Source organism: Melanostigma gelatinosum (assembly GCF_949748355.1).
Source record: "Melanostigma gelatinosum genome assembly, chromosome: 3".
NCBI lineage: Eukaryota > Metazoa > Chordata > Actinopteri > Perciformes > Zoarcidae > Melanostigma > Melanostigma gelatinosum.
In genome coordinates, this window is record NC_136636.1 from 14017541 (window position 1) to 14089629 (window position 72089).

At 42.0% G+C, this 72089-nt stretch overlaps 3 protein-coding genes across 3 annotated transcripts in view; 2 read left to right on the top strand and 1 right to left on the bottom strand.

Moving 5' to 3' along the window:
* Positions 1–4199: 4199 nt before the first annotated feature.
* Positions 4200–50477, bottom strand: srgap3 (SLIT-ROBO Rho GTPase activating protein 3; the record flags this gene model as incomplete). Its single annotated transcript, XM_079297061.1, has 22 exons — positions 4200–4649; positions 5414–5729; positions 5836–5985; positions 6185–6365; positions 8136–8209; positions 8364–8591; positions 9588–9693; positions 10249–10383; positions 10493–10570; positions 11195–11255; positions 12159–12261; positions 13026–13053; positions 14858–14942; positions 15190–15387; positions 16143–16244; positions 16385–16606; positions 19541–19669; positions 22932–23117; positions 28082–28144; positions 31343–31505; positions 37989–38184; positions 50414–50477. 22 exons carry the CDS (start codon positions 50475–50477, stop codon positions 4200–4202), a joined length of 3318 nt encoding a protein of 1105 aa, XP_079153187.1.
* Positions 50478–56143: 5666 nt separating this feature from the next.
* Positions 56144–64684, top strand: thumpd3 (THUMP domain containing 3). The gene is made up of 10 exons (XM_079266493.1): positions 56144–56174; positions 56581–56921; positions 57034–57111; positions 57186–58511; positions 59039–59169; positions 61002–61071; positions 61349–61464; positions 61569–61673; positions 61862–61985; positions 64113–64684. Exons 2-10 carry the CDS (start codon positions 56676–56678, stop codon positions 64302–64304), a joined length of 2388 nt encoding a protein of 795 aa, XP_079122619.1. The 5' UTR covers positions 56144–56174; positions 56581–56675; the 3' UTR covers positions 64305–64684.
* Positions 64685–65468: 784 nt separating this feature from the next.
* Positions 65469–72089, top strand: part of LOC306775227 (prostacyclin synthase-like) — a gene marked incomplete at both ends in the record, with an annotated part of 6963 nt that continues 342 nt past the window's right edge. The window contains 9 exons of the mRNA XM_079265540.1: positions 65469–65536; positions 66173–66296; positions 67170–67345; positions 67922–68065; positions 68553–68680; positions 69097–69278; positions 71057–71198; positions 71435–71616; positions 71990–72089. The exon at positions 71990–72089 is cut by the window's right edge and continues 52 nt beyond it. Of these exons, the coding sequence (XP_079121666.1) occupies positions 65469–65536; positions 66173–66296; positions 67170–67345; positions 67922–68065; positions 68553–68680; positions 69097–69278; positions 71057–71198; positions 71435–71616; positions 71990–72089 (1246 nt within the window). The remainder of the gene's footprint in view (positions 65537–66172; positions 66297–67169; positions 67346–67921; positions 68066–68552; positions 68681–69096; positions 69279–71056; positions 71199–71434; positions 71617–71989) is intronic.

Consider the following 72089-nt stretch of genomic DNA (forward strand, 5'->3'; position numbering starts at 1 on the left):
GTAAAACTTTGTTCTCTGTGTAGTCGTCACTACAACGCTCGTTCCCAATCCTTTAGGGGTTATCAACGGTGTGCTGACTACACACTCCACATGCAAACCTAATGTTCATCAAACACTTTAACCGCTGCAGTTTCTCCATCATGTGGCAACAGAATGAACTACATTTAGTGGTAGTGTTTTGTATAGAGTCTGTTCATGTAGTATTTGCTAATGTCTGGTTTTTCAAATATTTATCTTCTTTTTTGATAAGCTCCGAACCAACCTACTATTTACAAATGTAAACATAACTTTTTAACATTTAACTTCCTTTAAAAAGTATCATCATATAAATGTGCTGTTGTTTCATGCTGTTTAGTACTCTGCACTTGCAGTCTCTACATTTTAAACGTGCAGTGGGTAAAATTTAGGAGGATCTATTGTCAGAAATGGAATATCATATTAGTAAGAATGTCTAAATGTCTAAAGTGTCTATATCTGCCACAAAATGTGTCAACAAAAATGCCAATTTGAATCCTGGTTTAGGTGGGAAAAAGCCTTTTTGGTATTGCAAATGTATTTAAAGGTCCTAAAAACCCATTTTCTCGATCAACTTCTTACTATGTCAAAGGGGTCGTACACAAACACACAATTGTATGCCAAAGTGAGAACAGCTTTGATTATTTCACATGAGAGATTTCTGCATTATTCTGTCCTTTTCTCACTTATTTGAAGTTGGTAAGGCTCAGTTGGAAAAAGGTGATCCTTGTCACCATGTACCCCCAAGCACCAATCTGCAACATTTATCAAAATTTGTAAAATGTATCAAATTGGTTGCTTATTTTTCCTGACACTGTCAGTCAACCTGAGCTTTTTAACAATTCTTATTGTAGGGTGTTTTTTTTTTACAATACTTTAAAGTATGGTACATCGAAGTAACAACAGAAAGAATGCTTCATAACATTATCTGTTATCTTTTAGATGATGTGATTCATCTTTCTGTCACAACTGGAACCAGATGGGTGTTTTGGCACCACTAATTAAAAAACGATTCACTCACAATATCCAGATCACAAAGCAATAATGGTTTTATTTGATTGCAGGGTTTTCTACATCCAGTCAGTGGTATGGTGTACATTACATCACAGGGTTTCAACCAACCAGACACTCATCAACAAACAGCATCACTAGACAAACAATTAAAGAGAAGGTAAACAGTGTGACAGCAAGTCACACTCCGGTCCCCACAACATGGCAGTCTGCTCTCTTACTGTGGTGTCCTTCTTGAACATTAACTTTTTGTCTTCTCATGTCAGCAGACTAACAGTGTTACAAATTTCAACATACCGTATATTCCAGGAAAGAAAATGTCTGTTATTGTCACATTTAGGGAGAAGGAGAACGCACTGAGTGCCTTATAACCTCTGCAAGAGGACGGCCCATATCAATCTCTCTGTTTCCAACAATACTGCAATGAAGGGAAGGAGCTAAATGACAAGTTACGGCTCAACCACAGCACAGGCAGTTCACACGGGAAACAAAAGAAAAATCGGAGAAATATTGTGAGATGATTCCACTGAACCTCACCAGCAGATCGGGTATACAGTAGTCTTCAGCGACCAGCCCAAACACAGACGAGCCTTTCATGATGATTCTTCTGTAATTCATGAGAGGAATGTCTTTACACAATGAATTCCTTGTGGTGGTTTGACAACTGAGTAGCAGTAGAAAGTAAAGCTAAAAAGCAACATCAGTTTATAATAAACAACTAATAGACAACGTATTACAGTAACAAAAGTAAATATAAAAGTCCAATAAAACTTGATGTTGTGCACAAAAGGCACTCAAATCTTCTGCTCCACTTACAGTGTATATAAATAGAAAACAAAAATATTATGATGATAATTTCACCTTTTGAACTTGTGTGCTTTCTTCGTATTTTAATAAACATATGCTTTTTTTGTAACATTATCTTCATAGATTTCCACCGGTGCAAAGCTGTAACCAGGACAGACAAATAGAACTATATGGATAAGTTTAGTGATTGTAATATTATCTCCAGATCATAACGCCCTCTTAAAGGTGATGGTATCCACTGGTTTGTCACAAGAAGAAGCGATACCAGCAGGAACCAGCAGAGGACGCCAGTGCACTGTTTGACTTTACAGTAAATACTGTATTACCTTTTTCTGGCTGTAGGAGCTCTGTGTGTGAATCAATGCATTGACAACAAGCTCACATGTATCTCAGTAACACTGCAGAATGTACGGACTAACTGCAGTTGACAGCGGAATCTGGTTTACATGCTAATATTTCAGTTGATTTCACTCAATCAAGCATTACTCTCTTTCACTTTTATTTTAGCAACTGCTACAAGCAGCTTAATTCATCATTCCCAATCCACATACATGTTAAGACCGATTTCTTTGAAAAAAAGAAATCCAATATTGAATTAATTTGTGCGTTTTTACCAAGGCAAGGCACCACATACAGCCATTGTTTAACTGCCGCAGAATATGAGTCAGACATCACAGCGCAAAGCATGCAGAACAGAGCAGGCTTTTTGGGATGCGGATAACAAGGTCTCTGGACTAGAGCTGTCAGAAAGACAAGACATACAAATAATACATATAAATTTCGTTTTCTTCCAACAAAAGAAATGCATCTGCAGCCAGAGCATAACTGTATTTATCAACAAGGATAAGAAAAAGGCAGGAAGGAAGGAAACTGTGATAGCTGTGATAACAGTATGTCACAACATCTACTGCTCAGGTTTCTCTGGGTGAGTATCACATTTTAAATTTGAGAGCGGAACTGTCAGAGGGTATTTTTCCACGTATCTTTTGCAATGACAAAATCACCCGAATTAGACCTGAAGCGGCAGCAGTTCAAGTTTTGCAAACTGAGGGTGAAAATAGGCGAGTGTGTCAAAAACATATATTCAGGCTTTGTTCGTTCAACAGCAATCAGGTTTTCTACAGTACAATTACCAAATGCATTCTAAGCTCAGAGCACAAGGTAAACTTGTTTACCTTTTTCACACAGTTAAAAATAATGTTTGTAGTTTACTGAATACGATAAGAAGGTGGTTAATGATCTTTACTCTAAGTGCCATTCACAGACAATCCTTTGCCTTTTTTTTGTATCAGCCTGTACAAGATTAACACTTCAAAAATGACGAGCTATATATTATGTACAAGGTTACCACAGGATTCCTACAGTACATTAGTTGATGCATTAGTTAAGTCTGCCCACAGTCCAACCGTACATGGTGGTGGGGGACAACTTGCTTTGCTAAGTTCTGGTTAGTACGTCTCAGACTCCGGAGATCATCTTCATGCCAGGATGTTTTTTATCTTTAGCTGTGAACAGGATGACTGCAAGTGCAATATCTAAAGTACCACACAGATGGCAGATTTAAAATAAAATACTGTAAGATCCCCACATATTACTTTGTCAAATATTTGGACATCTGAAACTTGATTCAAGAAAATTAGGGTTTCCGACTAGTATCTTACGCTTCCAATGACCACATGAGAAAATCCCACATCATCATCTCTCAATGATGCAAGTCTTTATTGTTTTCCTTATTTTATCCGAACCCCGCATGCAGAAGTATATCATGTCACTAAGTTGTTACTTTGCTCAACATACACTGTATTATAGTACAAACAGAAAGCATGGCGACTTCAAGTAAGTTTGTATGTACAGCCTTGAGGCCTGCGACCTAAATGGTAACCAGACGTGGTATTTAAGCCTGAACGTCACCCGTCCAGACGAGGTGTTTCATCCACATCAGCAGGAGTGACTGAAACATCAGCTGGACAAAGTGTGCTGTGTGGGAACTAATACTACATGTCACACAAGTATTGCTTCACTTGCATTCATTGTATCTCTGGAACGAGAACATGGTTACAGATGTTTTTTTTTTTTTTGTTGAAACCGAGGTAAATCTGAAATATATGTATTCTTACACACATATTTTTTAATTAAATCAAGTTTCAAAGAGAGTGGAGCTCTATGCTATCACACCTCTACTGCTTCTTCAACTGTTTTATCACCATGGTACATATTGTAGGCTCGCTTCAAGAGCTTCCTGAATATATGAATTAAGTCAGGCAGAAAACAGAGAGGAAAATATCCATATCTGCTTCTCACATATCAGCACGAATTTCCACAAGCTTTCCCCTCACATAGGAAGCTTTACAACCTTCCCACCTCTGCTACATGGTACCAGACTTATCTCCAGCATCACTGGACATAGTCATGTTAGAAGCAGCAGCTGTACTGTTACTTGGAAACATCTTCTCAGTGGGAGTTACCGCAGGGCTGCCGACCCCTGAAGAGCTGGAGCTGCTCGAGCGATGCTGAGTAGTAGGAGGGGGGCGCACTGGCCTCATGGGTGGGGGGCGTAGCTGAGCCCCAGCCAGCCGGGCAGAGAGAGCGGGTTTGAAGGTGGTCATCATCTCAGAGGTAGAGCTGCTGCTGCGGCGCATGGCTGCATCCGGGTCACGGATCATAATGGTATGCAGAGGACTGCCAGGCTCAGAGCTAACTGGGTTCTTCATGGGCTCCAGAGTGTCCAAGACCACGTCGGGAGCCTGCTTCACGGTGTTCTGTCGCTCCAGCTCACGGAGCTCATGGAGCGCTGTGGTCATCGTCTTCTCTATGTCCTGGTTGAGGAAGGATGAAGATGAGGAGGACAAACCAATAATTAAAGTGAAAAGAAAAGATGCAATGCTTATTTTTATTGTGTGTATAATTGTATGTATTTAAAAGCCTAGCAGTCGAGGATCTGAGAGCTTGTGAAGGCTTATAAAGTATTATAGAGACCGATAGAGTATGCAATGTAGGCCGGTTCCAAACCAAGCGCTTTAAAAACAAGTAAAAGAACCTTCAAATCTAAAAGATACTGGGAGTCAATGGAGTGTAACTTAAACAGGGGTACAGGCGTAGGATGTTCTCTCTTCCTTGTTTTGGTCAAAAGTCTGGCAGCACAGTTCTGAATAAAAACACATCCTTATTTCTAAAACACGGCAGCTAACATTACGAGTGTTGTAGTATTTTTTATTGGGGATACTTCATCACTTAAACCTTTTATTGTTTATTAAATTGTGAGATTTTAGATGAATTGTTATTTGTGGTTTTTTTTAAAACACAATCAAACGGCTGCATTCAATGTACTGCATAATGACCCATCAAAGCCCATCAGTTTGAGTCAAGTTAGACATTTACTCCAGGTCTCAGCTGCTGCTTTCAGGGGGCCTGGCTCTTTTCTACCAAACTGTCAAAATCCTCTTAAATGCTGCAATTGACTGACATTTTATATAATTTTTTGTACTGAGACCAGAGTGCAAACAAACATATAAACAAACTATATAAAAAGAGTATGTTTCTCTGTATCATTTTTGCCTCTACCTGAAATTTCCCAACTTACATCAGCTAGAGCTTCGGTCTCCAGTGATTTGTGGTCCCCGAGGCTGCTGTGACGAGTGGCCCCTGGCACCGGTCTCAGAGGGTGACCCTCAGGATAGGCCTTCCTGTCTGGGTAGTTGATGCTTCCCGCACTGCCAAAGGTGCCAATGCGCCTCTTCTCTGGGCTCTCCATATGACCCTTGCTGATGGACACCTTGTGTGGGCTGCTGGGACAGGCTGCAGCCCTCGGCGGAGTGTCAGCTACTCTGGTTGGGCTGTGTGCGTCTTTACCACTCCGACGACGAGGGATTGCAGCTCCGTCGGACCGTAGCCTCACCCTGCAGACAGGGATCAGATCAGACCAACAGTCAAACGGGAAAACACCTCAGTAGCACTCACTTGAACTTCTACAACAAGAAATGTGTTATTCTTATGTGTTTCCACCTCCCCATGACTCCTCCAAAGTTGTAATCAGGTGATTGTTCACATGGTGATGGGACATCGTTTTTGGATGAACCCTTATCATCCAGCAATGGTCCACTGCTCGCTTCACTGTCTGCTTTCTGGCTGAGGTTATCTGAGAAAGCATCATCCCTGAAAGAGCAGAGGCACAGAGCATAAAACACACACAAGAAGTACATGTACTTTATACCTACAGTAATTACATTTTAAAGGAATATTCAGTGTAACATTGCCCAATGCAACAGTTCAGTAATATTGTCAGCTTTACTGATGATGATTTGAAATGTAAGTGAGAGAATTACACGACACAAGATAAAGTGCCGATACTCACAGGTCTTGTACTACAATGTACTGATGTGGGATGAGGCCATCCACGCCATTGTGACGTCCCTCCCACCAGTCTTCAGATGCTCTGTGATACAGAAGCAGAGAGGCTCCCTTTTTGAAGGACAGCTCCCTGGGAGTACGTCCCACGTAGTCAAACTTAGCAATGGCCTCAATCTGTTCAACCTCTGAAAACATAAATATACACATACATTATGTATATACATTAACAAACAGCTTCATCAACTTCTAAATAGACCCTAACATGGATCAAAAAAACGTACCGGTATATACAGTGATAAAACAAACAATAATAATGGTCTATGTGCTTCTCATTCAATCTTTGCTGCATTCACATTATTGTTATGATTCAGTATACAATATTATCTCCAAAAAGTTTAAGTCAGTATCTCTCAGTTTACATTGTAAATCCCTCAAACATACTAAAGAAAGCTGAAATACAACACACATATATATGGAGAAATTATCCAGCAATAACTATTAAACTAGTGATTGCATGACAAACAGCCACTTCTGTTAAAACATGCTGTATGAGAAATAACTATTGTAGGTCACAATGAATAAAGAGGATTTTGCCTAAATTAAAAAAGAAACCCGTTTCTTGTCTGCAGTGTATTTTACCATGTCAGCCAGCAGGGGTCAGCCAGAGTTAACTGTATGCTAACAGTTCTGCACCCCTATTTTGAAAAAAAACCCTAAAAGTTGGTTTAAATTCCAAAGTAATGAAAATAGAAAAAGGTACAGCCTGGTTGCTTAGTTCTGAAACTAAATTATTTTTCTTTCATTATAAGTTAACTGCTGCCAGAAGACACCAACTGACAAACAGTCTGAGTTGTCTATTTCAAGTAAGAGTAAGAAAAGAAAGAAAGGGTCAGCAGCCTCATTACAAATGCAGCCAACAGCACAAATGACGCTCAAAGACAGGGTTACCCCAGTCTGACCTCACACACTCGATATACACACAAGTACTTGGACCTGTCCACTGACTCTTCACATACGACACCGGAGATATTATTCTTTGGCTTTTGTGCCTGGCCCAGTTATGCATTCAAAGCTCAGAGGAGAATTGGGGAAATACTGCACAAAGGAGAAAGTCTCAGGAGAATAGCTGACGAACACTGAACAAAGAGCAAGTGGGGGAAGAGGGAGAGGGGGTGGAGAGAGGAGAGAGGAGAGGGACTCTCTCTCTCTCTTACACACACACACACACACACACACACACCCCACAGAGAAAGACAGATCAAAGAGGCAGCACTGCATGCCAACACTGTTTACTCAACTTCAAACATCACAAAGGCCTTTGCAATCATAAGATGTTGCAGCACAAACCTCCCAACTCATCTCTCAGTCAAAAGCACGATATGAAAAAGGTCAATCTACACAGCTATCTTATCCACAAGGACTACTCAAATCACATTGCAAATATTCTCATGTGAAAACCATGTAATACTGTTTGCCAAGATGTGAACTTCACTTCGATTTTTTTGTTTTGTATGCAAAGTATAAAATGGTCACAGGTCTAAATGTAAGCTGTATTATCAGAAAATTGTATTTTAAGATAGCTCTGAATGTATTTGGTCATAAAGCAAAAGTAAAAAACGGACATAAGAAAAAGTCAGGGAATCACCAAAGTTGTTCCTGAGGGGAACATAAATATCTGGACCAACTTTAATGGCAATCTGACCAATCGTCAAGAAATTTCACTCAAAACCACAAATGTCAACATGCTGGTGGCATTAGATGCAAAGTCAAAAGATCACCAATGTCAGTTCATTCTCAGGGCACCATGAATGTCAGAACCAAATGTCATGGCAATCCATCCAATAGTCGTTGAGATATTTCATTCTGGACCTGACTGACCAACAGATCAACATTGCCATCCCTGGGGACATACCTGGGTAATAACAACGCCTCTTCTTGAAAAATGATGTACTAACCTTCATCACTGGTGTGTGGTTCAGTTCCATTGTCAGCCTCGTCAATAGTTCCTGGTTCACTGTGTGGGCTGTCACTGTTTGAGCAAATGGAAAGTGAAAAGTCACCGCTCTATAGACATTGGAACATTACAAATATTTGTTTTATGGGCATAAAATTAAACACTTTCCTCTCAACCAAAACAACTGCAGTCTCAACATAACTGTTCTTTGCTAACCGCCAATACTCACCAGTACTCCTCCCCCCCAGTCATGCACTTTTCATACACTGGGCCGTCCAGCTCACGTTGATTGGGAAAGATGAGTTCATTGTGGATGATGATGGTCTTGATGACCTCATTAACATGAGCCTGGCACAATACAGGATCCTGTCCGTCTGGAATGGGCATCAGGGTTGGGCCAAAGCAGATAGCCAAATTGTATGGATCCATCATGTTCTCGTCACTGTACTGGGAGACACTGAGGGACGGGACAGGGCAGCATTGTGTGTTTAAAGATGTAAGCAACCTGTAACAGCATCAGGTAACATAAAAACTGTACGTATCGTTGTTGTCTAGTGGTAGTCTGTAATGTCTTTTGTACTAGGGCTTTCCTTTTGTTTACTTTGGGTGGTATATTATGTCATACATTATTAGACTGGTTATTACCATAATAAACCTGCAACGCCAGACTTTTTTGGCCACTTAGGGACAGTGGAAACAAGCTGTGCACCCAATACTGACGTATTATCTTCTTTTAAGTCCATATGACGGACAAAACAGCAACTTAATACATCCAGCAGGTCAGGAGCAACATTATCATTCTTTTGGAGTCATGTTGCTGCCTGGTGAATGTAAGAAACAACTGGCTCTATAGCTGCTAAATAATCCACGTTAAAGTTGAAAATTCAACTCAATACAGCTGGGCCATACAGTATTACATGCTGCGTTACACAGTGGTGGCCAAATCGTTCAGCGGTACAAGAGGAAGTCATAATCAGTCCTTGCACAATATCAGCAAGCTGAGGCTAAGCAGTGAAAGCACAGCTGCAATAGCTACAACAATGAAGGGGGTATAGAAGAGCAGAATACAACCTGGGGTATGAAATCAAACTCTTTGTTCTGCAGGCAAACCCAGTAAAAGGGGCATTAATAACGTCCATTATAAGAGGACAGGTATCCTGCTTTAGCGAGGCATGAGTTTCCGAGACCATAAATAACTCCTAAAATACTGCAGACAGATGTAGCAATAAATAGCAGGTGGGTTTTTTTTTCGATCTTGTCTTTTCCCTTGACTGTAACTATTTTGTGTTTGTTCAACATGGATTCTCCCCATCAGAATCACATTTACATGAGAGTTAAGTTCAAGATTAAATGACCTCACTAATGTTTGTGCAAAGAATAAAGTAATCTCTGCATGCTTGTCTGTATGCACCAGGACCTGTGGCTTATAATGCAATTTGAATTTGAAACTCACTGATTGAGGAAAGCAAAAAGGTATCTCATGACGATAATGATGGCGCGAGAAAGAGTCACAGTAATCTGCTGGATGTGATGCGCTCTCTCAGCTCCAGACTCCAGCTCTGAAACACAAAGGACATACATTGACAAGTGGGACAACAGTGGCTTGTACCACATTAAACAGGATAAATATAGCTTTTAAACTTTTATATATATATATATATATGGGCACCAAGCTTTTAACAACAGTCCACTGAAATATAATATATACCAGACGCTAGAGAGAAGCATTGATCAAAGTGAGCAAAAGCAAAAGGCAGAAGAGATTCTGAAAACTGTTATTTGACACTTTAATAGATGCCCCCTTCTGCCTTTCACCAGACTCGTAAGGCACACTGAGTGATCAAACTATTACTGTAGAACCAGCGGGGAAAGTATTCTGTGGTGAGCTTGCACACGGCAGACTGATGTGGCCTACACTCCCCTCTTCCTCCTGGCTTTCTGTTAAACATCAGGCAGAGAGCCCTGGTGTTGGGATTGATTCCATATGCTGCAGTGCGTGCCTTTCTCTTCTTCAGTGAAACAGAGTTCATAAGAAACTGAAAGGTGCGTTTTCTCTTTTCTATCCAACCAGTTCACTCGTGACTGCAATGGCTTTTGTGTTGTGCGTGACTCACTGATGGTAGAGATGAAGTCCAGGAAGCGCTCCTTTGGGAAGATGGGGTTCTCCAGTCCTCTGAAGTACAGCTTCAGCACCCCTGCCACTGAGTTGATATCGTGCTCATTCTGGTCATCAATCAGGGGATCTTCTCCTGATTAAGAGATATATGTGTGCTTTCAGTGGTGACATTTGATGGGTTTATCCTGTTAGTATTTGTGACATGAAAATGGGGAATAAAACGCCATCTGTCTTTGACTCACCTCTCTCAAATGAGTTCTTAATATCATTGACTTCGACCTGTGATCCCGGCACACGAAATATGCCTTGCTGCTGCAAGCCTGAAAGAAAAATACAACCCAGGATTCAGAGTTAAACTAGCGACCATTATCACCAAACCCTCGTGCCAGCTTCATGAAAGCCCATTGGAAACACAAAACACAGAGCAGGAAATGTAATCATGTCATAAAGGGAGATGGGTATTTTTCCATGAGAGGGCCCCTCAGTGAGGCTGCAACATATGGTTTCAGTTAGAGGGCTCCTAATCAGTTTTCAGGAGTTTCATTAGGTCCAGATCCAGAGGAAAGGCCTGCAGGCTACAACAATGAGCTGAAGACAGATGTGAAGGTAGACAGGGAGGAGTTATAATCACGGTTGGGGGGGGGGGGGGGGGGGGGGGGGGGGCTAAACTGACTAAACCAAGACCAATGGGACTTTCAAAACTCTGTGTGTGTGATCTATTGTTATGAGCTCGTCAGGCAGGCAGCTGTGCGCCTCAGAGACTCGAGGTGCCGAGCAGAGCAGGTCAGTACCTGAGGTTATTTGTGGAAATAGATTGCCTCGTCCAATGGCTGCTGTCACTTCTTATGAGGCTGAAGGAGTTTTCAAAGGGCTCCATAGTTTGCTTTCTTTTTCTGCCCTTTCGCTCAGAGGTAGTAGTCACGGCAACATGATGTGAGACTTACCGTACAGATTGATGTGTCTGACACAGCTCTCGACAACAAGTGGGATTGGTTGACCTGAATCCTGAAATGAAATTATGTAAAAAAATAAATAAATACAGACAAGGCAGGACAAAAAACAGCAAAAAATAAAGATATTACTAAAAGAGTAACATTTGTACAGCACCATTATTAACTAGTAACTATAACTACAATGTCTTAATACATAGATAAAGATTATCTTGTCAATACGCAAGAAATAACAAATCTCCTGTTCTGGTGCATATTAATTATTATCACAAAAAGAATCCCTAAGAAACATTTTATTAAGCAAATTTCATGAGTGGTGTAAAGCAGACAAAAACATGCAAATTTTAAGTAGCAGCATGCAAGTGTAGCCCGAGCAGTAGCCGGTATATTTCCACTATTCGTCTAGAAGGTTAGTGCCCTTGTGCCCTGAACTATAGTCTCCAACAGCAGATACCTGAACGCGGGTACGGGCATTCCGTCTTCCTCTGGGACAGAAAGCCACAAAGCACAGAGTAGCAGCGGAAGAGAGGGCACAGAAGCACAAAGTTAGAAAAGCTCAGATGACGAATCACCCGTCTGGAGGTTAAAGAAGGCTAAGCACAAGGACTGGCAATAGGAAACAGAAATGCAGTGAAGGGTTGGGTGCAGTGAGGGACAAAGCAGATCCACTGCTGTCTCTCAATCGTTGAAAGAGTGGGTTTAGAAATAAAGCCAGATATAGTAAATTGTTCTGGAGGGGAATAAAGAGACAGCTGACTGTTGCTCTGTCTGCACCAGCAGAACCACGGAAGGGAGGAGGAGGATTAGAGGTTAAACAGAGGCGTTATATCACGTTGAAGGGCAGCTGTAAGAGGGAGGAACAGAAGGCCAAAGTGACGAAGAGAATGAGAGCGAAGGCTCTAGCCGCCTTCCCCTCCTGCTCCACAGGGGCCGCTCAGTCATACACCAGCAGAGGTACCTTGATGAAGGTCTCCATATTGCCGTTAAACAGCTTATGGTTATACACGGAGCGTGGCCTAGGCTTCCGCATTTTCTGTGGTTTGGGGGGAAGGGTGGGGGGCCTGTGAAATGATGGACAAATGATACAAAAACACCATATTCTGTGAAAACTGTAGAACCAAACACGGAGGCTCAAAAGCAGGTATGAATGAAAAAAACAGCCTCTAAAACAGATCAGTAAAAAAACATCTGTAAAGTAAAGTTACATTTTTTTTTTTTTTTTAATTTTAATAGTGAGGTCTTTAATCACTGACGCATGATGGAAGTCGGCCTTTTAATTATCCCTGAGGGGTTGTGTTGTAAAAAGAAAAAACTATGTGTGGATCTTCAGTCAAACACTTGACTTACTAAAAACACAGCAGAGATTAATGAACATGACTAACAAGGCCAATAGCATCATCAACAAGTTATTTTCAGTAAGTTTCATCATATTCATATATATGACAATCCTTTTCGAAAGAAACCACAAAAGCATTATGTTGTATGTGCAAGCAGATGTGTCATTTTTGTAGAAGACAATGGCAACTGCAAAACCATGGCCACTCTACGCCAACTTTAATATATTTAACATCCATTTTATGTCTATATACTGAGCATGGTCTTTGTTTCGACAGTGCTTTTCATTTAGTGCAATGTTGCCATGCAATGTAGTAAAATATATCTAACATATAAAACAATAATTTAATGATTTAAATGTCGATGTATCTGTTTGGGTATTCAAACAACAACCAACATGGTTTTTTCTTCTTTTCCCAGAGACATTCTAACGATTTGAAAAAATGCTGTCGGCAAATGTTTCATGGCTGAAAGGCAAAGGACATCATACCTTGTAGTTCCACATTCAGCCCTTTCCCCTGCGTGAACAAAAAAACACAAAAGGGACATGTCAAATCTGTGTGGTACACATTATACAGACTCCAGCGTCACTGAAGGGTTTGATGACACACAACATGACTATTGAGGGAGAGATGAATGGAGCAGTCAGAAAAAAGCTATTGAGCAGTCGTCGCTGAAACCACAGGGGACCCAGAGGACCCTGTTGGGTTATAGGACCCCTCACAGAGCAAAGAAAAGGGGGGGGGGTGGCTGCAGTGTGCATATTATGTGTTGGAGATGTCTGTGCTGGTTCACTGAGCCTTTTGTTATGGGTTTCCAACAACACACGCATATGTAAAAGGCATATGCATGGACTCATTTAACTGAAAACACACACATACTCAGTAAATTAATCTAAAAATGACCCAGATTTTCTTAATCAACTGAGATCATGTCTTTGTCTGCCAATGACTGGATTATCAACTGGAAGACAGTCTATATACAACCCCCCCCTGAAAGTATTTCAACATTATTTCTTTACTCCATATAACAATGGACAGAAAGAGCAAAGGCTAACCCATTTCTCAACACATCATTCTGGCAGATGGACAGAGTCTCTGGAGCATTCATGTGAAGAAACAACAGCACATTTCCCAGACACCATTCCTCTGAGTGATAGCCTCTGTCTACCTCTCACCAACCAACCTCAAAATTACAGACTTTCTCAAGCACAAAAGTCTACGTTGATTTTCCCCGAAATTCATTCGAAAAGTGCCAGAGGCCCTCATTGATAGAGGGATATGTATTATATAAAGATAAAAGGAGACGAGTACAAATCAGATTCACTGAACAAGGAAATTGGTGACTCCTTATCTGGGAAACAAGGGCTGGCAGATATCCTAGCACCATCTTGTCTGATGCCAGTGCTCGACATTATGTTTTTATTAATACATGCAGCAAGATGCAAACACCATGTGGCACTCACCAGCCTCATCTTGTTCCCTCTGTCATGCTCACAAACCACCACAAACACGCTATTTTGGGGGTGAATCAACGGGCTAATGAGCATTACGCAAGCCTGATTGATCACCTGAATAATTAAACGTGGGTGGTACCTGGAGACGCCATATGCCGTTGACATACAAACGGCTCTGTCCAGAGAGTGATATGAACGATATTCTGAGTGTTTATGAGTGCAAAAGCATGCAGCTGATAGTTTGCCACAGAGGGTTGCAAAAGCGGTCCTGAAAGCTTGGGCAAAATACAATTTTAAGTAAAGACTTGAATGAATGAATGAATGAATCCAATGAGGAAATATTCATGTGTGCTGCAAGGCCTCAGCTGTCTGTGCCTGATGCCCTTTTCTATGAGGTGAACCCCTGATGCAGGAGCAGCTGTAGGAACGGGCCTGGGTCTGGTCCTGCTGATTGATTGGGCGTAAACTGTTCACGGCTGAGGTGACAAGGGGACCCCTGGGGAAGGGAGGGGCCGAGGGAAGCTTTTCTCTTACAGCCTGGAAATGGAAACCTTCCCTGCGGCTTCCCCATATAGAGACTAACCAGATAATGCTTTAACCAATGGAGATAAGCAGAATGGGGAATGGATACTTCAAAGTAGATGTGGTCTGCTTTTAGTGTGATAGTTTTTCGACTTGAAAATCAGATCTCATTACTTCCTGCTTCCTTAAAAAAATTGTTGTGTTTGTAGTCTCCTATACCTCATTGCTTGTTGCCTATTAGATAAGACCAGCACCATTATAACCCGAGGGCAGAGATTTTACAGAGCTGTGGCGGGATATTCTGGGTCATAGATGAAGACAGACAAAGAGAATCGGCTCCTTACCTTCACCCAGTGTCTGCTTCAGTAAGTCATGCTTGGCCTGCAGCTTAATGATGAGGTTACTGCCATTCAGGTACTCCTTGAATTTCTACACACAGAGAGATGAAGGCAACAATGAGTGAGCAGCAGCACTAATCCGATGTAACATGAGCCCAGTCAAATGATTCAGTGTTGCTCAAATCAGCATAAATTCAATCTGTTCTCGTTTAATTTCATTTATATTGGCAGAGCATGTGGAAATGATGACTGGTGGTTTGATTTTGAAAAGCAGAGCAGGCCAGTATATCCATGAACACTTTGGAAGGATAGACAGATCAGAATTGACAAAAACTCACCGAAAAGTAAAACATTTCAGTCTCCTGTTGGTTCGACCTCCTCTTGGCTACATTCAGCTTGCTCATGTAGAACTCGGAGGCCACGGACTTAATAGATTCGGTGGAGCGGCTGTGGTGAAAGGCATCCGACATGTCAAAGTCCTCTACTGTCAGCATGTCCTGCAGCGTTTGCATGGTGGCGTCCAAGGTCTTTCTCACCTGCACAGATGGGGGGAAATAGAAAGGAAAGAAGATGACTAATGAAACATCACATCATACTCCGAGCCTTGAAGGAACCAAAGTAACTGATGAGATTTTTCAAGGGCAAGAGAGTGATTTACAGCACTAGCTTATTCATATCAAAGACAAATTGACCCCTGACCAATAAATTACCTTGAATTACACAGAAATGATATTGTGCAGCATTGAAATATCAGTCCGGAGCAACCCGCACATCATACATCAGACGAAGACATGAAAATAAAGAGTGTCTGGCAAAGAAACAAATTGTATGTGTAAATTACTGAAGAAGGCTTTTTGTTTCGTGCTGAGATTGATGAAGCTCATTTCCAATAATGGCAGGGCTCGTCCATTATCCTCCAGAGCACAAGACACAGGGAGACAGGGAGGAGGCAGAGCCATTGGCACAGGAGACTCTAACAGGCCCTGGTTATTCTAACCTCCATTTGCACTTTTGTGTCTGCGGCACTTAATGAGAAAGTCTTCTCTTCATCACGAAATAGACAATTTCAGATATAACATCATAGAAAACATAACACTGGTGCTGTGACAATGTTAATATATTCTCGCCTCCTGCAGAGAAAGGGTCATTGCAGTGTAATTGCAATGAGAACAGATGGTGATGTGGCCCTCCTACTTGGCTCCGGGGTAAATGAGACTGTTTTTGGGGGGTGGGGCTGAAGGTGGTGGTGGAGGGGTTGCTGGACAGACACAGGCCCATCATAAATCCTCACCTCCTCATTCTCAATCTTTAGCGTAGCTAAGCGGGACTGCAGTTGGTGGTAGCGCATCAGGAGTTCAGTCTGGACAGGCTGCTGGGCGCTCACCTGGCACACCTGAGGAGGCGAAGGACACATGGGTTACAACAGACACAAAAGATCCATCTGAAGCTGAAATAGTTACTTTGTAAAAAATAAACATTCTTCACTAAGTGACATCAATGTTAAATCTGCAGCATTTTAATTAAGCATCTCACCTCATCTCCCATGTGCGGCAGGTACTCAAAGCGCATTGGAGGGCAGAACACCTGGTTATGCATATCCATTATCTTGTGCTTGTCACTGCGGGAATCCAGGTTGTCCACCGCATTCTCTATGATATCCAGTCCCTCGTGGCGGGATGTCTCCAAGTTATACTCGGCAGATAAGTAGGTCCTGAGGGTGCGTGCTAAGCTAGCATGGTAGCCCAGGTCACAGCACTGCGGAGATAAAATGTCTGATAAATAACCAGGGAAACCTTCTGAAAATGTAGTAGTAGATGGAGTTGCAAAATAAAGTTTGAAATAATTAAGATGAAATCAACACAAGGCTGAACAAACATGTTTTAAGTTGCCCCTGTTACCACAAACACAACAGTGATGTCATGATGTACTGACCACTCCCTGGAGTACACTTCTACATCACTGCTGCAGCAACGTTTAATTTGACAAATTGATATAGATCCATCAGGGAATATGGAGGAATGTGCAAGTTTCAGTGAAGTTGGTTAGTTTGATGACCTTCTAGCATGTTCAGACCTATTTAATGGAATAAATCCCAGATTGCATCCTGCTACGGGTTACCTTTCAGAAATAGAAGTGGAGTTCACAGAATTTCAAGAGCTAGCACAGTAGGACACCAGGGATAATTACAGAGTCTTATCATACAGAGCTGGATGAAGTAACCTAATTAAGCAGAGGATGGTAGTGAGAAGGTTCAGAGGGAGCTTGAGGCAGCTGACAGCTCTGCGAATCACTATGTAAACTCTCTTTAACACTCTTTAGCACTGAGGAAGTACTCTTTCTACTTCGGTGCACAAGCCTCATTTGCGCCACTCAGTCAAAGTGGCTCAACAGATTAAAGACTAAAGGGAGCAAATTAGCTGCTTTTTAAACACGCAAACTGAGTGAAAACACATTCATATAGCAGCAGCAGCCTGAAGGAAGCAGATTATCGGCGAAGGAAGATTAGATACACGAATATATATACTATAATAGATATACTCGAAACACGAATCACACACTTCCATGTGTTTCATATCTTTCCCATTAGAGCTGTGCAAACATATTTTAGGTGAATACTGCATATTAACATTTATATATGCGTTTCATATGCCACTCATTTCATTTTGAATATGTTCATGTTTACATAGGCTGCATTTCACTCGTTTGATTAAGGTCTACTCAAGTTTTTACCCACAGCAACAATACCTCACACAATCACTTTAAAATGCTTAAATTTCAATTTGGTTGCATGTAATCACCACAATAGATGTATCTAATGTGCTTAATCGAATCTAATACTTAATCATGCGGACACCACTGACCAACCTCACTCATCACAGCATTCATTATTTCTAGGCAGCGTAGAATCAACTCAACATGTTGTTCAGAATTACTCTTCAACAGTTTGAAGCCAGTGATGCCAACTGACAAAGCTGACTTCTTGCAGCGTGAGCATCTGGTTTGATGTGTGGTGTACAGTTACTCAGAGTTGACAATCGGACCCTTCTTCCTCCCCTGCCCCGCTTGTGGCAGCCAACCCAGTCAAGCTCACAATCCCATACCCTGCAGCTCAGCAGGATTTGGGATGACATGGACATTTCACTGGGTACCGTGAAAGAGGCAGGGATAGGCACGAATCGGGTTATTATTATGTCAAGCTACCACCAACATCTCACCATCACACTGCATATAGCAGATACATACTCTTCATGCTATTTCAACTGCAATTGTGTAAAATAATGTAATGGTTTGTTACATTATAGAAATCTCACTGAAATCATACCTTATCACACCTGACCTGGGAAATGTACCATCGCTGTGACTAATGTCGGGCCGTATGGTGGTCAGGCCTCAGGCTAAAATGTGACAACCAGGCCATTAAAACAGAGGAAGAAACAGGCACATTGAAGGGCTGACAGGTTAACATCAGTGATAGAAATCTTAATATTAAGGTTTTTAACAGCCACAAAGCCCACATTCACGACCATTTGTCACTTGAACTGTATATAATATTATAGTATATCTTCTAAAATGCTTCATAATGTGTTTTGATTGTTGTTATAAAGGCTGTGTGTGTGTGTGTGTGTGTGTGTGTGTGTGTGTGTGTGTGTGTGTGTGTGTGTGTGTGTGTGTGTGTGTATCACATAATAGTGGAACTGGATGAAAAAAGTCTCAGAGTCTCAAAGTCACACCTTCCTGAAGTGTTCACATCTGAAAGTTGTAGACACAGAAGATTTTGAAATATTTTGTCTAAGATGTCAATAAAGGCTTCCTCAACTCAATGTTTGTCTGCAGGGTGACTGGTAGCAGGTCACCCGTGGCTTAGAGCCCAGTGCCAACCACATTAAGTGCATTCATGCCTGCATAAACACAGCCTCTGCTCACCAGCTGGCTTTGATCATCTTCCAACCATTAGTGGTTTGCTGAACAAAGTCAGTCATTTTAAACTGTGGCAATCAACAAACAAACAGCAGTGCTACTGGTTCATAATTTGAATAAAAGCGACTCAAAGTGGTTGATGTAGGTTTGGTGCACATACTGTACAAAATGGGGATATTATTGTCGGTTATAATGAAGGTAATATTACAGTGTCAGAGTTAGAAAGGCTCTACTCTTCCTCTACTCTGACCAATTAAAGGAGAGACCACATAAGGACAGAAACAGCAGCGAGAGAGTCGGTATGTGTCTGGCGTCATGTCTTTTACTTGGTGGCAGTTTGAGGCAGACAATCACAAGTACATGCTGTGTTCGTCCCAGCAAAGGTCCCAAAAGCAGCATCAATTAAAACAAATGAATGAGGACGAGACAGAGGAGTCAACTGATGGAGTTCCATGAGAAAAATCGGTCAAAAGTATCCTTCTGTAGCTGCGTAATACTGCAGAACGCCGAACTAATACTCATGTCAACAGCAATCAGTTACCAGCATATCAGTGTTACGTTTGCTGTGCAGAGGTTAATAATGACAAAGATAATGCCAAATACATTCATTGGGGCCAACAGAGCAGCTTGAAAACGAACAGCTAACAGGCTGAGAGTGAATGAAACTCCGGAACAGATGGTGAGAAACACCACAGTGCTGCAGATTTAAATCAACATCAGAAATCCCAGCTGAGAGATATAAACAAACACATGTGTCGAGTGCATACTTACATCAATCATATCAGAGACGTCATGGATGTAATACTTTGCCACAACTGCATTTGTTGCTGCCAGGTTCAACAAATAGTCATTCCGGGATTTTGTGCATTTCAGCTTATTCTCTGAGTATTTGGCTTGCCTCTGGGGAGGAGAGAAGAGAGAGAGAGTAGATGAGGACAAAAAACATCAGTGCAGGGAAATGAAGCAGTAGGGAGGGTTTGAGTGTGCGCTCAGGCAGTGGCAGCTTTGGGACCAGCCTCAGGACAGAGACGGCAGCTAAGTCTGGAGAGTCAGGCTGTAGAGATAGTAATGTGTTAAGTGACACAGCCAGGCTTTAGTCATTATTCTGTCTCTAAACACTTAAGTAGCAGAGATATGTAGCATCAAAGGAACATTCTGACATTTTGGCGTCTATGCTTATTCACTTTCAGGCAGAAATTTAGATGAAAAGATTGAGTCTGTATAGTAAATACAAAGCCGGGGCCAGCAGCGGGTTAGCTTAGCTTAGCATGAACACTGGAAACCAAAAGGTAACAAAATCCAACTACTAGCGTCTGTAAAATTCACTTTACTCAGATTTTGTGACAAGTGTCAGCGTAAAACAACAAGTAAGCAGATTTTGATACCTTGGGACAGAGCCAGGCTCATTTCCCCCTGTTTCCAGTCTTTATGCTAAGCTAAGCTAACTGGCTGCTGGTTTCAGCTACATATTTAGTATACAGACATGAAAAGGGTATCATTTTTCTCATCGAACTCCCAGCAAGAAAGTGTGTATTTCCAAAAATGTAAAATGATTCCTTCAAATAGAGCATTTAAAGTATTTAAACAGACTTTAACTTGATGGTCGGCAATCTGTGGGCCTTTATCTCCCGTGTGAATTCAGATCAATACATGTAATTCCACTAGAATCTAAAGAATATTGATAAAATAACATTTTCCATCAAGTGACATTTGTGCTGAAAAATCAAAACACATTGATTTTGCAAACTTGTGCTTGTGAAGTAGTTTCACTCGAGCAACTCAATGACTCAGAAATACAAAATACAATACAAATACAATACAAAAGCATCATAATTCAAAAGCAGAGACATTTTGCCCATTATTTGAATAGTTTGTAAATTATCCATGGACATTTCACTCCCAATTTCACAAAGCCATTATAATGCCAAATGTTTGCAGTGGCTTAGAGCAGGGATTCCCAAAGTGGGGTGCGCGCACCCCTGGGGGTGCGCGAGCTGCCTCTAGGGGGTGCGCGAGAGGAAAAGTGTAATGGCGGTGCAGTCCTGTCTCCTAAAAATGACGTTCCCCCAAAACTAAAATGCATTCTCAATTACGTTTTACCACGAACGTATTTTCTCCCTGATTACGTTTGTGTTTGACGTACAAATACGTTTCTCATCAACATATCTTTGCTGTACTCTAGTCTTTATGATGTTTCTGTGATCTGCCTCGCCTCTACCCCGCCACCCACGAGTTATTGACCCGCGGCCTGTTCCGAGGGCTGAAGACCTGACGATCGGGTGCCTCACGGCGGGGACGGCTGGAGACCTCGCGTCCCAGCGCCAACGAGTGAGCGCCGGCCACTCGGAACCATAAAACCAAGTCCCGGATTTCACCCGGGGGACATTCTGGAGGTATTGTGACCGGGTGATGTGCCTCGTTGCTGGGGAGGTATGAGCCGAGAGTGGCGGGGTGTTATGGAGGTTTATATTACAACTCGGTGTTGTTCCCGTGCGTGGATGAGCGCATTTCTGCCGGAGACAGGCGGCGTGTTGTGGTCGTATTCTGACCGCGTAATAGGGAGGAGAGGCGGTGGTGGAGAGGGAAAAATGTTAAAGAGATGGTGGAATGTATGATTGGAGAGAGAGAAGCGAAAAAGTTGGACGTGATCCCGGTGTCCAACAACACTGTCGCGCGCATCGATGCTTTGTCCGAAGACATCCTGGCTACATTGGTCGGTCGCGTGAAGAAGAGTGAGTTTTACTCTCTGCAAGTAGACGAGCCTACAGATGTGGCCAATCTGGCCAATCGTCCGTTACCTTTTCGAAGGCACGAAAACAAACGCCACGCGCGAGCAAACTGTTCTCTCATTCGTCCGATTTTTATGCGGCTCTGTTGCTTTTTTTTTTTTAAGGTGTGTGTGTGTGGGGGGGGGGGGGTTGGGGGTGCGTGAAGCCGGTCGGGATGTAGAAGGGGGTGCGTGGCCTAAAAAGTTTGGGAACCGCTGGCTTAGAGGAAAAGAGATTAACTTTTGTGTCTTCCTCTTCGTCCTCTAACCTGTTAGCAGGCAGAGTAATGAGACAAAAGCTTAGAAACAAGAAGCAGGGGGAGAACTCATTTGCATGCTGTGTTATTAATAGTGTTCAGTTCCCAAGAAAAGCAGCATCTCTGAGGATACCAGCCTGAGGAGGCTGTCATTCTGACAGCCTTTTGATTTCCCACACTTGAGAGATAATGGGAGTTTCATTTGAGAGAAGAAATTCCAGAAGAAGATCCAGAATAAAAACTGCATGGGTGCTTCTAAAGTACATGGCGCTCCAGAGACCACCAACCCTAGACTGCTGGCAGAGAAGACTTTGTACAAAGAAGAAATCTGCATAAGATGGAAAGTGAGTCGGGTTGTTGGCAGGGAGTACTGCTGTTTGCTCAGTGAGTATCTGGCTGCAGACCTACAGCGTTCCGCTGAGACTTTCTGACATTATATTGCTGCTTGTCTGCTGGTCTATCCCTCTCTCACTCTCTCCATGTGAACCCAACAAATAGAGCCGGTCCGCCAGTTACTTCAAAATGACTCATTCAGCTTTGAGGAGAAGCTGCTTAACCTGCAATAACTGTGTATATTACACGTTCATTATTTACACTTCAGCATCTTTGGTTCCCACAGACATGATCAGACAGATCAAATTTCTGACCACCTGACATATAAATATTCACTCTGCTATTAGCTCTGTTCTTGGTCTTTACTAACTCCTGAGGGAAATACGTAATGTGCCACTGTGTTCAGCAGATGGTCGCTAACTTTGTCTAAGTGTACGTGCACAGTGGGTCGATCAATACAGCTGCCTGCAGTGACCAAAAATGACGTAATGACATTGGTTAGAGTTAACCAAAACATAAAAAACAGAGTTGAAAGCTCAAAACCAAAACAATAAGCTCAAAGAAGCTACAAAGCTCAGATGAGCTGAAAAGGAACGTTTCAGTGTTAATTCTTTGTGGGTTCCCCTATGAGCGCTCCCTTTAACATTGAACATAGCAATTACATGCATTGCTCTTATACAAATACTGATAATAGCAGCTCTTAACGTCTAAGCTGGCCTTAAAACCCAACTGATGGTTGGGGATTTGAAGCTGAATGGCTCTATATAAGTAAACATACACAACACTATCCATCCTTCGTACACACCTTCTCTTTCATCTTCTCAATTTTCCTGACGAAGCTGCGTCTTGGTTGGCGGTCCTCGTGGCGCAGGAGGTTGACGTTGAGATCTCCGGACTTGCTGAACTGCTTCTCCTCCTGCTTCTCAGCATCCTTCAACTTGCTCTCTGCGCTGATGCTCTCGGTGTGGTACATGTGGTATGTTTTCATCACCTGCAGCAGGAGCATGACAGGTATTCCAAACATTGACCATTAATGATGCTCATTACCATCATCACATTTGACCAATATAGATTATAATCTGGAATGACAAGATTTAAAGATGCTTGGCAGATGCTGTCAAACTATGAAAAAGTGACAAATCAGAGGATAGTAAGTACAGTAGCCCACAGACTGAGAGGAGCAAATAGGTGTTATATCAATGCTTTATACAAAACTAGAGCTCCAGCGACACGGTGATTATTAATTTAGTCGATGAACAGAAAATGAATTGGCAACCATTTTGATAATTGATTAATTGCTTCAAAAATGCCAAATATTCCATGGTTTCTGCTCCTCAAATGTGAGGATTTGCTGCTATTCTATGTCAGATGTTTACATTTTATAGGCTAACCAATGAATCAAAAAAAAATGATCACGATATTAATTGAATAGGAAAATAATTGTTAAAGTCCTATATACAATAATACATAGTGAGTAGACTAATGCTCTCTGCAGTGATGTAGAAGTTGATGGCATCCTTAGTATTTTTAGTTAGCCAACCATAAATATGTAGTAGCAGCCACTGCTGGGAATTGTAAACGGACATGTAAACAAGCCCTGATTCAGTTTGCAAATTGTCATGGATACCACAACACAGAAACGCTTAAGGTGTGTCGACTGAGAAGTGATATAAATGGTTTAACAAGCTTCTTTGTCGGCCAAACCAGAAAGACTCTTTTTTGCTTGTGTGCTTATACGCTCTTCACACACCACAATCAACACCTGTACACTGACTTACATCAGCATTACTGTTGTCTTGATAATGCCATATTCCCTCCAAGACGCAACCAACATTACAGAGATAAAAAGGAAAGATCAGAGTTTTGAAGGCCCTCCGTGTCCTTTCCTTCCAAAATTTGGTTTGATTTGAGCTTTTTCATGGTGGCCCGGAAGATCAATTTCGGAGTCAATGCAGTTGTAACAAAGATGTCACTACTTGTGGAATATTTCAAGTGATTCCAGGGGCCCAGGGTTGTGTGTGGTTTAGCCTTGGCTGTCAAATCTTCAACTCACTCCCTCACCCCCAATAACTGGGGCTTTCCCTGCCTCATCACTTCTACAGTAACTCTGCATCACCCAACACTTGTTCATTTTCAGCTCTTTTGAGCAGCAGTGACAACATTGTTCTCTGCATTTACCTCTTCACTTTGATCTCTACTTATACACTGAAACGTAGACACTCAGACCCCCCACACCAACATGGCGATGACAAGACCGTAGTGACAGAAAAGCCTCGTTCGACAAGACAGAAGCATCCCGCGTCTTTAACTCGTCCCAGATGCTCGTTGGGAGCGTCTGTCCTCTTGGAAGCCCGTTCTTAAGCCTCGTAAAGGAAGGTCCAGATGTGAGCAGCTTCTTCAAACGTCTCGAGCATATAGAATTACAGTCATTTCTTTGTTTCCTGGGATCGAGTAAGTAATGCTCACTTGGTGCTGAACTAAAGCAGTGGGGTTCCTTTTATCTCTACAAGAGCTACTCATCAAATCACATGTTTGACGTTGGGTCACACTCTAATCATCCAATGACCTCCAACCCTGTGATCGTAATATTTACAAGTGATGCAACTTGAAGTGGCTCTATTTATTCCCTTCTATGTGCTCTGTGAGTAAATAGCACTCCTCTCCAGGCAGTGAAGGAACTCTTATAAAAACTACAACAACAGAGTGACAAAAAGCTGCAGGGAAAACACCTGAAAGTGAAATAAATAGATCGAATAAAAGTCACGAGTCTATTCTCAGAGACAAAGCTTGACTTCGATGTTGCTACTCCACGAAGAGAGAAACTAGGCTAACACTCTGTTTCTCCCCAGGCGGTCAACCCGTTTCTTTTTAAATTCCTCTGAAAACATGCTACATTTCAATGCAGCCAACTTTGAACCATCTGACTACAGGACCTGCAGCTAAAGACACAAACTCATTTGCAGGAAGACTGAGCTTCAGCTGCGTCTACAGGAGGTGTGTGTTTAGTTGAGTCATCTGACGACAGCCATGGGCCATTTAAATCCTGCATTCTCTGAGCTGGTGAAACAAACCCAACAGTAAGATACTGGCTGGAGTTTCCATGAAGGCAAGGTGAGAAGTAGATACTGCTTTTCAACGTACAGCTAAATATTCTTGGCATTTAAGCCCCTGACTAACCACAAGAACCGCTACTCTGACTGAGGACCTTTGTTTCTTTCTTTCCCTCTTTATCTCCCGTTAAAATATTCACCTCTCTGACCACTTTGAAACTTCTACTGTGAAGAGTGAAAACAGGCTCTTAACGATACCATGGAAAAATATGAAAAGTGTCACAAAGTCAAACCAAAAAATGAAGGTTACTGTTTGCAGAAAAGGGCACGTGAGATGCAACAAATCTCTTTCAAAAGGGTCTTATACATACATATAGATAAAGATACATACATACATATATACACATAAATGAATCATGCGCAAAATAAAGAAGACTTTTGGTCTGATCTTTTTTCCCCAATAATTATACAGCAGCTATGATATTTTGATATTTATGTTTTCAGCACTAACAAGCAGTGAGTATATGTTGCTATATACTGTTGAGAAAACAATGACTGAACTACAAATGCGTAAATGAATGGAACCAGCACCCAGGTCTGCAGGAGATATTGTCGATGTTGTCAACAAAAGAATAACGTGTATGAGACTGAAGAGCAGACATCAGACACAAGGTGGTAGATCAGACAGATAAGATAAGCTTCATTGATCTCAGTGGGGATATTAAGTCAGTGCAGCAGGAAATTAAAACGGGTAAAAGCTAAGAAAACTGAATTTCACAAAGACGTGTTGCCGAGAGCAGGAAGTGACTGGCCCCTTGTACATCCTGGCTTCTGCTCCTATCTGCTCATTTCAGGTTTGGTATAGATGACAAGCCACCAGAACGACAACAGGTTATTCTCTCTTCGTAATACTCATGCTGCAGCGTCATACTTCAAACAATATTTGAACAATAGCTGCAGCCCACAGTCTTACCACTCACCGATCAGCCAGGGACCCAAATGGGAATTTCACAGTTTTATTTCAGCAAAATTTGTTTTGTTGGCAGCCAGCGAAAACTCTTTCAAAACACCACAAGGCCATCACCATGTGGCCACGCTATTGATTTAGCTATTTCTGTACAATCGAATACTAACAAGGGTGCAGTCATGAAAAAAAAAATTATTTTCCTCCAACAGACAACATTACAGCTGCCTGAGGGTCATTTGTGAAATAACTTCTATGCCTGCGTGTGCGTTGTCAAACCTCCGACCCACAGCGTTGTGGTGGAAGCATAACGCCCACCCTACATTTACCTCAAAGGTAAATACCGTTAGCTCTGTCAGCACTGTTTGTGCTGTTAGAAACATTCGCTGCTAGCCGCTAGCTAGTTGGGAGTAGTGTGGAGACAATCCCTTCATCAATAATTGACACCTTTAAAGAAAAAAGGAAGGAGTCAAGAAGAAATACCAAAACAGGGAACCGCCTTCAAATATGGTCACGATGCAATGGATAGTTAGTGAGAAAACAATGAATTAGTAGGGAAAAGTATGTGTTTAATGTCCAACATGAAATCTTTAATTTCATAGGAAGAGATATTTGTGTTATTGCAACAATAATCACTTTATTAACCTTTGCTGAGAATGTTCACACAACTCCCACAATCCTCATGTTCAGAAAGAACGAGGCAATACGTCAACATTTGGATTTCAAATTTTCTGCCGGACTGCAGCTGAAGCCAAGTAGAAAATGAGAAGAGGAACCATCTGAGTTTTATCATGCAGCATTATCCAAAAAGTATAAAGATATAAATAATCATATGTTTCCATGTGTTTCAATCAACCTGAAATACACAGTGAACCAATCTGGCAATACCTGACAGGTACAACCTTTTGCACCAATAATTGCATTTTAATTCATTAACATAAATACATAAAGTGTGGAGTATAGAAACTATGGCCAGTCTTTAAAAGTATTTGCCAATTAGAGCCCTTTCAAGATGCAAATGAATGTCATGAACATGCACGCACTTTTGATTGTCACTTGCTCTCCATAACGGGGATCTTTTGCAGCATCCAAATGTACAAATGGCAAGATCAGGGAGAGTTGCCAGCACTGCCCTTTGATAGTTTGACTTTCATCACATTGCACAAATAAATAAGTCATACTGTACAAGGCAGCTCTGCCATCTCTTCAGTTTCACCGCAGGGGGCAGAAGACTGCTGAAGTTGCCTGGAGCTCGTCCAGGTTTTGGGCACAATGCCTCCCTCAATAAGAACTCACCAGAGTGCTCAGTGCAGCACCAGTACAGTATGTCCTAATCCCTGACATAGCTTCATCTTAAAAATCCCCTTATTAACAATTCAGTTTCTTAGTTCTAACCAATTGTCAAAGAATGAATTGAATACAAAAGTGGTCGAAGAAATGGTGAAGACAAAAACTCTTAGTTAACTCAAGTTGACTTGTGTTATCTGACAGTGTTGTAACAACACAGTCTGTGTGCTGACACCCTATTTAAATACATCTAACAAAAGACATACTGCCTGTAATACTTTAATATTTTGTGCATTTGACCGCATTCATTTTGGCAAGCTGTATCTATTAAAAATAGCAACTGAGTGTATATTATGCATAGGTGGGCTGACGGCAGTCGTGTTAAGCCTCGGTTTTAGGTTCTGCCAGGACTGTCGTACGGACATGACGTGGAATCGTGACGAGGAAACGTTTGGATCTTTTATACTCTGTGCGGGAAAGCACACGTACTTCAAAATGTACAGAGAAGAAAGCAAGGTAATAAAAGATAATTAAAAAAGAGAGAACATGAAATAAAATGTCAGCAGGCCAGAGAGAGGAAAAAGAAGTGGATGAGCTCGGAGATGCGATAAGGTGCGAGGCATCGATCAGGAGGAGACGCTGTGTATTACTCACAGTGTAGAGTTCATTCGTCACCTTCACCAGCTCCTCGTGCATCTGGATCCCAATGTCCTTGCTCTGAAACACAGCGAGCAGAAATAGCAGGGGTGAGACAACAAATAATGGTGGAGCCTTCAGCTGTGACCCTTTGGTCGGTTATGCTGACACAATGACTTTGGTGAGTCATAGTGAACATCTCTACAGCTACTGAATGGATTGCCACTGAATTTGGGACATATTCAAGGACATCAGAGGATGAATCCTAACGACTCCCTGATTTTGTCCTCAAGCGCCACTGTCAGGTCAGAATGTCCACTTGAGTTTGTGCAACGATTCCTCTGAAATGACACTTCAATGCCCATCAAAAGATAAACCCCCGTCAATTTAGGCCTTCCTCCTTCCAACAATCTGGATTTCTGGCGTGTTATGAGTATTACAACACCTGATGCCCTGACTGAGAATAGTTGTTTTAATTTGTCATACATTTTCTATTAAGTATGATTAATTCAATTCAAATGATATTATCTAAAGTTTAAAACTAAAACCCTTTTCCCACTTCCTCCATCCCACCAGCTCTTTCTTCCAGTCGGATGAGGAAATTAATGAAAATATGGAGAACACTGCTCACAAATCTATTGTACAGTGTTCAAACAATCAGTGTTCTTGTGCTTTAAATGTATTAGTAGTACCTCTAATGTACAAATGTACATGACACACTTACTTACTGTTCCACTCTACTTGGTGTTCAATAGCCAAGACGAGGAATGCCACATGCACGTATCATGTCCTGTGATTATTAGTGGTGGAGATTTTGCTTGAGCTATGATCTCTTTCTGCCGCCAATTGAATATGTTTTGTTTGGAAGAAACTGTCAGGGATTCAGTGAACACCTCATGAAGACACAGTTATTTCTTCTCATAGCTTTTAACACACATGCAGCTGTACGTTTTCACAGTCATATCGCCACACAGCATGCCTTTGTGATCAAAAACATGTGACACACCTGGGCTGGAGAAATAAATGACAGTTAATCTCATAATGTGGTGTGTTTGTGTGGGAGAAAAGCATAACGACTTTATTTGTAGACAAAAAAGGTGATAGAATGCAACAGCACCAGGATGTTAAAGTGTGATGACATGACACCTTCTAAAAAACAGAACAAACACCTCTAACTCTAACTTCACAGAGCTAGGAAGTTGTGGTGGTGGAGGAGGACGGTTGATAGAAAAACCAACGTCGTCAATAACAATCACAAACAGCATGCTGGTTGGGCTACTCTCCACAATGCGACTATAATAAGTCTTCTATTATATTTGTCATTTAATGTGTCTTTAATGTTACCACGTCGTGGTGGGATCATGGAACTCACAGTTTTATATCACAACATTATATCACTGCATCAGTTTGTTTTGGTAAGTTTGATAGAGTGGATATTTACTGTAGGTTTTCTTTTATCTATTTCTTTGCCTGTCAGTGGGTCGTCACTGCAGTAAAGTAATTGGCTTTTCTTTTCTTCTGCCTGCCTGAAGGTGCCACCAGCTACAGTAAGAGAGTACACTGTTTATAGTTGTTGTTGCACTGCAGAATAATACAAGCAGCAGAGAAGAATGGATGCTGAATATCTGTAGTGAGTGCAAGGACAGTAACAGACTTAACTGACAGTAAAATGTTGAAAAACGCCATAGTCCTGTATAATTAACACATTTCTGGACTGCTGTTAGCATGCTAACCATGCTAGTTACCGCAGTTTATGTTAACTTTACAACTCCACCCACGCAATTTCCTGTCCCCCTTGCCTTTGGCCACACTGCACTATGAGTGAAGATGCAGAGCCCTATTAAAGACAAGCCACGTAACCCTTTTGACTTTTAATGCTCAGCAAGTAATTGCAATACATTTAGAGGCTTCAAACTACAATCCTTCACAAAGCCTGGTTGCTGTAATGAGTGAGATTTGGTCATCTGAAATGCACTGCATTTAGCAAAACAAAGATCTTAAGCATCTTTACAGGTGTATGGACGGGAAAGAGAAAATCTGTTGAAACAATGACAGTTCTCGTCAGATGGAGATTGAAGCATACAGCTAATTATGCTCGATAGGTGGGCTGTTGGTATGCAGCTAACTACAGCTGATGATTCGCATGCTGCATGCTAAAGTCTGTCATGTGCTTTTAAATACGGCAAAAATGTTTAAACGAGTACGAAACTTTCTTAGAAGCTGACTCATTAATGCCGGTGCATCATAATGACTCAGCAAGATGCATAATTGTCATTTCACTATGATTCATTAAGAGTGTCATTTTCTGTCAGATCAATGTAACAATGAATGTTCAAAGAAAGCCTCACTGCAGCAATACAGTTATAGGGACAAGGCGAGTATTAGTGCAATTCCCTGACACACACACACACACACACACACACACAAAAACCACACCAATCCCCAAGTTAACATGTTTGTCCACGCCCTAATTGGCTAACTGTGCTTAAAAGAACTTGCTACTGGTGAGTCAGAAACAAAACTATTCATCAAAGAGGAAAAAATGGAATAACCTCAGGAAATATGGTGGGATTTGTTGTTTTTACTTTGTATCTGGTGTGCAGGCAGCACGCCCTGCTCAAACAAGAACTGGACTGAATGTGATGAATGGGAAATATCCACAGAGGCCTCCAGCAGCTGGTGAATGGCATCTGTATGCATCAGTGGCTCTGAAGTGAGACAGACTGCAGCATGTACTGCAGAGGCGGAGGGAGGATTCAACCAGCGAGTGATCCACTGTGATGCAACACACTGTAAGAGATGTGGCGGGTCGTAATGTAACAGCCCTTAAAGAAACCTGTTAGTGTTCATTCTTAACATATTCCCTTCATAGCAGGAAAGAAGAAGTCGTGTCCAACAGTCAATCATCCGAAGCTCATGTGCATGTGTCATGAGTTCCATGACATTTTGATGCATTATTTATTGCCTCCCAATATGTCTGCCGGACAAGCAGCATGGGAGCCATCCATTCATACTTTCAAATATAGAATCAACTACCTGAGGGCACCTGACTTAAAAAGGTCGGAGTGCTTCTCTCTTTTCAGCTCTGGCACAGTTTATGACAAACACCTTTATAGCAACACCAAGGCATAACAAAGTTCAGCAAATGAAAGCTTCAAGCACATTGTTTGGTATTTGTTTTGTTTGGTATTTGTTTTGTCCTTCTAACTCTGACAGTTTGTGCGCGAGTGATAAGAGAGTAGCAGTAAACAAAGAGGGAAGGATGATAGTTTCACTGACCTTCTTGAACAGGCGGATGATGTCTTCGCTGATCTGGGCCAAGCGGACGATGACATTGTTGGTGTAGATGTCGCTGATGGTGGCATGGTCACGGCTCTCTCGCCTCGTCTGGTTCAGCACCAGGTACCAGCTGTTTACTGAAGACAGCAGGTGCTGGTCTTTCCTGAAAAAGCAAGAAAAATACAGGGCTGTTAGAATGTCATAATATGAACAGCTGGTGATGCATTTTAATCGTCATTTGCTTTCAATTCTCAGTTTTATGAAGCATAATACCAAAAAAGCTCATTTAAACAGGACTAAGAGTCAACAGCCATGCACTCTGTGAGGCTATACTTAGGCACAGCAGTGCTTTGGAACTTTGACAACGCTCGGATGCTGATGTGTAGCAAGTGTAATGTTAACCGTGTTTACCATCTTAGTACAGTGTGTTAGGCATCAACTGTTGTAAATGTATAATGCTGGCGACCATAACGATGCACAGAGTCATGGGCCCTGATTGCTGCATAGTCAGTTTAAACTGTCTCCGCCTCGGGTGATCTCAAATAGAAAGACCAAGGCGCAAAGACATAGAACCACCAACACACACCCACAATCCCCTCAAACCCATACCCTTGTCTGGATCCTATCTGAGTATTAATCAATCAATCCACCTCGAGGAGGAGGAGACAAAGAGAGACGGGGAAATGAGAGCAAAGGAGGGAGAGAGCCAGAGTAGGGTGGGGGATAGGGTTTCACTAGTAGAGAAAAAGAGATGAGCAGCACCAACATCAAAGAGCCCTCCTTCAGAGAGCTTCCATTATGCTAATCACATCTAATGAAGTTGATATCTAGCTACTCCAGAGTGCTTTCCCCATTATTCCTTTACTTAACTCAGCCGCTAAACACACTTACATCAGGCTGACATGGCACAAACACCAGCACATTGTTCTCATGACGTCAGTGAGGGGCAGAAAACAGGATGGCATGTAGAAAACTTAATCGATCCATTTATTACAAGGCCCGCTTCTTTAACATTGAGAATGGTGTCCTGAGATAAAGCGAGTCAATTCATTTGCCATTACCAAAACCTAATGGTAATTTGAAAGAGCCGAGATAATCCAGCCATAAATTCACGCCACGTAGAGCATATTCTCCTTCACTCCTCTGAGATGGCCTATTTCTACCGTCTCAGTCACCATCCCTCATTTCTCTGCTTGACTAACTCATCTGCCTGTAAGGGATGCAGCTCTTCGGTGTATAATTGTGGTTTGTGGTTGAGAGGTTTACGGATAAGCACATTGACTCTCTGCTAATCCCCAAAAGTGGTCAGAGATGCTTCACCTAAGCACAACCAGGCCCATTTTAGTCCCTTTTTATCCTCCTAGCTTTCCATCCAAACACTCTTCAGGTAAATCCTCGGCCCTCCGATGGTGAAAGGTGTTTGAAGTCCCCAATGTAATACTAGTGCTGAAATTTGCTGCTTAAAGCTACTTCCAGAAACTTTCACTTTGTGTTGATGTTGGCGGTCCCTGTGGACAAAAGCAGCAGTGTTTCTGAGCACCAAGCCCTTTAGAAAACCTCTCATTTTACTGCAGCCGGGTTTGACGGTCTGCCCTGCGCAGTTTCGGTTCAGGTTCAAAGCTCAGCTCCTGGCCGGAGTAGGAGCCGCTCTCCAGAGCTCGCCACCTCTCATCGGAGCTTCCGACTGCAGGGAAGCTGGATCTGGGTCTGTCTGCAGTGGGCTGTTGGCTGCCGGAGTCTGAGCTGAAGGAGCTCCGGTGAACCTGCATGATTTCATCTGATTTTGCGCGGAATCTGACCCAACGGCACCGCAAACAAACATAAAAAAAAACTATATAGAAATAGCCAATCTTCTCGCTGATGTTTGCCTAAGTAGGTCATATGGAGGCATCAGTATTAATTTGAGAGAGTTTCATAACCAGTTAAAAGGTCAGAGTAACTTTAAGTCCGTCCTTTTATATGATATGCCTCTGGAGATGTGTTAGGACTTCAGTTAAGCATAGCCATGAGCTAAACAAATCACAACAACAATGCTAACATGCTGAGGTTTGGCAGGTATAATGTTTGTCATGTTCCCCATCTTAGTTTAACGTTTTAGCATGCTAACATTCCCTGATTGGCAGTAAACACAAAGTCCAGCTGACCATGATGGGAATGTTATTAGTTTTAATAATTACGGTAGTCATTATTAATTGGTCTAAAAGTGGTAAGGTATATATTCTTAACGCTTAGGATTAAAGTCTTGAAAAGAGAAACAGAAAAAGGACACAAGATCTTTTTTTCCCAGTTGCTGTCCTCATTTCACAGGAATTAGGAGCAGAAGGTTGATAATTAGGCCTGTGCACCAGCAGCATCTCTGGAAGCATTTTAACACAGTAATAAATGTAGCTCCTCGACTTGTTTTATGGCAAAGAGACAGTACCTTTTCTATTCCGGCTCTGAGACAGAGGCTTATCCATCAAAAAGGATCGACTTCCGCATGCAGTAAAACTCATTCATGTCTACTCTGTACCTACTTCTCCTGGCTGATTTCCCCTAAAAGGCAGAGTATCGGTTAAGAGCCTGCAGGTCAATTCATCTAGAAGCCTTCAAAAGGGTTGCTTTTGGATGGCTCCATGCCCTCGGTATTTATACACAGGATATCATTAACATGCAGAAGGCAAACAATGAGCTCTGAGAGTCTCTAGAGAATTGAGAAGGAAGAGGAGGAGAGACGAGTGCAGCTTTCTGGCATCCTATTACATCTGTCTCATCCTGTAAAGCACTGCCTGGCTGTCGCCACGGTTTTTACAACTTCTGCACTGCTTCACTGTCTCTATGAAGCAGACACAGACATGCAGTGTGATCTGTGAATGCACGGCGGAGCGTGAAGAAGATCAGACCCAGAGACAGTTTAAAATGTAGAAACAGAGAAAGAGTGTATGGTTGGAGAATATTGCAATAATCCTTTGAGTTAAGGATAAACTGATGGCAAGCTGTCTCCATACTGTGCATACCCTAAACAAGTAAGCATTATATAGAACAGTGCATATGCTTTAGTCGTGGCTGCAGTGGATGCCACCATCACCCAGGGCCTATGATGTGTCTCAGCCAGGATTTCCAGAAGGAAGTGTGTATTTATCAAACCAGGACTCGGCTCTGTGGAGGCCTTTAATCCCCTCCACCCCGCCTGCCTGCTGCTTATCAATGAAACAGCCAAAGAAAAGGAGAAGGAGCCAACCACAGTTACAAAAGACAAGGGGAACGTGGGCACATGCAGCCAGCTTTGCCATTGAAATTCATTTTGCCCTCGAAGCTCCTGAGAGCAGCCATAGTTATGGGACTAAATTTACAGTTGTAGTTTGGTGCCAATGTACATAGCATTAAAGTAAGCACCTGATACTATGCAGCAGACATCATTCCTCATATTAATATCATAACTAAAGCATTGCATCACACTTGTTTAATTTCTTTTGAAGACAAACGTATTGATGCTAAAGGCAGCCTCACACCGCTCTCAGAAGAAACACGCTGGAATATCCAATGATGCATTTCAAAGCTGTGCCATGCTGACCACGAAGTGAACAAAGTCATCGCATGGAAATGAGCAAAAGCAGCTTCAAAACTAAAATAACTCACATATACTGCACGGAGATCTGGCGCAGTAAAGATACCAAACAATTTTCTACCCCAGTTCATGCCAAACCAATCGCTCGGATACACACACAAAGAGATGAACACACACACACACACACACACACACACACACACACACACACACACACACACACACTCACACACTCACCAATTTGGACATCAGCACAAGCCCTGTCTTATCTCTCCCAAACAGGTAATTCTCCATATCAATATTGCATGAGTTGCCTTTTTAATGGTGCTACGTCTGAACAGACAGATGATACCAATCCACTCTAACTTGATGTGGTACATTATAATCACATCCATGATACACCTTGAAATGTCTGCTCCATAATTATAATCAAGTTAGCTGTTGTCTCTCAGGAACTGTGGACCAGTAAGAGAAAGGAAGTGGTGCACTATCTCGCACAGCAACTGCAGCATGGAGCATCTCAGTAGCCCTTCAGTGTGTCTTTTCACTCAGGCGAATGAGGTAAAGTGGAAAAGCAAAATGATCCTTGGTCGGGTTGCTGCGGTGCAGCTGTAGCTGCAGTAGCTGTAAATCACTGTGGCATTCAGCTTGCTAATGAATCTGCACTGGGAGGGTTCAGCCAGCAGACTGTGGGCTGTGATCCAGCACATATGGAAGTCTGTCCTGGTCACGATCGTATTGCTCTGTTTTGGATGTCCCTTAAAACGACAAGGTATAAATCAGGCACAAGACGCTCTGGCTGTCCCTGACGTGCTCCCCAGCAGTGCAACACAGAGTTCACAGAGCATACCCTTTACTGCAATGAATGAGACAGTCACAGGAAAAGGATATCGTTCAGATTTGCTACGTGGTATGAAATGCAGAGTGAGATATAACGCAGACAAAATCAAGTATCTAAAATATAACTGCACTGAAGTGGGAGGCCAGGCACAGTACAGAGCATGTCACAGCTGATTACCAGGATTTGTGGTTGCCTGCCTGCTCAGACCTGGAGTTATAGGCACATGGTGCAATCAATGTCTGTGCTTAAAAACTCATTTTGGACAAAATAGTCGCCAGTTTACATTTAATGTAGCCTGTATACGCTTTAAGCAGGAAAAAGCATAAAAGTTTTCATTCTGATACATAAGAGAGAGTGTGCGTGGTATGGCTGGCACGTAACAGACTTTTAGCTGTGATTACATGTCAAGCAAGTGTAGTAGCCGCCCACCCACACTTCCTCTGTGGTCTGTCACTGCTTCAGTTTGGCTCTTTAGCTCACATTGTTGAACTGTTTCATATTTTTCAACATTATGTGAATTCATATATTTCAAATAATTTCTTTATGCTGAATTAAGTTCAATATACAGGGCGTCGCATAAAAAGACAACCATTAAAAGTGAGATACGTTGTTGTCCATTTAGGTCACTATACTGTGGATGTGTGTGTGTGTGTGTGTGTGTGCGCGCGTGCGTGTGCGTGTGTGTGTGTATGTGTGTGTGTGTGTGTGTGTGTGTGTGCGTGTGTGTGTGTGTGTGTGCCATTTATGCTTTGGCCTTTGTACTTCACCATTGGCTTTACATTTCTCTCAACAGACTCAGAATTTCTTTCATTAAAATAGTACATGTCAAATAATCAAATCAAGTAAAAGTAAAAGTAATGATTTACTATATACTATAAATCATTTTACAAGATTTAGTACAAATAAACTGTTGATACTTTGAGCACTCTTAAAAACATTTTAATCCATGACAACTAATTCATCCTTGTTAGTCCTTAACATTGCAGTGATACAATGATACCTACAAATACAAAGATCCATCTCGCCAACAGTCAAGCAAACATACAGTACCAATAACACCGACTGTTTTCACTGATAAGTTCCTTCCTTGGATAAATCACACGGTTCTAAATTAATATCCACCTCCACAGGTTTCTGTCTGATACTGACTTTGCTATATTTGTACATAATGGCTGCAATTCTAAAACATAATGCTCAGCTTCACTCAAAGCTTCCTTCTATGAAGTTAAGTGCGAGACTACATCACTGATTGCATTGGATCTGTGATGTGCAGCCCTCAACAGTATTTAACTTCTTTAATGAACTGCATCCTTACCAGCGTGCCAGAACCAGTCGACCTTTGAAGATGTCATAGAGAGCTTCATTTTAATAATATATATTTTCTTACAGTCCATAATCATATTGGAGAGTTTTGTTGTGTAGTTCTGCACTGTAATCAAACAAGGCACTGTGATTAGCAGCAGGGCTGGGTCTTACAGTCAGGTTATAAATAGTGAGTGTTTAGAGGAGGATAAAGTCACTTGGCATACACATCCCTGTGGTCTGGTACACGTTGAAAGGAAAAGGGGACAGTAGCTTTACAAAAATACATTTAAACCGAACAGAAAAACTGTTTAGTTAAAGTAAACAACACTTCGGAAAACTAATGTGCTTTCACGCTACAACACGCAAACGGGGCCTAATTTCCATAGAGGATGAGGTACACGTCCCCCTCATTTTCCCAAAATCTAATTTTTGTCCCCATTACTTTTATTGTCTCAGTTAGATTTACTCACTTTAAACTTAAACTGAACAATGCCTTCTTACTGTCCAGTTGTTGATATGCTGCTGAGTTACCTTTAGTTATTAATGTACCAATGGCAATAAGCTTATCGAGCAGTGGTGAGTCATCATTTGTGGGCTCTATTTTGCCCTGGGTTCTGAGAGAAAGCCTGCAAGTCATTACTCAGGGCTGAGAAAATATATTGCATTTGTTTCGGGTAAAAAAACATTTGATCTATATTTTTACACTCAGTTTTTTCCTTAAAAATGTGCTATAATTGAATATCGATCCAATAGCAAATATACAGCAGTAAAGAACAGCAGTTTTTTAGTCAAGGTGCAAATAGCAGGAGATTCAGATTTTTCATTAGACTAGCATTCATTTGGAAAGCATAAATAAAGATATGTAACCAAACCAATGTCTTTTCACACAACATGTCTGATGCACAGACACTGTTTCATCAGCAGGTGGCTGAAAGGCAGCGAGGGAAACTCACTTGAACTGTTGGTGTTCCCTGGAGCTGCGGATCTTAGAGGAGAACCTCTCGGCCAATTTCTCTAAGCTGCGTGAATATTCCAGTTCAATCTCTGCTTTGCGGCGGAAGAACTCCTGCAGGTCCTGCAGCAGCTGGATACGAGACTCAGACTGTTGCTCCAAGCATTTGAACTGCTCCACCAGCTGGTTACGGATCTCTGTCCAACAAAACAGAAAACAAAAATGGTGTGAGTCGCCTGTTTATGCTGCCGTTACAGCATTGCCTTGGTCATAAACAACCGGTCAAGCATATTATGAAGTATATTATCATTATTTGCCCTTGAAGAAGATTTTTCTCAGGTATTTGTCATTTCATGTTGAAGGATGGTTTTGTGCTTTTACACTTTATGAAACCGTGCAGGTTTATCATGTTGATTAACACATATGACACATAAGACAATTTAGATTGAGCAATCAGCCACTAACAGAAAAATAAGAAAATACTCAAGAAACACTGTGAAGCATGTTTTCCTCAAAATATGTCATGGTGACTCAGCGTGCAACAAAATGCTGTGTAATGACTTCTGTAGCAAATGCCAATCTTGAGAAAAATGCTGCCCAAAGATTGACACAATGATAATCAATTGAAATAACATCGTTTTGATCAACCCTCTACGATGGGACTGATGCAGTGAGCACTATCCTGTGGGAAATATGTGCAGAGCTTGAGCATTATAGCACAACATGCTACATGTCACCGTCACACAGAGGAAAACCCTTTACACAAGCCAAGCAGGGCTGGTAAATCAATCATCAATAATCTTATGGTACATCTCATTTTTGGTGAACGCAAATAACAATCATCAAATGCTGTTGTTCAAAGCTATTTCATTTCACTCCTTCAGACCAGCAGCAACATCAAGCGTCTATAGCAGAGACTGGGAAGGACCAGTGAGGCTCCATGCCAAGCTGTAAGATGACCCGTGCTGTACCTGTGGACCTACTGTGAGATAAAACCGATGTAATGAGAAGCTAACGCACTCTCCCACTTGGAGCGAGTACAAGACGAACATTTCTCCTCGAGAGGAACCTGATGCTGCCAGGCAGACTACAGATCCTTCATGCCAGTGGGAACCCATGAGAGAAACCCGATTCCTCTTTGTCGTGCTGTCATCAGCAACAATAATGCCTCTGCTCAGGAACAGAGAAAGGCCTATTTAGCAGAACAGAAACACATCCTGATGGAAGACGCGATTGCAAACAGGATGAGTGGTGTCACTTCTCAAGAGGAAAGAAAGCTCCTGAACTAATGAGCAACTTTCATTAGAAACCAAAATGTTGTTTGATCATCTCATATTAAAGACGCTTTGTTGTCACATACAAACACGATTTGCCTCAAGCCTCAAGTTCCTGAGTCAAGTCTTGCAGCAGAATTAAATGACAAGAATTCAAGATGACAGCACATCCAGAGGTGGTGTCATCATGGGTCTTGCTTTCAGTGCTTTCGTTATCTTTAGCAATTCATCAAACAAACAGCGTGATGGAAAAATAAAAGCGTGTTTTATCTTAGGCTTCTTTGGAAAATGTTGAATTCATTTATTTAAAACAATGAATAAAAATGAATACACAATCTATCACATGACGCGTTGCACAGAATCTATTTACCAGCTTATCAAGCTTTTCCTTCACTCAAAAGGACTTTTTGTGTTAATGTCTTTACTTCTGTCTTCAAAAGGTCTGCGTGGTAAAGCACTTGAACGCGGCAATGGAAAAAAGCAACTTCCTGAATGTAAGTCACTGCATGTTGTAACATCTTGAGTTACAACATCTTGAGTCATTGCAAGCTATAATCCTAAAAAAACAAGGACTAAGGATGGATTTTATACATATCTGAGCCATGGCAGATGAACTGCTGACTGAATGGTGAAACCGCTGCAGTGACACAGTCTGTGTTTCCATGCTGCTGAGGGTGTCATTTGGTCAGCCAAGCCCTCCTTGTGGATATATGCAGGCTCTCACTGCATGGGGAAGCTTGCCATTTAGAACAGAAACAGTGATGTCTTGGGGGCGAGCCTTCTCTTTCCCTGCGATGTCGTGCCGCCTGGCCTCAGCCTCGAGCGGCATGCTTCACTCTGTGGTTAACCATTGTCCCGGCCCTCCCCTTCATCCAGGGGGCCTCCCTCTCCCTTCCAGCGCTGACAGCTTAAAACTCCGTTTTTAGTGGGAGCCCGGAACCAGAGCTCAGGGAGGGATACCACTGAGCTGCTTCAGTCCTGACAGGAATGACTGACTGTCGCAGACGTGCAGTTACGTTCCCTGCATGCAGTGTTTGTGTTTTTTTCTTCCATGTTGTTTTTCTTTAAAAGAGAAACAGTGGCAAAGCAGGCGAGCCGAGAGAAGTGCCCCAGGAAAAAGTGACACCGATGTGCATGAGTGACAGGGAGGACTTTTGAAAACAGTCTTTCACAAAAAGGGAACTCTGAAGCAGCAGCTGCAGCGCTACATTTGTCAGATGAGTTTGGAAAAATAGGTCACGCACACCAGTAGCGTGCCCTTCCCTCTCACAAACCATGAGCAATTGGAGAATTATTCCCTAAGTATTCCCAGCTCTTTGAGTTGCTTCACTGGCTGCGGTTTACACAAAGTGAGGGACCCCTCTGTGGTTCTTTTCAATCTCAGGAGAATGTAAATGTAGGCCTGAAGCTAGAGTGAAAATGATTGTTTCTCTTTTTTTAAACACCACCAACATAAGTCCTGTGCACTATTATTACACTGCTTGACTAAAGAAATCCTTCTGATGTCCGTATTTGATTCTGCTCTGATTCGCTACCATGAAGTGAAGAAATACAAAGATCAGCGTTTACAGCGTAGATAAAACACACAGTGAGTAGTTTGACACACAACATGCCTGAATTGCGTTCAAGATAACTGGTTCAAACACATCAAGTGCCTTTAAAAAGATTTATGTATATTAGAGACCTCACATTTTCTATATGATCTATACATAACCTCAGTATACAGCCACCACCACCTGCCTTCATTCCTCTCTGACATGTATATAACAAGGCTCTAAACCCACACAGTTCTGTGTAAAGATACTAAACATGGATGCCCCACTTTCAGCTTCATTTATACTCCTGCGGCGGTGCGTCTATGTGTTATGTGCCGGCACCTCTCACACACGGCAGGCACACATACTGCAGTGGATTGTGCTTAGCGTGCTATTTCTATTTGGTTTGGACTCGCTGTTTTCAAATCCTTTGTCAGGTGGTCATTGATTTACGTGATCAACGTGATTCAATGGTTCCATTTAAGTTTGGCCCAACAAAACTCCAGGGCTGGAGAGAAACATGGAAGAGTTGGCCGATGAGGAGGAGCTCTTGTGCTTAGATTTAATAAAGGTGTTGTTGTTGTAACAGGATGTGACGGTACTTGTCCAAAATAATCATTTCCCAGCTCTGATGCCCAATCAAACGTCTGCGGTGCAGGTGCGTAGTAACATTATTCAGGAGGAGCTCGGCACATAATGCAGCTCTCTACTTGGCAAACCACACTTAAGGCTCTGCGTAAGCTCTGCGTAAGCATCTACACAGAAATATAAGTTAGGCAGAGAGAGAAAGGGGGGGGGGGTGAGACTGGAGCAGCTGGAATATGGCCAAGGATACTTTTATACCGCCTATATTGGAGGAACTTGTGACAGTACAATACAATTAGATTCCTGCTCTGCCATTTTTGCCCTTTTTGCAACCAGTTCAGTTACATGCAATGAAAAATTGCCTCCATTGCTGCCGCTCTGTAAATCACAACGTTCAGTGTGACATATTCTGTATATGACGTATTATGAGAGCAGATATCATCATGGAGAGCCCGGCCCCTTCCACTGGACACCTGCTCCACAACATAATCTCCCCTTCACCGTTTAAAAGGACAGGAATTGAAAGCACAGTGGACACACAGGAAGCCCTCTGAAAACAATAGTGGGATGTTGAAGACTCCTGACCTTTGACCCTCACAGACAAAACCCTGTGTTGGCAGCTGTGTTAAAGCACAGTATGGTGATGTTTCTAGCAAAGGTTGAATGAGCTGAACTGTCTACTGGAGTTGCACTCCTCCCAAACATGTTTGTGAACTGAACACTCACCTCATGCAAAGTATCTGCACAAGGTTTGGTTCACAGAGACCAGATGCATCCAATGAGAGCCTCCATCTCAATTCTCATGCAAGGCGTTATATTTAGAGATCTGTGACATGTCAAAGATATGTTTGAGTGTTTGGCCGATGCAGATGGACATCAGAGAAACTGATAATGCAGTAAGTGGGGTTTGAAAAGTTTCTACTGACTGTAGAAATCCGTTGTTGCTCGAGCTCTGTTCTCAAAACTACAAACATGTTATAACCTAGATGGGGAGAGTTGCAGAGGTATCATTGGCTCTGATGTATTATGGATACATTAATGGGCTTAGAACAAGTAATTTCTTATTATCTCATACAAATTAACCTGCACCCCCTCCTGAACTTAATTCAGGAGACCAGTGGTGAAGTACTGGCGCAGCGTTTTAATGCAAGTCTGCTGTTTAAGCTGACAGAGAAGGAAGAGGAGGGATGGATCACTTCACTGCGGGGCAATAAGGCTAAAATATGATCTTACATATTGATGGGTTTGACAGTGTATGTGTCTGCTCTACAGATTTTGCAGGCACGTTTAGCATGCATGTCAATGTTTCACTGAATCTATGAGAAGTACAGATTCCACTTCATGTTTTTGGATACTGGTGCAATGACTGTGGAGGAAAGAACTACATGTGTCTGTGTAATGGGGATAAATTATAGATCATAACCAGCCTCAGAAGGTATTCAACACTTTGACAATGACATCTTTAGGTGTTCACATCACCATGCAGTAAGACACACATACTGTGTGTAGACACACACACACACACACACACAAGACAAAAGCCACTCTGAGCCAAATTTCACGAACCTAATCCCCAAGTCAGCTCTGCAGTATCTGGGCTCTACACTGCAGAGCCAAATTCACAAGAAAAGCAGACACACAGACAAACACAACCCTTATCCAGACCTTAATTCACTCTCTCTCTCTGTGCCTTGCACTGAGTCTTATATTCAAGTTCCAGTCGTTGAACTAATCCCCCTACTTCTCTGTTCTTTTTTTTAATCCCTAATGATTAATGCAATTTTTGGATTCATGAGGGCATACTCCTGATGTCATTGCAAGGTTCTTCTCTTTCTGTCTCTCTCCTGTTCCCTCATTAGGCCAGGCTGCTGCAGCACATGTACTCAAAGATAAGACAACAGGGGCTGAGACCAATCAATGGCAGAGCAGAGGTGAACCGACGGAGCGTCCTACAGCAAGATGTCAGCTGTCAGTCTCTGGGTCGTCCCTCACTCCTAATCCTCCTTCCTAATTATCTGCTGGTTTATCGGATTTTCCACTGGCTGTTCTGTCAACCTAAGAATCAATCAAATGAGCTTGTCTCAAGCAGTTTTTCCACTACCTTCTAGTCTCTTATTGAAAATGAGGGCCATTCGGCAACTGCTTGCTGTCAGTGATAATAAGCTAGATGATAAACAGCTCATTGAATCTCTTAAACTGTAATAAACCTCAAGCCGCAGTGCTTTGAAGGAAAAAAAACACTCCTGATGACAATAAAATAAACATTCACAATCAGTTTTTGCTCCGCTTCACAATGCAAGTAGAGGAAATTCGTCCCAGACTTCCTCTGTATCGGCTGCACGAGTCTGCCGCTTCAGAGAAGCCCGAGCATGTAGAACTCCAAGCGGAAACACGGCCTTTCAGAGTCTCGCTGCCCGTCACTGCTGTATCCAGGATCCAGGACGGCAGGACCAGGCTGAGAGGTGTCTCCATGGCAACACAGGCGTGCACCAGTCCCCGGGGAGCAGCTTATTGGAGGAGTGGTGCAGTCTGATGGATGTGGACGGGTGGCAGCATAGAGTGAGGCTGCACGTAGGGATGCATGCACTGAGACGTGGTATACAATTGCAAAGCTGACAAGGTGTCCACTGATCAAAGCACTTAAACTAATTTCACTATTTAATAAAATAAATACTCCCACAGCATATGGTATTTACAAATGCACTGGAAGTTTTAAATGCATTTATAAAAAGAAGAGCGGGTGGGCCTCTGAACCAAGGACGTCTCAAGTAGGTGAAACAGAGAGCAACGTCTAGTTTTAAAAACTCAGGTGAGTCACAACCAAAGGAGCTCCTCATATTCTGCACATTATGACATCATATTCTGCAATTACAGTAAATACATACCACATAACATTGGCAGCTTTATGTGACAATTAACTGAATATCTTTCAGGTTTTGGACTGATGGTCAGACAAAACTAGCAATGTAAAGACACACCCTTGGGCTTTGAGGAAGATTGTGGTTTTAAATAAATAAACTTAATACATTTGAAATAATCAGCCATTTTTGCTTCTATTTCTACCAACAGTGGAGGGTGAGAGGGATTTGTGAGCTGCCAATAGGTGCACTCTTTAATGGTCTAAAGTCTTTCGTGGGACCTGCACTTCACTGGTGCCTAATACAGTTCATTTAGCAGGACCCAAGCCTGCACTAGAAGAACTTAACGAATTACTTCATCACAGAGTCACTTTTTCAAACTCTCGTTGGGGGGTTATTTTTACACAACTGCCCTGTTTTCTCTGTTTCTAAGGTTACAGTCTCTCAGCAGGAAGTTTGTTTATTAATTCATTTTTTTTGTATCAACTATTGCTTCATCTCACCATGGATACTTGTTGGGTAATAAAGCCAAATCATTTCATAATTTCCTGTCATTTTCTATTTGCCAGGCAATAAAGGGAGCAACTGAACTGCCGGTTAATGACCTCTGTCACACTGTGAAGCTTTTGAGACGATCAAAAAACGTTTTTGTTTATTGATAAAATAATAGTTTAAAATTGTGGCATTTAGGAAGAAAACAACTACAAACAAAGTCAAAATCCATTGAAACGTTTTGAACGTACAGAGAGCACACTGACACAATATACTATTTTACTACATGTCACATTATAAAGTTACTGAGGACTGAAGCGAAACACTCGTATCACTTCGACCTGAGCTTGTAGAGTTTTTCCTTTTAGTGTCAATCTCTAATGGCAAAGTCTGTGTGGATATTCAAAGCTCAAGACCATTTAAATTCAGATTTAAAGTTTTGCTATTTTGGTTCAGAAAATAAGGTTTGTATGTCAAAAACATATCCATTCATTCAATAACTTACAAAGTCAATGCATGCTTGGTATGTCAGTCTTATCGCTCTTGATTTGAATTAAATGTAAGTGTAACAGCCCTGTAACGGTTTCAGTCCTCCAGCAAACAGCAGTGCATTACTGGACTTTTAATACTATCATGGTGTTGACAGCTACACTTCTCAGTCAGTCAGTCAGTCTTGATTAATATTCATTCAGCATACACAACTGAATAAAAGGAGATGTGAATTCATGCACTGACTGGCACCAAATAACCAAGCAAATGAATGTGTGTGTTTGTGTTTAAATGACCCTTTGTCTACTTTATGAAGGCGAGCACACAAACCAGAAAAAAAAGAAGAAATTCAGAGACTGTCTTAAATGATACTGGCAGATCACCAGTTTCATGAAAAGCTGATTATCTCTCAAATCCTTGTGAAACAGACAGAACAAACTCTCAATTTATCAAGTGGCAGCTGCATTTGTGAGTTCGTGAGTTTACAGAGACCAGAGCAGATCACCAGAGTTGAGAGAACTCTGATGGCAGACTGCAGGACGATAGCTCAGTGTGACATGAATATGTTGATCTTTTTAAATGGTAACAGCCACAGGTGACCTCTTGTCATCTCTGTCACACTTAGTCTGAGTGTAAGATATTGTATGTGGTAGACATGTTGCCTCTTTTACCGCCATAACAAAGACACGTTCTGTCAAACTTCTGCTGTCCTCTGAAGTTTTGTTAATAAAATGTGATTAGGTACAAAAAACTTTCAAAGAAAAAAACAACATGTGTGCAAACACAATTATTTACTTGCTTGCCTTAAATCGGAGGATTGATACCACTCTTATGTCTGTGCATTAAAGTATGAAGCAATCTTCGGCTAACTTAGCTTAGCATAAAGACCGGAAGAGAGAAAAAAAACTAGCAAGAGCACACACAATCATTTACATTTTTGTGTGTGTGGATTAAATCAAGCAGCAACCTCCGTTGTTGTCAAATGAAGCCAACATGGAAGTGTCAAAAACAGTTTTCCTCAAATGGCCACTTGAGGCTGACTCCAACAGCGAGTCAATCCCCATCGACCCCATTCAGCTGAAATAAACATCTTTACAGTCTGGTACAAAAAACAGTTTAGGTCTCTATGGCTTATAATCATATTCATGAAAAGGGGGACTTTTTATACAACTCATCTGTTTAAAGTACATTTAGGCTTAAATGTACACATCATGAAGGGCGTGGCTGCTAGGTGGGTGCCGTCTCAAGTCGTTCCCCACTCGATGTTTCCTCTGCTGCAACATCCACATAGACCCACATAAACTGTAGCGATAGCTTCACAACGGCTCTTCAGAAATCTTTCAGGCGAAGTCACGATGACTATGTCCATATTAAATACAGTCTATGGACTAAACGAGATGTCTAAAGGTCACTAACTCAGTGACCTTTAGAGATGCTGGTATGGGCCAGGGGCAGGCTACCTGTTTCCTTCTGTATTCAGTCTTTATGCTAAGCTAACTGGCTATTGGAGGTAGTTTCATAGTTATCTTACACACACAAGAGCAGTATCAAGTGTCAAACTTTTCCATTAACTTCACTTCAGTGTCTATTTATAGAATGAAATCACACCATCTTAACTCAGCAACAGAGCAATTTGAGCTGCCCGTTTGTTTGACTGGTCACTTCCACTGCACAAACAAACCAACCCTTAATGAAACCCAAAATCTATTGGACCAAAGAATACACAAGCTGCCCCCCTAAAGATTATTATGTCTAAATCGCTCGTAGATGTTTTTTTGCAAATGTTCTCTCAGTCAGCAGCAGGTTTGCCAAACAAGCTGCCGGTGAGTCAATGCGACCATTTCTCTCCCAACATGTCACTTTCTGCACAGCCAGCTTCATGTTGCCCAGCAGGATGTTGAGAGCGAACTGACCGAATCCCACCATGATGGTAACAAGCTCTGATCGTGACAAAATTACCAACATCAATTAACGGACACATTTCTACATTTTAACGTTCATCTCCCTCAGCAGAGCTGTCTGTAGCCTGGAGCAACAACAAACACGCAGACACACCTAGTGTCTCACACAATCATCATCAGCATTTCATCAAGCCGACTCACCTTTTCAGGTTATTATTAGGGTCATTCTATCAGACAAGTCACACTGAAGTTTTATTTGCATATAAGGGGTGAGATGTGTTGTTTCTGACCACACTAGGCACCGTACATACTGCAAGCTAATGATTGACATGTACAGCTGCAAAGAACATACCATGAGATCATAAATCATTTCAAATGTAACGGTGTGCGTGATCACGTTCTATCTACTTTAACTGCCCAAAAGACACTTTGGTTTGCATTGGGAAAAATACATGCAGCGCCTGTGACAGTCCTGTTGGAAATGAATGTTGATCAAATTACTTTCAGGATTTTATTTGGTCTGCTTGAGAGGTTCAACTTGTTTGTATTTAGTCCGGCAGAAAGGAACTATAGCAACAAAAAGAAGCCTGAACCCAGAGGTGAAAAAGCCCCTGCTTCCTTTTCAGTATCACCTCAAGTGTGTTTGTGTATGTGTGTGGCTGGCAGGGCCGGACATTAATGAGTACATCTTGAGGACACTGAACAATTTCCAAGAGCGGTTGCCTTCATTTCCTCCTGCCTACAGGAAAAACAAGTGAAAGCAAATGAAGCCTTGTGTGAATTCCATCACATTAAAACTGATCGTCCTCTCAAACACTGTGTGCCTGTCTTTCTGTACGCCCGTCTTTGTGCGTGGGTGTATCGGTGTCAGTGCGGGTAATGACTGTCGTGGTCGTGTCTGAGTCAGACAACAGTTACATCTAGGAAAAGACTGCTATCAAACTCAGCCAACTAGTTAAAGCAATGATCACACTGACTTTTATTTCCTAAATACTGCAGGAAATGTGGAAGTTTATACTGCAGCTATATTTCAGTTTCAAACCTGGAGCTTAAATGTCAAAAAGCTGCTGATGGCTGAGCCCGGAGAGGAACACTTCACAAGCTGCCTCTTAAACTGGCAAACAGGAGGAGGGAGAGCTGCTCTCAAACACACGGTGGTAAGCTCCAAAACAGAGTTCAAGCTCCTCCGTCAGCCGCTCTCTGTTCGGCGTATGAACCCTCTCCATTGACATGCTAATGCAGGATCTGCCGGCTGAACCGCTTGAATAAAGTGAACACCATCTCCGAGGGTTCTTCAGAGACCTCGGCTTTGGGAGCGAGCCTCAAGGGTTGGGTTAAGAGTTTCGGAGAGTGGTTTCTTACACTGCAACAGAGGAAGTAAATTCTATATTATAACACTTGCAGACAGTATATTTAAGGAAACAATACTTCACCACAGTCGAAGTACTGGCAGCATTTTTCTTTGTTGTTGAAACCAAGTGATTTTAGTTTTTTTATTAGACCTCATACATAATAAAGAAACCCTGCGATCTTGTTATGGACCAATCAATGACACACTGATGATTTGGCCCCATTTGGTACACATTAACCATAAAGCAATAACTCAGAGTAAGACAGGTGCAATTTCCAATCTGAATTTCATTACGCTTCGCTCACTGCCGGCTTCGATTCATAACATTGCCATTGATGTGAGGTTGTGGATGTCTGTAGGCAATGCAACACACCAGCTGTGAATGAGAAACAAGCAGCGTTCTCCATAAATTAGCATTTACCTCGTACCCCCACAGTTCTCAAGGGCCCCGTCGAATGCAAAGAGGCAGCACACAGGGCCCGGCTCTGTGAAACAAGAGTAATTCTCCCATGGCTCAGTGAGATCTAAGATGAATAATTAATGTCTGAATTACCAAAGAAATGGCCTGGAGTAAAGTCGAGAGCAGCAGAATAAGATATTGGCAAATAAGACATGGCAATTTTCTGAATGACCCGGCACATGCCAAGAGACAAAACTAAGGTTATAGAGGCACAGAGAGTCTATTTGGTATAGACTAGCAGCTGAATCACAACGATCAACACAAAAACGAATGTGAATCCCGTAAATTCAACGGCTCACACATCCAAAGGTCTGGACTTGTACAAGACTCGGGGGGATGATCAGCTGAAGCCCCTGAGGCGTAACATTAGTAAAACCACTGAGAGTGAGAGTGCCAGTAATGGGTCCAGGGCCTTGAAACTGAACCCCAGCTCCACTTAGGGAACTGTCTGCCCATAACCAGTCTGCTCTGCTTGTATGTACAGTATGCATCTGTCATTGTTACACCACACAGCAGAATAAACTGCCACTTCATGTATTAAGTGGTTGTTTATTTGGGTGGCCTGTATTCGGTTGCTCCCTACGAATACTTTGAATACATTATTTATCATCTTGTTTCTTCACAAAGCTTAAATATTTTATACAACAATCAACACAGTCATCATCATAGACTGACTCTGTAACCAATACAGTCAAGTTGACCGCATGTCACTGTATCCAGTTTCATCATTTACCAATGAGACTCTTTTACAACCAAATCATATCGCTAAACCATCAGTTTATAGTCTACCCTCTGCTTTGAGATAATTAGGATTCTAAAATAGTAAGTCAAATCATACCAAAGGTGAAGTTACTTTGGAGTACGGAAAAGGATTTTAAAAAAAGATGACATCAAGCCACAGTGTCAAACAGTCAAACTGACTATGAATCAAAGGCACCTTGACATTATAAGACACTGAATGTGCACAAGGACTATGTAGTGAATGCATTGATCAACATCTTGAATGCATATCTCCCCACACCAGCCACAGTAAACCAAACACAGGCCCCAAAATGTGAAAGAAACGAGGTGCAATAACATCAGCCAGTCCTCTATCCTGCACTGATTTCAACACAGGGATCATTTTACCCAGCAATGAAGCTGCACAACCACATGATGACAAATCATAATTCAGCACACAGAAACCCCTCTGGGTGTTGATGAACTAACCTCAGAAACCTTTGCACACGAGAGAGAGGAGAAATGAGACCGTGGTTCGCACTCTGATGCGCTGTCATTGGATTGACTGTCACGGTTTACCTGCCATGAAGGGGGGGGGGGGGGGCTGTCAGTGCTCTGTTGAACACCTTATACAGTCAAATCTAAAGAGGAAGATTTGCACTAACCTATGATACACGAATAAAAAGAAAAAGCACAGACATGGAGGAGGACAAAACGGGCTCTTGTTCAGCTGGACACAGACATCACATTCACCACCGCACCTTTCACTTGGGTCTCATAGTCCGCTATGATCTCTTTATCCTTCTTGACTTTCGTAGATGACATCGTTCCTCGGGCTTTTAGGGTGATACCCTACAGGTCGTGGACTGTCTTGGGTCTTTATAGGCGATGATCCCGGACTTGCAACGTAGCAGCGCCTTCCTCCCCTTTCCTTTCTAGTGGCCGCGCATTGAACAGAACAAAAAGCTTTAAAATGTGTTGTATTCCCGCTGTCCGCCGCAGTTTGAATCACCTTATCGGTGCAGAAATAACGCACGAGCAGCAGTCAAACGTTGCATTCTTCTCTTTTTCTGGTCGGGTTTCCTCTCCTCTTTCTCCTCCTCCTCCTGCCGCTGGTTCCTTACCATTAGGCAACTCAGACGCTTCAGCAGGAAAACCAAAACACACAAGCGAGCTCAAAACTGTAAGAACAACATGATGAAGAGAGCGGAGCGGTTTTCAAGCGGTCAAGTCCTTGTTGTGGCTTCTGTGCCCACAAATGAACAGACATGCGTGAGAGCAGCGAGCCAGGCACACGGCATTCGTACTCTGACAAATTGCGTTGCAGGGGAACAGGAATTTAAAAGATCGTCACGTGAGCCTCCTCATATTGTCAGCCACACATCCTCCTCTCTCTCTCTCTCCCTCTCCTCTCTCTCTCTCTCGCTCTCTCTCTCTCTCTCTTCTCTCCCTCTCTCTCTCTCTCTCTCCCTCTCTCTCTCCCTCGTCTCTCTCTCTCTCTCTCTCTCTCTCCTCTCTCTCTCTTCTCTCTCTCTCTCTCCTCTCTCTCTCTCTCTCTCTCTCCCTCTCTCTCTCTCGCTCTCTCTCTCTCGCTCTCTCTCTCTCTCTCCTCTCTCTCTCTCCTCTCTCTCTCTCTCTCTCTCTCTCTCCTCTCTCTCCCTCTCTCCTCTCCTCCTCTCCCTCTCTCTCTCGCTCTCTCTCTCTCTCTCTCTCTTCTCTCTCTCCCTCTCTCTCTCTCATCTCTCCCTCTCTCTCTCTCTCCCTCTCCCTCTCCCTCTCCCTCTCCCTCGCTCTCTCTCTCTCTCTATCTCCCTCTCTCTCTCCCCTCTCTCTCTCTCTCCTCTCTCTCTCTCCATCTCTCTCTCTCTCCCCTCTCTCTCTCTCCTCTCCTCTCCTCTCCCCTCTCCTCTCTCTCCCTCTCTCTCTCCCTCTCTCTCTCTCTCTCTCACACAACACACACACACACACACACACACACACACCACACACCACACACAAACACACACACACACGCACGCACAGAGCAGAGACTGTGAAGTGAGAGGCCCGGTGGGGTGTAATCATGAAGGCACTGCTGCTGTGGAAACCGTAAATGCAGACAAAACCATTGTCCTTCAGAAAGGGACATTGTCCTTTGCACCACCCTCCATTGTTGCAAACAGGTGTATCGTTATGCCTTCGTTGTAACCATTGATTACTCCACCTGTTCTTCTCTGTTCGCAGAGATGAGGCTGATAATTGTCAAGAATGTGTTTCAATGAATTCCTCTGTGCCTCTGTGATGGGAGTCATGTGTTTCTGGAGAAAAGAATATTTGAATTCATATCATGAAGAAAGATGTTTTTTTCAAAGCATTGCACAGTGACAGGGACTGAGTGTGTTCCCTGACAGATACTGTCATCTGCGTGCTTCAACTTGTGTTTTTAACAGTCCAAGGAACTCGCTGTGTTGTCTGTCACCTCAACTCTTCTCAGTTCAGGAGGGAACAGGCTGTTGACTCACAATGAGCTGACTCAACCTGCAAACTGCCACACTGTAGAAGTCCTCTGAATTTCATTTCCATCTGCACCACACAGGCTGAAAAACACTGAAAAAAATGTTGTAGTAAAAACTTGATCCAAAAAATCGTACCACTTACACTCATGACCCTATATTAGACCTGATGGCGTATGATAAATAAATAAGCACTACTTGCTACCCACGTATAAAACTGAATCATTATCGAATTTACATAGCGCCTTTCAAAGCAAAGTTACAAAGTGCTTTACAATAAAAAAAACAACATTAAATCCATCCGTGGTTCTGGAACCATTCTCAGGGCCCTGCTGGAGGATCTTAAGCAGCAACCACACATAGCGGGTGTTTGCAGATCACAGATGTAGGCAGGAGCCTGACCATTCGAGGCTTTAAACACAAGCAGTAAAATCTTTAACAACAATTATAAAACTCAGAGGTGACCAGTGAAGGGCAGCAAGGCCGATCGGTGATATGGTACCTCATATTTGAACGAGGACGTAGCTGAAAAAAAACCCGTTTGTGTTCCAAAAAGGGCATATCTGTGTAAAGCACATTACAGCAAGCTCATGTTGGTAGCTAGTAACACCAACTTAAAAGACAATGTAATATGAAATAGGAAGATATGTAATTGGGAAAATGAAGTGGAAGAATTCGTCTAATTAAACAATTACAGAGATGAGGAAGATGTCTCCAGTGTTCCTCGCTCACCCAAAGAATATCTATTGACACAAATGTTGACGTACTCCTGTTTGCCCACCAGTGACGACTCAAGAAATAATGTTTGGATTCCTTGCCGGCCTTGTGATGTGAAAAGATATTTTCTGGCTGTTGAGCACGGCACGCACAACCCTCTTTGCCGGAGGAAAAGACCCTGAGGAATTGAAATGGCCTCTGGCAATGTACGTGTGTATATCTGTGCCTGTGTTCAGCAACTCCAGATACGACAGAGAGACAGAGAAAGGGTGTCTTCCTGTGTTATGTTTCTCACTGCATCACACTGTGTTTTGTGTCTTTGCAGTTCCTGTGGTGAGTCTAATTTGTTAGTCAGGCCTTATGTATCATCTACACACACATCAGCTGTGACAGAGAGGCTTGCTGGAGGGCCACAGTGACAGCAGGGTGGATTCTGCTTTTGTTTGTGTTTACCACAGAGAAGTCAGCGGAGGTAACCTTTACGCAGCCCCTTCATCCCTCCCACCATCCCTCTGTTCCTCACCCCTACCTCTCTCATCAGGCATCTCAGGGGGGAAGCCTAGGAAACTGTGACTCCACTGTTTTTTTGGGCACAAAGATCCATTGTGAGATCCTTTTACTATTTCTTTCTATAGAACAAGAGTGGGAACTGCTCTTGTCTCCATATCCAACATGTGAAAAAATGCCGCTCTGAGATAGAGTCTGGACTGAATGCTGTGAAAGATAATCATGTATGTGTGTTAAGACATACACATTTTTTTGGCTGCTAAAAAATATTTCAGTGAATCTGTAAATGCGTATAGACAATTGTTTTTCTTTTTAACCCTAACCCAACAAATGGAACAAATGGAATGTTTCTAATAATAATGAACTTCTCAGATTTGATTTGCCAGACATGTTATTGCTTACTTGATTTTTAAAGATTATTTATTTTACATTGATTAAATCATTTGACTGTAGAAAAAACGGTTTGGCCTCTTAAACCACTCTGTCAACAGGACATTGTATGACTCCTATACATCTGATCACTTGCACTGAATGTCAAATAAAAGTGACAATCTGGGCCCAAAAAAAGCTAGAGTAGATCTTCACATTTCTGGAAAAGAAGGCAGCAGATAAGCCTTTAGGGCTGCTTCTTTCTAATATGTTCCCTCTTCTTCATCCAGATGAATCTTTGTACGGATTTAAGTTGGATCTCATATCACTCATAATTGAACCTCATTGAATTGAAAAGCTCTTTGCACCATGGGAATCTTGAAATAGGCAGCATGTGATGTAACAGGTTTCACTGTTGTGAATCTACAGCACTGCCAGATATGCAGCACGGAGCCTTAAGTGAAACATCTGCAGTAAATGTTTCAATGTAATGTGAGTGCAGGTTTTGTGCACTGCTCTTTGTTTGTGTTTTGTTGAGTCGGGGTCAACATCCACAATGCCAGTGTCAAATTCCACAGGATATATCATACCTGACTGCTTTGAGGATATTCCCTCGTTCTTGCGCGTCTTTTTCTTCACATTGTATGTTATTGCAGCTGAGTTACAGGTGAGCAGCATCTCACCTGAATACACCTGAATTACGCACAACGTCAAACAGCCTGATCTTCTGTCCAAGCCTCAAACCCTGGAGCTGCATTATTTTATTACTCAGTTTCTTTTCACTGTGAGACACTTTCATAATTATCTTAGCAGAGAATAAGTACAATCATTAGCAATGATAAGTTGCTATTGTGTTTGTAAGATAATTTAGTTAGCAAATGTTGTCTTATACTCTGTGCAACACTGGCCATCTGTTGTGCAGGACTTTTCGTTCCCTGACATGAACACATGCCCACACGTCTCTCAGACTTCACACTTACTAATCAGTTGGAAAGAATAAGCTTGATCTTAAATAAACTGTTAGAAAAACAACAACACATGTTGTTCAACAAGCAAGCGTAGTGTAGAGAGACATGGAACGAGCTTTGATATGGGTTTTTTTCTGTCAAAAGAAGTCCTGCAGACAAGACATTTAAGAATGATACTTTAATCCTGATTAAATGTTTTAAACCTAACTTAACCACAGTGAATTAGAAAACAGGTACAGCAAATATAAAAAGAGCTTCACTTTAGTTTCTCCCAAAGGTGTTTGTAAATAAACAGATAATTATCTCACTAAGCTTGTACTTCCACTGCCCAGAGGTTCAATTACTCACACAAGGAAATGTGACACAGAAGAGAAGACAGTTATTCGTATCACGACTCTCCAAATAAACCGCATTAATCACAAATGATAAGTCTGGAAAGCAGATTATGGGAGACTTTGAAACGACTAAGGTGCCTGGCTTGGCCATGGGCGAGATTTATATTTTTCATTCAAAAAATTAAATAAATCAATGGCAGTGTTTTTGGCTATGCTATCGTAAACCATTAAAAAGCCCCAGATCTAGCAGGCATATTGTTACTATGAGTAACTAGTGTGATATGCCTTTGATTCAACTGAATACTCATTGTTGACAATAATATGTGTTTGATTACATTTTTAAGTTATTTTGAACACGTGTCTAGAAAACTGTTGTATCTCTGTCAACCGAATGTCTATACAATGGATTACAATCACTGGTGAACAACAATCCATAATTACTGACAGAATAAGGACAAATATTTGTATTCATCCATAATTTCCCTATTCCCTCCCACTAAATCTCCTACGGTTGTTTAGTTGTCTTTTGTATTTCTCTTATCCTGTTTACTTCACTCCGTGGTCTCTCTCTTCATGTACTATCTCTCTTATTCTGCTTCTGTATTGTGTGTTGTTTCTGTGTAAGGTGAATGGTTTGGTTCAGTGCTCTCAAACTATGCTCAAAAAATGACATCATGGCGCCCTCTGTCGACTACATGTTGGAAAGCTGTACCCGGAAGTAGTAGCCAGTGAAGATGAATGGAAACGCATGATGAAGATCAAACAAGCTGACGCAAACTACATTTCCTGTTTGGGCCTCTGGCTTTCAAAACAAAACCAACGTTTTTAAGATGTAGAGCAATGATAGTTTTAATAATTTACATTATAATGTAAGCACCATAACCACTGAATGAAGGTCATATAAACAATGGTGACAGTTCAATAATCAATAACTCGAATGTCTAACTTAACTATAGCTGTAAATTGACATTTCATTGTTTTGTTCTTTGTCACGTAATTTCAAAATGTATTTAACAATTTAGATACTGAAAAAATAATAATTAAAATAAGATTTTGTTTTGTAGGATTTCCGCCGGAAGTCTCGGTGTTGTAGCTGCTGAGGGAAAACATATATTGTCGCCTCGTGTTTGACAGGTTGGTCTGACTCCAGTTAGCAAGTTTAACATAATTAACTCTTGTACTATTGTCATCTGCTGCTACAGTTCAACCGGGGGGCGAATCACATACACACGTGCCGTGATGCTCAAAAGAAAAGCCGTATCTGTGGCTAACGTTAGCTTGTTTTATAGTCGTAACAACTTTCTAGCACCCCAAAGCTAACCTTAGCCAGCTAAGTTAACCCCGGTAACATTGCTTCTCCAGCAATAACGTTACAGGTTTATCCACTCTATTTAATTCAACCGTATTATATGCTAACGTATGATTTCTACTGGTACACAATATGTCTTTATAACATGTTGCTCTCTTGCAAATGACTCATGTCTGCAAAATATGCAGTATTAACAGTTTGAATACCCCCTCCCCTCTATTCCCCTCCAAGGTTTACACGTGAGCCTCTGAGCTTGGCACCAGCTGGGTTACATATCCTCAGGTTATACCTCTGAGTCTTGGTGCGGTGCAGTCCACAAATACAGCATGTCCTCCGAGGAAGGTGGGGCTGCAGAGCCAGGCCCTGACACAGTGGGACCATCTACCTCTTCCTCCACCAACAATGATGCTATCACCGGGGACGCCATCACTATCACCATTGGAGCAACTGTGCCTACAGGATTTGAGCTCACTGCTGCAGAAGAGGTCAAGGAGAAAATTGGGGTTGACGCACGAATCAGCAAAGATCGTGGTCGCATCTACTTTCCAATAACCACTGACAAGCTTTTCCAGGTAGGAAACCTAAAATCAAAGCATGCCTTTTTTCTCCAAAGTGTTAAATTTTCCTGGGTGAACATAAAACCTCCGTCTAAAATCTTTGTCTGTCCGTTCTTTGAATCTCGAGGTCCATCTTCTGAAGTCTGTGGACAACCTGTTTGTTGTGGTTGAGGAATATCATCTTTACCCATTCAAAGAATCAAAGGTAACTTAAAGCCAGCATTATTCTGTTATAGCTGATATTTATTGTCAGGGGTAATAAACACTGTGTTTGTGCAGGAGGAGACATTGATGGAGATGATGCAGCTTGCAACCACCCTCCCCTGGACTAATGCCTTAGCGGTTTGGAAACTAAATGGCACCCTAAAAAAGAAGAAAGGCTACCGGAAAGGAGGAAATGGCACCAAAGTAAAATCTAAAAGAGAGGCCACTGATGCAACTGTGGCTGACACTGAGCAGCAAGAGCTACCTCAGGCGGCATCTGCTGCTGAAAGCCAGAAGAAGGCAGAGAGCACGGCGTCTGCTGCTGAAAGCCAGAAGAAGGCAGAGAGCACGGCGTCTGCTGCTGATAGCCAGACGAAAGCAGAGAGCACGGCGTCTGCTGCTGATAGCCAGACGAAAGCAGAGAGCACGGCGTCTGCTGCTGAAAGCCAGAAGAAGGCAGAGAGCACGGCGTCTGCTGCTGATAGCCAGACGAAGGCAGAGAGCACGGCGTCTGCTGCTGAAAGCCAGACGAAGGCAGAGAGCACGCCGTCTGCTGCTGAAAGCCAGACGAAGGCAGAGAGCACGGCGTCTGCTGCTGATAGCCAGACGAAGGCAGAGAGCACGGCGTCTGCTGCTGAAAGCCAGAAGAAGGCAGAGAGCACGGCGTCTGCTGCTGAAAGCCAGAAGAAGGCAGAGAGCACGGCGTCTGCTGCTGAAAGCCAGACGAAGGCAGAGAGCACGCCGTCTGCTGCTGAAAGCCAGACGAAGGCAGAGAGCACGGCGTCTGCTGCTGATAGCCAGACGAAGGCAGAGAGCACGGCGTCTGCTGCTGAAAGCCAGAAGAAGGCAGAGAGCACGGCGTCTGCTGCTGAAAGCCAGAAGAAGGCAGAGAGCACGGCGTCTGCTGCTGAAAGCCAGAAGAAGGCAGAGAGCACGGCGTCTGCTGCTGAAAGCCAGAAGAAGGCAGAGAGCACGGCGTCTGCTGCTGAAAGCCAGAAGAAGGCAGAGAGCACGGCGTCTGCTGCTGATAGCCAGACGAAAGCAGAGAGCACGGCGTCTGCTGCTGATAGCCAGACGAAGGCAGAGAGCACGGCGTCTGCTGCTGATAGCCAGACGAAGGCAGAGAGCACGGCGTCTGCTGCTGAAAGCCAGACGAAGGCAGAGAGCACGGCGTCTGCTGCTGAAAGCCAGACGAAGGCAGAGAGCATGGCTGAGGCGGAGACCAGCGCACAGGACTCGGAAGAGGCAGAACCCGAGGCCAAAGTCACCAAGTTCCGTGTGACGTGCAACAGGGCTGGTGATAAACACAGCTTTACCTCTAACGAGGCAGCCAGAGACTTTGGTGGGGCTGTGCAAGAATTTTTCCAGTGGAAAGCTGACATGACAAAGTTTGACATAGAGGTAGGCATCCTTGTTCAGACTGGCCAAGACAAACCCTGCCTGTGCAGGTGGATTTGCGAGGCATGAGCTAATGTTTAGTTTGAGGAGTAACAAAAGAAAAAACAACAACTCTGAGTAACTTATTCCGAGAACATGAGCTGTTCAAATGTGAAATATGCGTCATTGTATTACCGTATATGATGGAGATGATGTGTACGTTCCTTTTAATTCGTTTTAAATAGCATTTTGTGGCCATCTACATTTTGTAGATGGCCAGATTTTGTGTAACTTGACGACTAAAACTGCAGTTTCAACTCATGTTCAGGTCGATGTTGAAATAATTAGTCAATTCTAAATGTGTTTGCTTTGTGCTTGCACCTTTCAGTTTACTAAATAGACACGAATATTCGGCTGCTAAGAAACGCTTAATCTACATCAAAATAGTTGATTTTTGGACGATTGTTTCAGCTCCATAGAATACATAAATGTATGCGTGGTTACTTTGATTATTGCTTTCTAATCATGCACTGTGTGTTCCTGAACTGTAGGTGCTACTAAACATACACAACGACGAGGTGGTGATCGGCATTGCACTCACAGAGGAGAGCCTTCACAGGAGAAACATCAGTCACTTTGGACCCACCACTCTGCGGTCCACCTTGTGTTATGGCATGCTCAGGTAAGTCTACAACACTGTTCAAGCTCTGTTTCTGAATGTCCCGGGGAGGTAGTAAGGTTCTCGTTTAGCTTTTGTTAATATGTATATCATTTAAATAAGGTATGCAAAAAGAGTTGGTGACAAACATACTGCAAGCTGTACCCGCAGAATCTCACCTCCAGTTACAGCAGATCTCACTGTGTTAGCCTCCTCCCATTCACACAAATAGACACGCATGAAGAAAATGGTGCAAGGCAAGCTAATTTGTATAGCACATTTCAACAACAAGGTAATTCAAAGTGCTTCACATAAAACCATTAAAAGCATCAAAACATAAGGCAAAAGAAAAGGAGATTTAAAAACAATTAAAGAAACTGTGTAAGAAATAAAATTCAGTAGTAAAATGCAGAAATGCAGGAAATTGATTAATATATTAATTGAATGTAGTTCAATTAAAGGCAGCAGCAAACAGAAAGGTCTTCAATCTTGATTTAAATGTGCAAACAGACAAAGGCAAGGGGCACACAAACTACATTCTCATCAGCGGGAAAGTGAAAAATGCTCCACGTCTAATTGATGAGTGAACTCTGTCTTTGAGTACTTATGCAAAGCATAAGTTGGCCAAATGACGTAGAGAATAAATGGATCAATACATTTATACTGTTTCATGTAATATTTTCAAAAGACATTGGTGCAGCTGTGCAACAATCTTTCCATCTGGTGGTAGACATGACTCAGAGCTTGCAGGCTGATCCAACACCATCATACTGGCCAAGAACAACTCTTCTCTGGAGATACAATTGCAAGTCTCGACTTCGTGTTGATTTTAAGGCGTAACAAAATACTGCAGACAATCAACACCACTGCTAAGCAACATGTTTTATAAAGATTAGCACATAAATAAACAGTATGTGGGACGTTAAAGTGCATTCTTTCGTACGCCGAAAACAGACTCGCCCTTGTGGTTCATTTCAGTCCACATTACAAGCGGCTGAGAGGTTGAATGAGAGAGGATAGTTGGCAGAGATCATTGACCGTGTTCAATGCCTTCAATCAGTTCAGGCATCATGGAGGAAGGACATGATGGTTTGTACAAAAATTTGCCCAGATATTTACGAGTCATTACTTTAATAGTCCATGCAGACACACACAGGTGGTGTATTATCTGTTTAAAGTTGAATATGTTCATAGGTCATGCTGCAGCTACTGTTTCTTCAGAGGTACATTCAGTATATGATCCAAAATAAATAGTAATAATTGGTAATTACACAGAAACTTAGTAAAATGAAAACACCTTTTGTGCACATTCCAGATGAGTACAATGAGAGCAAAGAAATACAAATCATATCAATGTAATGCAGTACAAACCAAAGAACTGAATATTTGATGAAATTCAAGCATTTTGCCATTCTGCCATTCTACTTGTTCCATTTTTAATTGGTTCTAATAAAGAGATGAATGCATTAGATACAGATAATGTTGAGGGAGGAAAGGTGCAGTTGGGTTTTAATGTCACCGGGTTGTATTTTTAAGTAATTGAACAATTTTATGAGAGTCGTGTTTAGTGTTTCTGCTGTTGCCAACTGTGTTAGATCTGCTGTCAATGACTATTTCTCACTTTGCAATAAAATTCAGTGAAATCAGTCTTTAAATATTCTAGTGTTAAGACGGCATGAGGGGTGAGTAGGAATGTGTGTGTAATGTAATTCTGCAGTTAATCTAATGATTTAGAGCAGCAGAACTGGTGGATGCTGTATTGACATGTATGAGAATATAAAACGAGTCCATGTGATAATAAAACCTATCATGTTGTACCGGTGATAAACTATTCACACTCTATTGTCTGTTGACAGGCTTTGTAAACCTCAGGCATCAGATATAATACTTGATCCAATGTGCGGGACTGGAGCTATACCATTGGAGGTGAGACTTGCTGTACCTGGGCTCCAATATTCCCTAAAAATATACACTGTGTGTTATTAAACCGCTCTCACATTCTACAGTACAGCGTGATATGCCCAGCACCTCACACTGAGAAACACATCGTTACTGCACCACTGCCACTGATCAAGTCTTCTGATGACCCACATAGAATTAACTTCATGAGCAAACTACAGACTGAAGACTTCAGGTGTCAAATGATCAGAGACTGTACTGATGAATATACACTTTTTCTGTGTATTCTGCTTTTCTTCACCAGGGGGCCATTGAATTTAACAGCTCATTCTACCTCGCCGGTGACAACAATGACATGGCAGTTAACCGCACAGTAAATAACGTATGTCACATCCAGAAACGGAGGGCAGAGAAAGGCAGGTGAGAGGCTGCACATCGCATGAGGAGGTAGTTTTAATATGACATTTTGTGTAGTTGATCGTCACAATGATTTAAAATCCCTTTTTTTGGCTCATTTCAAACAGTGCATCTGGATTGCCCATCGACACGGTGCAGTGGGATCTTTGCAATTTACCCATAAGGACCGGCTCTGTCGACATTGTCATCACTGACATGCCCTTTGGGAAGAGGTACCGTAATAACAGCGGTGTACAGTACATGGCTGATTAAATAGTATGTAGAAATGATGCTGAATAAGTCAATGTTTTCAGTACTTGGGTACTAAGGTCTAAGCTGACTCTAGCATAACCACGGGGCTTTAGCTGTTTGAAAATTGAACTTGAAAATGAGTTCAAATCTTTCCGTTGTCTTCCTGAAGAATGGGCTCAAGGAAGAATAACTGGGACCTGTACCCCTCCTGCCTGAGAGAAATGGCCCGTGTGTGCACTCCAGGCACAGGGAAGGCTGTCCTGTTGACACAGGACAAGAAGTGCTTTACCAAGGTAACCGTGCACTCAAGCAGATGACCGGGTTTCCAGCTAAGACTATGATGAACATTTTTCCAAGTAAATAAGATTGCATTACATGAGAACTTACAAATAAGTCACAGTGCAACAAGTCCTCTCCTGCCAACAACTTCCTGATAATTGTAATCTAAACGGCTGATCGCTTAATCCAAATGTTAATTTGGATGCACGCCTGTTGCATGCAGCAAACTGCCTTATACAAATACAACAACTGCCTTTACCGGTAACCTTTTCATTCATAAAGCAGCACCTAACTCACACCAATAAACAAATAACGACGATAAGTCCTTAAACGACACAGAAATGTGGAAGTGGGTGCATCAACAAAAACTGAGGCAATAAACTTAATATTGTCACTAGTTGCATCGTTTTGGAAACGTGATTACTCCTCGGGAGTCGACAACATGCACCCGTTGTCAGTTTTAATATTTATTTAATATTTACTAATTTACACCGAGGTGGGAACCGGTAGATGGACCTGCTCAGCAGTATGGTACATTGCGCCCTCTGATGCGTGTTCTGTATACAGTAAGACAATACACAATTTAAATACCATGTTCCACCCAAGAACTATTTTGTTTTTATCTCCACCCTTGCATTAGCAACAGTTCTTCTTTCTCCACACCTCAGTGAGCGTGAGATGAAGGCGTGTCAAGAGTACAACTAAATAGTACACTGTGTGTACAAGTATAAAACCTGTTGCCATGAAAGTAATTCTAAGAACAATTCATTGAAACAAAGTTGCTTTTTTGTAAAGTTCCCAGCCAGCAGTGGACATCTTGTAAGCCTCACCAACTGACTGATCACAGTCTCCTTTTGCCAATCTGTACAGTAATCAGTACATTTTTTCTTTTTGATACCAGATCAGAACAGGATATTCTGTGTGTCTATGTGTGTGTGTAGCGATGAATTAAATATGGTTTATTGCATTTACAAACTTCACCAACAGGGCTGGAAATCACCACAATTTAAAATAGATGAAATAGTGTTTGCCAAAATGTGGAACATCCTTTGCCATTAACACGGTAGAAATGAACGGCTTTGAAGTGGAACACACACTGACCAAGTTATTGTGTAATGTTTCATCATTTCTCAGTCGTTAGGATCGGCCAAACCAGGGAGGGAAAACATGCGCTGCTCTTAGCAAGTATAACGTGACAGTGACGTAGAACAAGGATCACTTTTGTTGTTGTTAATTCCTGCAGTTAAACTGTACATTTCTCCCTGATTTACATTTATAGTGAACATGTAAAGTGTCCTGATACACTATTTTCCCAAACTGTTACAAAGAGTTTTCTCATCAAAGCAATCCTGTCCCATCTGTATCAGTGTTTCTCTAACTCTAATGACGCAATGTGCATGAAGACCTCTCTACCGGTCAACAATGTACTGTAAGCACATCTCTTAAGGTAGTTAGAGTTTTTGCTCTGTAACCAGTCATGCCTCATGAGACTGAACATCTGTTCTTTACACCTCATGACACATACCTATAAGGCATTTTAGTAAAGTAAGCTGTCCAGTGTATTATGTCTCACGGCTGTTATCGCCATGCTAGCGGCAATGATGATAAACGGGTCTAACGTTCATCATGCATGACAGAATGTTACAATCAGCTGAGTAAAATGGTAAATCAGATTAACAAAGTGTGCTATGAACATTTTGGACCTACAAATGAGGTCATGGGTCGCAGAAATATCAGTAAATGATGTGTTTACTGTTGGCTTTTGTGGTATATGGGCTTTCCCAGATTTGGTCAAACTCAAATAAAGGATAATATTATATAGTAACGTGGCGTTCTATTGTGAAGTGGAAAGGGCCGGTGTTTCTTCTCCCACGATCCATCAGTTCATCATTTGTAAATGCCAGCGTTTCTTTGTGTTTATGCAGCTCCCCATCAAGTTTAAACATCTTAACGTGTACTCTACTTAAAAGCCTATGTGCAGAATCACTTTACCCTCTCTAAATAATCCCCCCACAGTTTGAAGAATGCAGGTTTAACTAAGTCTGAGTCATGGAAAAATACTTTCACCAGCTGTATTTGTCCAAGCTCAGAGTTCTTGTTTTATGTCTCATTTGCCCTCATGAGATTTATGTCGTCCCCAGGCTATCTCGAGGATGGGAGGACTGTGGAGGAGGCTGCACACTGTTTGGGTGAATGTCGGGGGTTTACATGCTGGAGTGTACCTCCTCAAGCGGACGGGGGCCGTGTTTGGCCAAACTCCGGAGGATATCCATGAATCAAGAGGGACGGTTAATGCTCAGGGGGATGAGAACGGCGTCAAGGAGCTCTCGTAATTCACTTCCTGCGTTTAAGTTCTGAGTTTATATTTGAGGCCGTGTAGGTTCAACATTATTTATATTGTCTTTAATAATTCACTTTTTTTTTTGTTCATTCAGGTTTTCTGGTCAAGCTTGCCAAGCAGTTTTTATGAATCATTTTTTAGTTTTTCTCATTTTGGATTAAAATGTTTAATTAATGTGATGAATGGCTAACGAAAGAGAACAGATATTTTCATGTTCAGCAGCAGTTGCTTAGTTCTCTCTCTGTTTGACTGAGGCAGTTCATTTGTCATATTGCTGTTCAGAAACCGGCTGGAAATTGTTTCACTCCTCAGACCCGCTGCATCCACTTTACAGGAACTGCACGTTGCCATATTGTTCTGATTAATAAAGATTCAAACAAAATGTCAGCTGATGTAAATATTCATCACATCAAACATACATGTTGTCTGACTGATACATTTACAACAAAGAAGGCACAGGAAGCAGGTGAAAGCCTCACAGAATGAGTCCTTCCTTTCTTTAAGGTCGCCCTGCGAGCCAGCACATCTCTAGAGTCTGTGTTTTTCCTTTATTTCTCCATATATGACGTGTTGACCTGAACACAACAGGACGGGACACGTAATGACATCTGATATTGAGCCAAAAGGGAAGTAGAGTCATTGGGAGTGACAGTAACTTGCGGTGTGCGTAAACATTTGCATGCAGGGTTATAACCTACTTCCTTTAGCCTTTCAGTAAACCATTGCCTAACTTTGAACAACTGTTCCCAAACAGGGAGAACACGATTCTAATCAGTTGTTACGACGAATAAATAAAGAAACTCATGAAACTATTAAACGAAGACACAGAAGGTTTTGCGGTGAATATGATGTATTTGAATCGGGTCTTGATAGGAATGAACTATAACATGGGAGAATAATGCCATGTTTTAAATCTGTAAACAGAATTTAGAGCCTATTGTTGATAGTTTGAGCAGGAACAGTTTTTCAAAGTCAGGCAGATATAAGTGCAGATACTTCCCCAACATTTGAATACTAAAAGGATAATGATGCGCAGTCTGCAGCTGTTATGACAGATGACAGAGGCAAAACACTGACGTAATCGTGAGCTCATAAAAGCCATGTGAGAGCTGAAGGGACTTCATTTCCTGCGCAGCGAGGAACGTAAACACACGAGATGATCTGGACCATTTTTCTGCTTGGGCAAGCCGTCCTACTTTATTTTATTCTCACACACAGATCGAGGTGAGCTACTGTTGGATTCACTTGTATTGTTGTGTTGTTCACTGTGTACATGTTGTAAATACTGTAATATTTGCCACAGCAAGGAACGCTGCGTAAATACTCCCTTTGACACCGAATCGGTCGGGCTCTTGTCAATTATTTTCTCGTAATAACTGCTGTCAATGGTGAAGTAAATTCATGGGTGACTTCAAATCCATTTGCGGCTCCGTCTCGCGTGTATCGCTGATAACATTGTGATTTACTGTGTTAGTTTAGCAGGTTCATTCTCCAGTCTGAGGAATGTGGTTACACTACAGCGTTGTGTCTCCTTTGTGAAGCTTTACTGGTTTTTGTTTTCCTTGAAAACAATTACAAATTACAAGAGAAAAAGCTGATTTTTTTTAAACTAGCCTATTGTTGAGTTGACCGTTACCTCTATACCCATAATCTCATAATTAATAATACACACACAGACTGCACTGACTGTGTCCAATGAGATAGAACCACTGTGTTGTTTATTATCCAGGAGTGTTCAGTTGTGTCCCCACCTTTAAAACTGTCATGTCAGTAAAGATAAAGTGCCAAATAAACGAATGAGCATCAAATACACAGTCAGTTTAACTTTTCTTGTTAACTTTTCTGTCATTTCTTTCTTAGATCCAAGAGCGATCCTCCTCTAGATAAAGGAGTCATCCCATGGTTAGGCCATGCACTTGAGTTTGGGAAAGATGCTTTCAAGTTCTTAAACCGAATGAAGCTGAAACACGGTGACATTTTCACAGTGAGTAGAATAAAACCTAAAGATGCTGCACATTCATTGGGCTCCTCTCGATACTTAAATGTTAATTTCTTATGAGAACTTTTGAGGACTTCATATTTGTGTAAAAGTTTAGCTTCAAAGTCCTTAAACTGCTCAGAAAAAAATGGAAATGTACAACTCCCAAATGAAGATAATGTGATCGATCAGCTACTAAATGGACTTGGAGGTCAGATTGTTTTGTCAACAGCTGTTTCCAAAATCAAGAATTTATTTTATGAATAGGATTTTCTGATGAAATATTATTTTCATTATTATTATCAAATGCTTGGTGGTCAGTTTTAATGCAAAGTTTAGAGGAGAAAAGTGAAGGCATGGGCAGTAAATTAGAAAGATCTGACTTTTGCGCTTGTTTTTATCTTGTGAATCTCATCTGGAAGAGTTTAAACGAACCTGGCTGAATATTACTGTCCAATACTTTTTAAAGATTGAAGAACATGTTGATATTCATGTAACAACATGTTACCGATACAGTAACATAATATCAGGATATCATATGATTCTTGACTTGATCCTGAAACTAAATACAAAGTTTGATGTCAGTGATACTATCAAATTATTTCCCAAGAAATGTGATCCCAGGTTTTGTACATATTCATTAAAGAGTAAAAGAATATTGCATTTCAACAGATATCAAGTAAAAGGGGGTGAATATGTTTCGCTTATAAACTGACAACATAGTTAAGATATAAGAGACATAAAAGTAGTGTGGTATAAGACAGTGTAACTGTGTTTACTGCATTTTATAAGACAGTTAAGCACTCAGAAATGCTTGCAGAAAGAGTTATAGCTGTTTATATCTCATACATTGCTCCCTTTGGCACTGATGATGTACAGGTGCGTGTTGCTGGACGTTATGTGACGGTGCTGCTGGATCCGCACTCGTACGACACGGTCATCAATGACTCCGACTCGCTGGACTTCACTCGCTATGCGCAGGCGCTCATGGAGAGGATCTTCAAGCTGCGGCTCCCACATCACCAGCCGGCTAAAGCCAATGCGTTGATGAAGAAGTATGCCCTTATTGGTTTATACTCCAAACTGAAAGCTTGTAGTGTATGTTTTGAATTTCATTTCATGTAAATGTAGAAGTGAAAATAGTTTGTGGAAATCCTCCCAATCGAGTTTCGTGAATACTATGGCTGTGGATATTTGGAAAATACCCTTCGTATTTTAGGAAATCTATTTTTAGGACTCCTTGTTTTGCTATTGCTCAGACACCTGTTTTAATAGAATACTGGCACACACCAAAGAAAGGAGGGGAAACCCAAACACTTGATGCAATCTTTCTTGTTTTAAGGATCAGCGTTTGGGCACACTGCCTTCTTTCGGTTGCATCTGACTTATATGTGTGCAGTTTTCCCCTCTTTTCTTTCCTCATCATGCTACCACTTGACCCACATTTGCTAAAAATAAAACCCAAGTTATATTACCTTAGGTAATGTAAGGCAGCCAAGCCAAGAAGTAGCTTTGATATTGTGTGTCAACACCACCATGTCATCAGTGTGATATGATTTACAGGATTCTACTTCCATCGTACAGCAGTTAACCTATTCTTACTTCTTCACCGCAACGTTGTGTGTCTGCAGGCATTTCTCGGGAATTAATTTTGCCACCCTGAACAGCACCATGAGCAGACACCTGCAGGCCTCGCTGAAAGCTGAGATGACTCAGAACCAGAAAGACTGGAAAGAGGAGGGACTGTTTGACTTTTCTTACAGCTTACTCTTCAAGTACGAATGCCCCCACCCACACACACACACCCACACACACACACACACACACACACACACACTCCTAACTATGTTAAAAGAAGCATTCATGTCAAAAGCTTTCAGATCAACAGTTTACACACCAGTCATTACTCTGTTTGTAAACACAGCGAGGGAAATGTAGGCTGACTCGTTCACACAAATGTTCGAGGTCACCTTTCCGGGCGAACCTTCATGCAGAGCGGATGTGAATCCAAATGTCTGTCATGATATGAAGTGTATCACCAGCAAACAAAGAGAAGAGCGGTTATCTGTAATGTGGAACAGTATATGGGGGCTAATGTTTCCTGTGACATGGTGACATCCAACAGAAGGACATGCTGCACCTTGTGCGGCCCTGTGGAAAAATACCAGTTGAAAGGGGATCGCGTGTGTGCTTTCAAACGGGAAAAACTGTGGGGGCTGGTTATTTTTCCATCAAGGTAAAACAAATCTCCTTTCTCTACAGGGCGGGGTACCTGACGCTGTTTGGAGGAGAACAGAACAACAACGGCACAGACCCCTCGAGTGTCTATGAAGAGTACAAGAAGTTCGATGGTCTCTTAACCAAAATGGCGAGGGGCACACTAAAGCCAGGTAGTGACGCTTAAAACAACTCTCACTGTGAAATGCTTTAAAACTTCTTGTGCCCACTGATATTCTTCATGAGTGGATCAGAGGTTTCAGTCAGGCAGCCTGAAAGCATCGCGACGTATTGAATGACGAAACTGTTCTGTCTGTGCTTGCGGCACTCATTGTTCTTTGTGTGCTGTGTCATTGTTTAGAATTGCATTTGTTCCTCCCATACTTCTCAGGAAAGTCAGCCAATCACAATATTATGCACGCCTCCTCCAGTGCTGCTTGTCATACCTGAAATAATGGTCCTCTCACACCTCTTTTGCACAATGATATCTGTTTATGTATCTGGGCTTTGGATCACATTGAGTTCAACTGGTTATGTTTTGCCTGTGACACACTCGATCACTTATGTGTGATGTTTATCTGCGTGACAGAGGAGAAGAGGACGGCCCAGAGTGTTCGTCAGAGGCTGTGGGAGCTTCTGGCTCCAGCAGGTGTGACTGAGGCCTCGGGGTCCAGCCCTTGGCTTCACGACTACAGGCGGCTCCTGCAGGAGGAGGGGGCCGATGAAGAGACGCAGAAGAAAGCTGTACTGATGCAACTTTGGGCAACGCAGGTGAGTTAGACGCCAGAAGAAGCATTCTTTGTGTGCAAAGCATGAGTTTCAGTTGATGATGACCTCTGTAGATTAGGAAAGTTGTCTGCTTGGATTAACTTTGTGCAACTGAGTGTCTGTGGTGTCCCTAGTGTCGAGAAGTGACCAAGTAGATTTACTCAAGTTGCACCGTTTGAGGTACTTCACATGACTATTTCAATGTTCTGCTACTTTATACTTCTACTCCACTACTTTGCAGAAGGAAAATATTGTACTTTTTACTCCACTACTTTTACATGACAGTTGCAGTTACTGGGTACTTTGCAGATGGAAAAGAGAGCAGAGCAGATGCGTGTTGCAGCTGATGTTAAACGACATTAAAAAGTACTCATAAAAAGCACCTGTAACATCAGGGCTTATCAATACTACGATCTTTAGAAGGGCTTTCGCTGGAGCCAGTGTTTCGTTAGTTTCCGTTCCGGGCTGCTGTAGAAAGATGGCGGTACAAGATGGCGGAAGACCTGCTCCCTACATAGATATAAACGGCTTTTTCTAAGCTAAGGAAAACACAACGATTCTTAGTTTTGGATGAATATACACTGATTAAAACATAGTTATGAATTTTATATTCAATATCTGCCAATAAACACCTCTATATGTGACACACTGTTCCTTTAAGTAAAAGGTCTGAGTAGGCCTTCTTCTGCCACCACTGTGCAGTACTTTTACTCAGCACACGAGTGCGCTGTTCACTTCTGCTCACAGCAGTAATTCTGCCTTTGATTGGGAAAACCACGAAAGGTCTTCAGGAACAAAAGATAGACGATTGTAATGGAGCACAAAGTTTCCATGTGATGGACTTCAAAAGGCGGGATCTTGTCATGACTATTTCTTGCGTCAATAAAAGGGAAATGGCAATTTAAATGATAGTTTTCACTGTCACTGCAGTATTCACACTTTACAGTGTTTCCCCTGAGATCGATTTGAAGTGGTCTTGACTTCTTACTCACACAGTCTCGCCTACAGCCTGCTGGAGGGATTTATTGCATCAAAGGCATTAATCAGACGTTTACATCAACATTTGACTCACGCTGCAGGCTGCTTACTCATCCTTTTTTGCACTTGTCGCCGTTTATTTCCATTTAATTACAAGGTTTGAGTCATAACTTTTCGTTGTCACGGAGTCACTGTTTATATTTCCCTAAAAGTTTAGTAAGAGCATTTAACATGTGTCTTCATGGCATACAGAGCATCTCTTGGACAGTTATTGCGGTAATGACTAACAGTATTGTAATCACAGTCAATATAGTATTATTAAGTTTAAACAGTGAATTATTTGGAAGCTCTCCCACACTCAGGTCTGTGATACATCTGCCAAAAGTTTGGATAATGTCTTCTTCTTGTGACGCATATTTTACAAGTTCTATCATCAGCAATGTCTTTAAAGTAAGCATTCATTACACTTTGTGGTGCATTTGCAGTGACTTAGAGGCAATTCTATGGTAATAGATTCACTGTGTTACATTTCCATAGTGTGCACTATTTAATGTGTCTACTCTTGGCAAACAGCGCCTCAGTTGGCTGTAAAACTAAATAGCTTCATAGCTTGTCCTTCCTTTGGACGCAGAGGGACAGCAGTAACCTTTTATGGAAATATATGCTTTGTTGCAACTCTAACAAGAGATAGATGTGAGCAGTATGGTTGTCTTCTGATGTTCTCATTTGTGCCGTCACTATGCAACGCCAGAGTGAGAGAGACAACCTTATCATTGTCTTCATGAGAGTCTGTTTGTTTTCAGGGTAATGTTGGTCCTGCTGCATTTTGGCTCTTGGGCTACTTATTGACAAATCCTGACGCTCTGGCAGCGGTGAAGAGGGAGTTCAGCGGGATCTCAACGATGGAAACCTCAGAGACCTCATCGCTGGACACACCTGTCTTTGGTGAGGGCTTGATCCCAGCTTTTTTAACAGAGAAACATGTATTGGTAGTACTGTAGGTTGATCTTATTGTCAGTAAGATGAGGTGGAAACTAAAGTTTGCATTCACATTTCAAGAAATCTTGAATATTACACATTATGTGCATATATAGTGTAAACAAATAAGAGAAATATTGCAAATGAGGGCAAAAGCCGCTGCTCTTTTGCTGTTATTAACATTTCTTTCTGCCCCTCTCCAGATAGCGTCTTGGAAGAGACACTTAGACTCACTGCTGCCCCCTTCATTACCAGAGAGGTGGTGCAGGAAAAGTGCCTCCACATGGCTGATGGCCAAGAGTACCTGCTACGGAAAGGAGACAGGGTGTGTTTGTTCCCCTTCAACAGCCCTCAAATGGACCCTGAGATCCACCACGAGCCACAGGTTTGTTTTCCTGTCTTGTTAAAAAAAACTCCCTGTGTTGCCAGTAGTAGTAGTAATAATTGTCCTTGAGACTATTGGAGGCAGACTTAAATTAGCGTAGTTGTTTATGTTAGGTGCAAATGACACCTACACAAAGCTGACCCTGTGTTACCAAGTGAGAGGTCAAACCCAGTGGACCATTGAGGGATTAGCTGAGCACGGGAACAGAAACACGGCTAATAGGCGTGGGAAGGACTTTGCAGTTAGGCTGCATTAAGTAACTCGTGTCCACTCGAGCTGAGACAAACAAACAGACATTAAACGGTTTGATTAAGCTAAGTTTCATGAATGAATTTTGTAATAGCTTGCATCTCTAAATGTGTTTTCTTTCCAGAAATACAAGTACGATCGGTTCCTGAATCAGGATGGATCAGTGAAGAGAGATTTTTATAAAGGAGGGAGGCTGCTGAAATATTACACCATGCCATGGGGCG

Bases quoted from the DNA above. Each gene is read 5' to 3' on its own strand.
- thumpd3 (XM_079266493.1), top strand. From the start codon at position 56,676: ATGTCCTCCGAGGAAGGTGGGGCTGCAGAGCCAGGCCCTGACACAGTG. The intron at 61,072-61,348 runs GTGAGACTTGCT...TTTCTTCACCAG, and splicing joins CTGGAGCTATACCATTGGAG to GGGGCCATTGAATTTAACAG. The intron at 61,986-64,112 runs GTAACCGTGCAC...TGTCGTCCCCAG, and splicing joins ACAAGAAGTGCTTTACCAAG to GCTATCTCGAGGATGGGAGG.